This window comes from Manis javanica, chromosome X, assembly GCF_040802235.1.
Source record: "Manis javanica isolate MJ-LG chromosome X, MJ_LKY, whole genome shotgun sequence".
In the NCBI taxonomy this organism is placed as follows: domain Eukaryota; kingdom Metazoa; phylum Chordata; class Mammalia; order Pholidota; family Manidae; genus Manis; species Manis javanica.
In genome coordinates, this window is record NC_133174.1 from 26,768,000 (window position 1) to 26,840,088 (window position 72,089).

The following is a 72,089-nucleotide window of genomic DNA, read 5'->3' on the forward strand; positions in this document are numbered from 1 at the left end:
TTGTTTCAGGGTGTCTTAAATATTTTTGTTAGATGTATGAAAAACTTTAAGCAGAGAAAGCTTTGAGATGCAGAGAAGTGTCCTTTTATATGTGTAGAGAGCGACTGTTTTCTCCTTTTGTGGAGATTTCTTCCATAGAAAACCAAAAAGGCCTTTTGTTTTTAAAGTTAAGAAGTGGATTTAGAAAGAAAGAAGGCTAGCAAGGGGTGTGAAAATTTCTATAATATAAAAATAAAAGGGTCAGAATGGGATTATTAACAAATAGGTCATAGACCACATAATTTTCTGCATTTACACCAACTATATGGTGTACATTAAGTGTTCCAATGATCCCATTTTCCTTTGAGCATCTTGGTCACTGGCTGTGATAATGCCTAAATGTGGAGATTTTTTTTAATGTTTTCGTTTTGCTCACAGAATGTCTATATATGATACGTGTCAGTCAACTGGGAGAGGTAACATCTTAATACTTCAATACCCAGAAATACAGTACAATTCTGGTATTCATTTAGCAATGTGTCAGAGAGAAGGAAAGATGTGGATGGGTGCTATCATAAATCATTTGGTGTTCATATGACAGCAAAAGAAAAATGGTTATATGTGAGAAGAAATGATAGTGCTAATCAAGGCTAGATGGGGTTGACACAGACATAAAACATATACTTCAACATTTTGCTTAAAATCGACCCTGGTCATTTCATTTCAGGTTATTATATTTTACTCCAGCCAAACTTCACTCCTCTAGATTTAAGAGTAATATGTCCTTAACTATGAAAATGCCAAAGCATACAGAAGTAACGTAACTATATGAGGTTTGGAATGTAGAGTACTTTGTCTTCATCCATTTATGTTGATAACACCACTTCATTAAGACTGGACAAGAGCTATAGAAACGATACCCTGGCTTATTTATACTTTGGCTTGTTTTTTTTTAATCATATTTATTATAGAGGACTAGGTTGTTATACAATACTTTTTAAGTGTACCTCACTGAAATGAACTTGGCCCAGGAAGAAATGTGTGTTTGTGTCAGAAAATATTTAACTAATACATAGAATCTAGGCTCTGTGACCTTCATTGTCCTATCTTCTCTGATCTCATATACTGATTTTTGTACTTTGATAACAAGTTTCAACGGAAGACTAGTACAATTGCATGGAAGCTCTGGGGAGTCAGAATGCAACATCACCACACTCAGTCAGTCTGACCCAAAACTCAGCACAGTAATAGACTTTCCATATGCAGGTCAGATGACAGGCTGGTACTGCCAGAGCTGCCATATTTTAGGAAGTTGTAAAGTGAGGCTCTTTCTGCTTGACAATATTAATATATCATATTGTTTTTCACCTCAGGTTAGGTTGTAGGCCCTGAGAAAATTCAAACTTGCAAATTTGTTATTTTTCATGGAAAAGCTAGTTATGCTCTGCTAGAAATTGACTATATTTAAGCAATGGATAACACATTCCATTGCTTAATTCCAAAGTGAATTTTGGCTCATTTGTTAAGATGCAAAATTATCCTGTACATGTTATTGCTGAACTTCAGCATAAATGTGTGTGTCTCAAGTGTCTAATACTCTACATTCTTAGAAGTAAGGAATGTGACATGTGCTAATATCTGAGAATGAGAGGGGGGGTTGCTCTGAAAGGCCATCTGTGTGCTAGCAGGAATCAAACTATTTCATTTTCATTACTCTTAATGTACTAAATTCAGGAATACATATATACACATACACACACACACACACACACACATATTTTTAAATTACACTGATTTCATGATCTAGAGAGCCAGACAACCTCGCCTATTAGCCTTATGCTTATTCATGTTTTTTGAGTGTGCTTCTCACACTGCCAGCCATTTTGCAAACAGGCTTTATTTGTCAAAATACAGACATGGGAGGTAGAGACTGATATTCATCATGTGCTGAAAAAATTGCTGAACATGGACATTTTATTGAAAACATATGCAACACCACCTTGAAATATTTTTTAAAAATGTATATTAGGAAGTCATAAATAATTGCTTCAAGTTTATTAATTGATTCATTTTCCTCAAGTACAGTTAGGTCCTCTCTCAGAACAGAAAGAGAAAAAAGAAATCTCTTTGACACTAGCTCTCATCTGATTCCCTGGAGCTAGCTTTGCAAAAAACTGCTAGTTCTGACTGTTTACTGCATGCGTTTACAAAACTAGTACTTTTTTAAACAGATATTGTATGCCAAGCTCTATATTATACCCTGGAGATACAGCAGTAAACAAGGCAGGTAAAATCAGGGAATCAAATGTTACTAAAATCTAGTGACACTGCAAGATAATCTATAACACGCACACACACACACACGTAAGTGGCATAAAACCACAAAACAGCAAAGCGTCACCTAAACCGGTGAGTCCAAGTTCAGCACTACCCACCAAAAAATATCCTGGCTATTTGAAATGAGGCAAGAAATAACTCTGTAAGTAAAGAAATTTGAGTGATGGAGGTGACCTAGAGAAGTTCTCAGCCTGGAATAATACAACTTGCACAAACGGGAAAACATAAATAGGAAGATGCTGTCGGTATGCTCAACCAGCACGATGAAATAAAAAGTGCGGCAGAAATAAAGACAATCTTAGTCACTCAGTACTGAAGATTTTGACACTACACTAGTGAAAGGTATTAGTAATTAACAACAGAAGCAGCGAAATACAGATGACAATTAAGATCACTCTATTTTTTCATATTTGTATACACAATTGATTCAAGCCTAATACCTCTAAATCTATAGAAAATTCACTTGCCTCCCCCAGACTTATGCAAATATCCTAGGACTTTTTATTCTCATGGTAAATTCTTATTCTCAGTATTTTCCACTAGCAAACTCTAGATCTCACATTTTACTGCTATTGTCTTCCCTTTGCTATACAATGTGCAGATGTACAACTCAGCCTGTATTCCTTGATGACCAAAAAAAAAAAAAATTACTTGCTTACATTATCTGTGTATGTAGCATATTTTACAGAAAGTTTGAGGTCATGAAGATTTATATCAAACAGTATCTTAAACTTAGATATTAATTTGTTTGCAATTTTTTTTAAACAGCTTTGACAGGTATTTTCCCCAATGGCCACCTTTCTCAGAATATAGGATCAAAAAAGAGCTTTGTGTCTTCAAAAGAAAGCTAGGCATTGTGTAATCACACACTTCTGGATTTTCTGATCCTATAGGGTGGCTCTGCCTTTATTAGTCTTTGAGTTCTTTTACACCTTAGTTTTGAAAACAGTTCTAAATACAAACGATTCTTGCCCATAGATAAAAAATGAATTTTGTCCAGTAGAAATGCAACTGATCTCTCCCACTATAAACCACCACTTTCAATCTTATTGTAAATAGTTTTCCATATGACTTACTGCTTATATATGTGTGGTTCTTTCAATTATCTTTTGAGCTAGTTGTAACATCTTACTGATTTCCTTATTAATGAGTTAAATATCTTTGATATGTGCTCATTTTTTATCTGTATGAGAGTCATGCTTAGAGAGTCAAGTCCTCTGGAGCTTAACCTTTAATGAGCTCCAGAATAATTGTTGAATTCTTCCTGTCCCTTCAAGAAAACTCCTCTCTCCCTGCTCCTCCATTTTCAGGAGTCCTGTGCTTACTATCAAAGACTCAATTACCCCTTAGTCCCCTTTGTGTGTACAGGGACACATTACTGCTCATCCTTTGACAAAAGGCCATAATATCTGTGCTTTAACTTTCAACATCAGAAAAGAATTTGAAAAAAATTGCAAAATTTTCTCTCTCCCCCACTAGTCTCTGTAATTTGAAAAGAGCAATATAGATTTTTACTTCTTATGGATATTCATTATGCCATGATTGTTAGAAATCAGAATTGCAACCATGCAGTTTGATTTTTTTTTTTACTCTGCTATATACCTATAATGTATACTGAAGTTTAGGCTATTAGGTATTTATATAAGATTCAATCCACACAGTACAATAAGTACTTCTTAACTATTGTTTTCATTACTTCTATGATTTCTAGAATTAAAAGAATCTCTGTCATTATTAAGATGTCCTTTGGCCAGGGGGCCCACAAATACTTTTCTCTTATGGAAGCTCTTTATAGGATGACTCACAATCAGTCTGATTCCAGGCATTAAGAAATCTGACTATGAAGTTGAGGTCTGTATCATTCTCATAGTCTTGAAAAGTTACAGATTAATCTTAACTCGACAGTTTTGGACATTGTTCATCTATGGTTAGAAGGTCAAATTTTAGAGAGTGTGCATACTCATAAGAAGGAACAACTAACAGAATGGCTAAAATCACATCTGAATTGGAAACTCCTTATTTTATGCAATTATAATCACCATCACTCTTCACTCTGGATAACAGTAACAGAAAAATAGGATGAAAAAATGGAAGATGCTAACACATATTTAGCTTTTTTAGACATCCCCTTTTTTTAAGTAGTTTACTATTAAATAAAAGTTAAAAGTATATAAAGATGTGAACATGTAGATAATGTTAAGAGTAATAGTCTCTTAAGACAAAGAGGTATATACCTTCCTGGCTCCATCAAATATATTAAAAGGGAAAATATAAACAATATTGGCTTAAGAACAACTGCAACAAATTTATTTATCCAGTTCTCAAACCACATAGATGCCTTAAGTCTTGAAATAGCACAAGAAGTGTTCCTTTAAGAAACAGAGCTATTGCTGTCTCATAGACACTGAAAAGTGACTAGTGGTTACCATGTGGGAAGGTTTGGGTGGGTGGGTGAAAGGAATAAAGAGGCACAAAATCTCAGTCATAATATAAATTAGTCATGGTGATAAAAGTATAGCATAGAGAATATAGTTAATAGTTCTGTAACATCTTTCTGTTGACAGATAATTGGGGTGAGTATTTAATAATGTATATGGTTGTCAAATCACTATGTTATATACTTGAAACCAATATAATATTGTATATCAACTATACTTAAATTAAAAAAATATTTTAGAAAGAAAAAGAGCTATTGCTCAGAAAACCTAAGAAAAAAACCCATTATTCAAGTTATAAAACCTACGATTACATTTATCTTTTAAACGTTCACAAAGAAAATTGTCCCAGTGTCAATAAAAATGAGAAACTGAGATTGAAAAGTTATATTATCATAGTAAAAAATGAACTGAATATAAATTATACTGACTCAAGATTCTATTAATGCAAAAATATGTAATTGGGTCATTATTATTTATAAAATACAACACCAAATGAAACATTTAGCTTAAAATACTTACTGTATCCTCACAGCATACAGTGAACTGGGAACTAACTTTTCATTTCTTTCAGCAGTATAAACAGAAAAAACAAATAAAAAGCAAACAGGAAGTCAAGAGGAAGAAATGAACAGCCCATGAACTGGGTCACTATATGTACAGTGTGTGACACAGCTGACTCAATAATTCCATCTTCAAAATCTGCATTATTGGTCACAGCTGGAGTAACCATGCAATAAACTTCACAAATCATAAAGACAGCCAAAATAGTCATATGGGTCAGGAGGTGGCCTACTCAGTTTGCATATGTGAATATGATCAGAATGAAGAGAAGTTGGCAACAATAAAAGAAATTACCTAGTAATGTAGATCAAAGCAGATAATCAGCCTGCATAATTCAGACTTACACATGGACTACAGAATATAGACTATGACTTTCCACAAAAGTCCAGCTGACCCTGTTTTGTCAATGTACATTGATATTACAAAAGGATTTTCCTACAGAGGAACAACTTGGAAGTTTCTGGAAGTTTGACTGTCTAAGTCATAACATCTCTAAGACCAGGACTGATCATTGTATTTTTCTTCTAAATTGTTAGAATGGAAAGCATTCCATTTTTCTATCCTCAATACTTCGCACACACACACCCGTATACCCATAATATTCCTACTCTTTGGTACTATCTTAGAGAAGAAAACCAGGCCGAGAACCATTTGTTTTGATCAGCCACATTTGCCAAAATGAATTTTCTCTTTGTTGGGTCTGTGTGAAAATCAGTATACTTTTTAAAAATTAATTAAGTTTGCATTAAGAAAATACACATACCTAGGGAAATTCTGGAAAGATGGCAGGAGTTGACTGATAATCTCCTTCCACACTGAAGCGGCAACTACATATAATAAAACTCATTCAGAAAATGATCTGAAGACTGGCAGAACAGACCTTCCACAGCTAATGCCAAAGGCCACATAGAGAAGGATGAGAGGGGCAGAACCATGATTAGAATTAAGCCCTTCCCCAACCCCAGCCCACAAGCAAGAGGGAGTGGGGTATGGAAGGGTGATGGGATAAAACCCCACACCTGGCATGCCTGGCTCTGAGGATCTCCACCAGGAAGACAAGCTCCCATAATGTCTGGCTTTGAAAATCAGGAGGGCCAGACTCCAGGAGATTTGAAAAATCAGTGGGGCTTAACTCCAAAAGAGCTAGAGGTCTACAAGAGGCCAACTTATCACTTTTGGAGGACCAACATGCTGTGTCCATCAGTGTGAAACCCAATGCAGAAGCAGCAGTTTGAAAGGAAATGTATTGATTAACTTTGGAACCTTTGCCAGAGGAGCAGAGTTCTGCAGAGCTTTCCCCAGGGGAGGAGGGGCTGGTAGTACTAGTTTTCTGAACCTCCCTCTGCCTAGCTAGCTGATGCTTTAAGGATGAAGTTCTGATACTCTTCACCTACCATACCAGCATGATTTGCCCCACCCAACCCATAAAGCCCAGCAGACATCCCTACAAAGTGAGGAGTACCCAGGAGAAGGGCAGAGGTAGCCTCACCCACCAGGACACCTGCAGGAGCTGCAGCAGAGCCTTTTACCCAGCTGCACCAAGAGTGAGGTTTGCAAACCAGGGCAACCACAGTAGTCACATCAGTCATTTCTGACAACCGGGTAGATGGCCAGCCTCACCCACCAGCTCACTAATAGTACTTGGAGCCCAGTCACTATAGGAAGGTGCATGCAGCCCACACAGGCAACAACCTTGGACCACCTGGCTCTGGTGATCAGGAGGTATTGCACTTCTGGATACCAGCACACACATTATGTATAAGGTCACTGCTTTCAAGACCAGGATATAGAACCGACCTATCTAATACACAGAAATAAACACAGAGAGCCAGACAAAATGAAAAGGCAGAGGAATACATTCCAAATGAAATAACAAGACAAAATGTCAGAAAAATGGCTAAATTAAGTGGAGCTAAGAAATTTGATGAAGAGTTAAGAGCAATGCCGTAAAGACATTCACTGGACAGGAGAGAGGAGTGGATGAACTCAATGGGAACTTAAACATAGAGAAAAAAACATAAAAAAAGAACTAGTCAGCTGAAGAATACAGTAACAGAAATGAAAAATTAAGGGGATCAATTGACATTCCCATGGGTTCCCACTTCGCCACATCCTCACCAACACTTATTTCTTGTCTTCTGGATAGTAGTCATTCTGACTGGTATGAGGTGATATCTCATTGTGGTTTTGATTTGCAGTAAATAAAATGATCATAGATATGGGCATGTTTTCATGTGCCTGTTGGCCATCTATATTTCTTCTTTGGAGAAGTGTCTGTTCAGGTCCTCTGTCCATTTTTTAATCGGGTTTTCTTTTTTTCTTTTTTTTTTGGTGTTGAGGCATATGAGCTCTTTCTATATTTTGGATGTTAACTCCTTATTGGATAAACCATTTACAAATATATTCTCCCATACTGTAGGATGCCCTTTTATTCTACTGATGGTGTCTGTTAGGTTGGAGGAAGGAAAAACAAGGACATGCAAACAGAACAGAGAGATGCCATTGGGGGAGAACAGACCAGACCCCAAGGTCTGTGCCTTATATGGAAAGGAGAAGGCTCTTCCTGAATTCCATCCTTCTGATGTGCCAACTAAGACCCGGATGTCAGCCTCCTCCATCTTGGAAGGAAGAAAAGTTTCTAGTTGTCTATTATGTCACCTTTAGCCAATCATACCTCTCAACGCCCCCTAGGATAGCTTGCCCACTCCTCCCCCTCCTAATCCCTTAGAAGCCCCCACCTCCCTGACCGGGTATGACATCCCCGGCCTGTAATACCCAGGCCAGGGAACATCACCTGGGAGTTGCACTCAAATAAACTACCTGGCCCTTTGTTGCCTCTCTTCGCCTACTTCTTTCAGCTAAAATTTATCTTACAGTGTCCTTTGCTGTACAGAAGCTTTTTAGTTTGATGTAGTCCCACTTGTTGAAACTAATGTAAGACTGTGCATCAATAAAAATCAATCACTAAATAAAATAAACTACAGGAAAACAACAACAAATCAGAGGATACAGAAGAACAGATCAGCTATCTAGAATGCAGGACAATAAAAAGCAACCAAGCTGAACAGCAGAAAGAAAAAAATAATTTAAAAAAATGGAAAGATGTTAAGAGAGCTCTGCAACAACTTCAAGCAAAACAACATTCACACAGCATGGGCTCCAGAAGGAGAAGAGAGGGATAAAGGGGAAGAAAAGTTATTTGAAGAAATAATAGCTTAAAACTTCCATAACCTGGAGTAAGAAACAGATATCCGGGTCCAAGAAGCACAGAGAACCCCTAAGAAGATGAACCAGAGGAGGTTCACATTAAGCCATATAAAAATTAAAAGGGCAAAGATTAAAGATAGACAGAAAAATTCTAAAAGCATCAAGAGAAAACACAGACAGTTACAAACAAGTGAAACTGCATAAGGCTATGAGCTGATTTTACAGAAAAGATTGCCGGGCAGAAGGGAGTGGCATGATATGTTTAAAGTGCTAAAAGGAGATACCTATAACCATGAATACTGTACCTGACACAGTTATATCATTGAGAATTCAAAGGGAGAGAAAGAGTTTTCCAGACAAACAAAAGTTAAAGGGGTTGATCACCACTAAACAAGAATTACAAGAAATGCTAAAGTGATGTCTTTAAAATACCATAATGAGAAGCAAGAAAATTAGGAAAGGGAAAAACTTTCACTGGTAAAAACAAACATACAGCAAATGCTGCAGGTCAATCACTTATAAAGCTAGCATGAGTTTCAAAGTTTTAAGAACTAAAAACAATTAAATATACAAAAATTAGTCAAGATACAATTTAAAAATGTCAATTATGACATACTATACATAATAAAAAGTAGTACTTTTAGAATGTGTCCAAACACAATTAACCATCAACCTAATACACACTGCTATATATATAATAGGATACAGTATATGAAAGATCATTCACCATGATCAATGGGATTTATTCCAGGGATGAAAGCATAACTCAACATCAGCAAAACAGTTAGTGTACTACACCACATTAACAAAAGGAAGGACGAAAGCCATATGATCATCTCAACAGATGCTGAAAAAGCATTTGACAAAATCCAACATCCACTCATGATAAAAACTCTCAACAAAATGGCTACAGAGGGAACATACCTCAACATAATAAAGGCCATATATGACAAACCAAAAGCTAATATCATACTCAATTTTCCTCTAAGATCAGGAGCAAGACAAGGATGCCTACCCTCACCACTAGTATTCTATATAGTACTTAAAGTCCTAGCCACAGCAGATAAGAAAAAGGCATCCAAATTGGTAAGGAAGAAGTAAAAGTGTCACTATTTACAGATGACATGGTACTATATATTGAAAAACCTAAAGACTCCATTAAAAAACCATTAGAACTAATAAATGGATTCAATAAAGTTGCAGTATACAAAATCAATATAGAGAGATCTGTTGCACTCCTATAATACTAATAATTAGCTAGTAGAAAAAGAAATTAAAAAAACAGTCTCATGTATAATAATTGTATCAAAAGGAATAAAATACCTAGGAATAGACTTACCCCAAGAGGTGAAAGCCCTATACTCTGAAAATTATAGATATTGATGAGAGAAATTGAAGATGGCATAAATAAATGGGTATCTATACTCATGGATTAGAAGATTAATATTGTTAAAATGTCCATACTACTCAAAGCAATCTACAGATTCAATGCTCTCCCTATCAAAATACTAATGGCATTTTTTAAAATAGAACTAGAAAAATAATCCTAAAATTTGTATGGAACCACATAGAACCCCAAATCACCAAAGCAATCTTGAGAAAAAACAAAGCTGGATGTATCACGCTCCCTCATTTCAACCTAAACTACAAAGCTATAGTAATCAAAACACTATGGTACTGGCACAAAAATAGACATACAGATCAATGGAACAGAATAGAAAGCTCAGAAATAAACCTATGTTTATATAGCCAATTAATGTATGACAAAGAAGACAGGAATGTACAATGGGGAAAAGACAATCTCTTCAATAAATGGTACTGTGAAAGCTGGACAGTTGTATGCAAAAGAATGAAACTGGACTCTCTTATACTATACACAAAAATAAACTCAAAATGCATTAAAGACTTATATACAAGACCTGAAACCATAAAACTCCTAAAGGAAAACAGGCAATAAATTCTTAGACATTGGCCTTAGCAACTTTTTTTCCAGATACATCTCCCCAGACAATAGAAACAAAAGCAAAAATAAACAAGTGGAACTACATCAAACTAAAAAGCTTCTGCACAGCAAAGGAAACCAACAACAAAATAAAAAGACATCCTACTAAATGGGAAAATATATTCACAGATAATATACATAATAAGGGTTAATATAAAAAAATAAGAACTCATATAACTCAATAACATAAAACTAAATAATTTAATAAAAAATGAACAGAGTAACTGAATAGACATTTTTCCAAAGACAATGCACAGATGGCCAAGAGACACATGAGAAGATGCTCAGCATCACTAATCATCAAGGAAATGCAAATCAAAATCACAGTAAGATATCATCACACAGCATTCTGACAAGTTAACATCAAAAAGACAAGAAATAACAAATGTTGGTGAGGGTGTGGAGAAAAGGAAACCTTTGTACACTGTTGGTAAGAAGGTAAATTAGTGCAGCCACTGTGGAAAGCAGTGTGGATTATCATCAAAACTTAGAAATACCATAGGACCTAGCTCTGGGCATTTACCCAAAGAAAACAAAAACATTAATTTGAGAAGATAAACACATTCCTACATTTACTGCAACATAATTTACTGCAGCCAAGACATGGATGCTACATAATTGTCCGTCAGTAGATAAATGGATAAAGAAGACAGGGTACATATACACATGGAATATTACCCAGCCATAAAAATTAATGCAATATTGCCATTTGCAACAACCTAGAGGGTATTATGGACCTAGAGGGTATTATGCTAAGTGAAATCAGTCAGACAAAGACAAATATCATATGATTTCACTTATATGTGGAATTTAAAAAACAAAACTATTGAAAGAAGAAATTCAGATGGCCAACAGACACATGAAAAGATGCTCCACATTGCTAGTCATCAGAGAAATGCAAATTAAAACCACAATGAAATATCACCTCATACCAATAAGGATCGCCACCATCCAAAAGACAAACAACAACAAATGTTGGCGAGGTTGTGGAGAAAGGGAAACCCTCCTACACTGCTGGTGGGATTGTACATTTTAGTTCAATCATTGTGCAAAGCAGTATGGAGTTTTCTCAAAAAGCTCAAAATAGAAATACCATTTGACCTAGGAATTCCACTTCTAGGAATTTACCCTAAGCATACAGCAGCCCAGTTTGAAAAAGACAGATGCACCCCTATGTTTACCGCAGCACTATTTACAGTAGCCAAGATATGGAAGCAACCTAAGTGTCCATCAGTAGATGAATGGATAAAGAAGATGTGGTACATATACACAATGGAATATTATTCAGCCATAAGAAGAAAACAAATCCTAGCATTTACAACAACATGGATGGAGCTAGAGGGTATTATGCTCAGTGAAATAAGCCAGGTGGAGAAAGACAAGTACCAAATGATTTCACTCATCTGTGGAGTATAAGAACAAGGAAAAAACTGAAGGAACAAAACAGCAGCAGAATCACAGAACCCAAGAATGGACTAACAGTTACCAAAGGATAAGGGACTGGGGTGGAGGGGTGGGAAGGGAGGGATAAGAGGGGGGAAAAAGAAAGCGGCGTTACAATTAGCATATATAATGTGGGGGGGGGGCACGGGGAGGGCTGTGCAACACAGGCAAGACAAGTAGTGATTCTATAGCATCTTACTACACTGACGGACAGTGACTGTAATGGGGTATGTGAGGGGGACTTGGTGAAGGGGGGAGTCTAGTAAACATAGTGTTCCTCATGTAATTGTAGATTAATGATATCAAAAAAAACAAAACAATTGAACAAACAAACAAAAACCCAGAAACAGACTCACGAATACAGAGAACAAACTGTTGTTTGTCAGACGGGAGCGGGGTGGGAAGATAGGCAAAATAGATGAAGGAGATCCAGAGGTACAAACTTCCAGTTCTAAAATAAATAAGTTGCAGGGATGAACGTTATACCATAAGGAATAAGTCAATAATACTGTAATAATGTTGTATGGTGACAGATGGTAACTACATTTATTGTGAAGAGCATTTTATAATGTACATAAATGTTGAATCACTATGTTGGACACCTGAAACTGTTATATTATGTCATCTAGACTTCAATATAAATAAAGTGCACAGATCTTAAGTGAGTAGATTGATGAGTTTTGACAACAGCTTATAAGTACATGGGTGTAATCCATACAGTTACCAACATATTGAGAATGTTGATTTTAGCACAGGCTCTGTGTCTTATAAACAGATACAGCTAAAGAAATCTCCCACCCATTTCTGTTTCAGGGAACAACTTACTACAAAAAAAACAACCTTCCCTATTTGACTTGATTAAGACTCAGGAATGCTCCCCTTGTTTACCTGTATGACAAGGCCAAACACAGACTATCCAAATGTCCATTCTTTTCCTCATACATGATTCGTTGAACTCTTTTGCCCACACCGATCAATCAGAACCAAATATATTAAGCAAAATATGGTTAAGTTTTCTCCTTCCTTATGCCCCTGAATTTTGACCCAACCTCACCCTGTAACAGCATACAGCCCCTCCTTAATGGCCTCTTCTGAAAACAGGCTGACTTTCAGGCATATCATCTGACCTACTGTCCAATTACACCACTCTCTCATTCCACTTGCCCCACCTCGTTATTTATAGCCTGAGCCTTGTTTACTCCTCCTGATAAACGAAAAACCCTTTCTACTTAATCTTTGATATGATTGCAGATGTTATGGGCTGAGGATTCTCCCTCCTGCAGTAGTTCCCTCCTCTTATTGCAATAAGTTCTTTCAAATAGTTTCTCCTTACCAAAGTCTGCATTTGTTCTTGCTTGACAGTTTTTGGTGCCATGACTCCTGTGGAGACTGGGCCTCACCTACAGACTCCCACCATCTCTGCCCAAATAATAGCACCTTTTGAGTCCTTTGAACTCCTTTTTTGTTCAGCAGTTCAACTAACCTTTGAAGAGTTCTACTCTCAAACCAGTGTTCTGGATGTACTATATGTTGTAAGGTAGTTACTTTGATTCATTACGACAAAGAAACTTTTCTTAGCCCCTTCTATGTGGGCTCTTCTGGTTTTTCTTTCACACTCCAATTTGCGGACCATGAAAGGGAAGTTCATTGGCACAGCTGGGAGGATTGAGTGGGGATTTTCTCTGACCATAGAGTTGTGCAAGCAAATTAATCAAGCAGGACTGTTTACCATCTCAGTTAAGATCTCATCTCCAATTTAATTTTCTAATCCCATGGATGAATCTAACAAGCAGTTGATCACCCTTCTCTCCTCTCACTGACTATATGCTTCACCATTATGGCACTAATTCATTTAAGTATCTCTAAATATAGCATGATTTCACTAAGGTTAATCTGGAACTGCAATGACTTTCTGGAGTTCTTGGGATTCTCTTAGATTCCTCCAAATATATACATCTCTGGGGGTCCTTTGAATCCTGGGAACCCCAAACTCCCTCTAAACACTTTATTCTTCATTGTATGAGGAAGCTCAGTAATAACTTTCTCAGTCTAAGCTTAAGTGGGCCATTCAGCAATATCAGCTTCTCTTATCTGAGGCTATTGGGTCCCTGAAGGAGAATCTGCCAACTTCAACTGTTGCTCTCTCACCCACTCCTTACTCAAAGGTATTCAAACCTTCCTCAATTCCCTTTCCTTCTTCCTTACCTTCTTCAAAACTTTTTCTTCTCCTTCACCTCCATATCTAAACTCTCCTTGCATTTATCTGCCTTTGCCTGAACGTAATACTACTTTGTCAGCCCTCTCATTTCCTACAGTTATTTAAGACCTCGATCCTTCTTCCTTAGTGCTGGGTTCCCAAGGACCAGAAGATGCAGCATCTCAGTTGCCACTCCTCCAACAAGTCATGTTTAAGCCTTGTTTTCAGGCTGACTTACATGTTTTTGTAAAGGATTTCCATTATCCAGAAAAGAGCAGGGATGAATTTTCTAAAAAATTTAAGTTAGCATATGTATTTTCTGGAAATATTTTCCAGAGCTTCCTGATCTGTGCCAATTAGCCAATTAGTCTAACTTCTCAGAGAACCTGAAGCTATCCCATATCATGGTATGGCCTTAAGGTCAGATGTGTCAAAATTAACAAAGACTTACAATTCACCAAAATATACCCCACACCCTATCACAGAGATAAGGAAATTAAAGAAAAATGTTCTAGATTCCATTTTCATCTAAAAGCAGCTAGTCAAAGATTTAGGAGTGCAGACAGCAAGGAGACAGATCAGTCTCCAACTGTAGCACTGCTTAGAAAACATCTGGAAGGATTATTCAGGTCTAATCCTAAATGACCACATGACATTCATTTTAGTCACCAGTTTTGTTAATGAGCCCCATGCTGAACTGAGAGAACATACTAAAAAATATTGCATTAATTAGAAAAATGCCCTTCTTCCTGAGATCCATGCTTTACCAAAATCTCACAAGCCAATAAAACTAAATGCACACTATTTACTTAGGGCTTTCCAACTGAAACCACTTAAGGGTAATCATATGAAGAACTTCAAGCCATCCTCAGTTTCCCTCAACCTCCCATAGATCAGAACACCTGTAGATACTGTAAGGAAAAGGAATATTGGACTAAAGAAAACCCAAAAAGAAAAAGAATCCCTGGCTCAATCGCTACCCCAAAGGATCTGCTTCTGTCTGTCCCCAAACACCCTTAAACATTGGACAAAATAATAATCCCAGCCAGTGGGCACCTAACCACCTTTCTGGTTGCCACCTATTCTACCCTGCACACTTGTTAACTCCCCATCGTGATCCCTCAGAGTGTACAAACCATCTTGGTGGTGAGATTAAATAATGTACCACATGACTTGCCCCTTTCTAAACTTTCTATATCTCTTTGGACTTCCTGATATCCAACATAGATTTCTGTTAATTTTACAATTCCTTTTAATCTGTTAGGCAGATATTACTTTCTAATTGGATCATTAACATGTATGTTCTCCTGAAGGACTAACTCTTGAATTGTCCCTTACTCACCTTTGTCCTCTAACAGCATTGATGTCACCCCAACTTCCTTGCTCTCCTCATACTTCCCCAATCTCTTGACCGGCCCTGCATTCAGAATATATTCATTTATATCCTTGAGTCCTTTGGGATTGAGGATCAACAGACACAGGATATATTTGGAAAGCAGAGCCCTTGAAAATAGAAAAAGATACCACTATGTCCCTCTCTAAACCACCCCAGTATCCTTTAAAAAACACAGAGCAATCGAAAGTTACAGACCTATTATTTTAGAACTTCTTAACAAAGGACACCTGGTCCCTAGTCCAACTTATGCAACACCCCTATTCTCCCTGTGAAAAAGTCTAACAAAAACAAAAAAGAATATGAATTAGTTCAACACCTGTGGGCCATAAATAAAATAGTAAACTTAGATTCTCTGTAGACCCAAATTTAATAACCTTCTTACATCTATACTCCCTGATACCATTACTTCACTCCTGTTGACTTATGTTCCAGCTTCTTCAATATATTCCTCCAGTATGATTCCTATTTGCCTTCACCTTGAAAAATCAACAATGTGCTTGTATTGTTAGGTCTCAGGAGTTTGAGGAAACCTCTACTCATCTTTCCTCAGGCATTAAATGCAAATTTAAAGGATTTGGTTTTCCCATGTAATTCAACACTAATGTATTGTGTAGATGACCTTATTCTTTGCTCCAGTAAAATTGATAGTTCATTGGCAGACATCCAATACCCATTAAAAGCTTTGGCATGAAAGGGGCATAAGATTTTGAGAAACAAAAGAAAACATTGCAGTCCTCAACCTCATTATCTAGAACACAATATTTGCTCTGAGAGAAAAACTTTGTCCCCAGAATGTACCAATACCATTCTCATATGACCTTTACTTAAAATGAACAGACAACTTCTGGGCTTTCTGGGATGGATTGGCTATTGTAGGATGTTGATCCCTAATATCTCTAGAATAGCCTACTCTTTATATGAATACAGAAACAGTGCCCGAACCCATACAGTGTGTCTCAATATCTGAACAGCAAGTGAATCCTTAAACATCTCCCTTTCCTCTGCCTCCAACTTGGGGTTCCCAAATTCCTTGACCTTTTCTCCATTTGTTTGTGAGAGAGAAGGACATGCTTTAGGCATCTCAGAAACATAAGGGGAATTAAAGGCACATTGGATACTTTATCATCATTCTAGATCTGTGCTCAAATCACAACTGAAGTGCTACGTCATATTTTAAATAGTCATGTTACCCCATGTTGCCCAAAACTTTCTCTTTACTGAAAATATGCAACATTTTTCAACCTCTCCTCTTATCTCTTGTGAGATCCTTTTGCTTTCTATTGTTAATATTACCTTCTCATATTTTCATCTAGTGTTACAAAAATCTTAATCCCACTAACTTTCCCCTTCTGAATGAAGAGCAATTACATGACTACATTGCAGCCACCCAAACTTTAACCATTCTCCACCCTGGTGTTGCTGAAATTCCTCTTATAGATGCAGATCTCATTCTCTTTGCTGATGGCTCCTACCTCTGCATATCAGAAGGTGTTTTCAGGTAGGATACGCCATTACAGATTTCTAAAATCCTGTAGAAAGAAGCCTCTACCCAACACAAAAATCAACTCAAGCAGCAAAATATGTGGCTCTTGCAAGAGCCTGCACTTAAGCTTAAGATAGGAGAGTTAATATCTACACAGAGAGTAGACATGCTTTTGGAGTAGTACATACATTTGGTACATACATAGAAAGCCAAGAGATTTATGACTGCAACTAGAACAATTAAAAATGGGAAACAGGTAATTGACCTTCTAAAGGCTTTATTATTACCACAAGGGATGATTATACTCAACACCAATGCTCATAGAGTAATAAAATACCTAAGACAAGGGGAAACTTATTAGCTTATAATATGTAAATTAGCAGTTTATAAATCTGTCCCAATCCCATTGCAATCAGACAAGATATTATTTATTCCACTTACTACCTGATACTCTAATCAAAGAAATCAAAATCTCTTATTATAAGGCTTCAGAAGATGAAAAGGTCAATTGGAAACACTCAGATGAGATTCTGAGACACCCAGAAGACCATTTCACTATCATCAATTCCTTGCTAGAAATTTATGCTAAGAGATAACCCATCATGTTAAAAAAAAATTAGCCCCTAATACTGGTGGGTAAATTTCACTCCTTACCTGGAACAATGCTACTCTCTTGCCCCATCTGCTAAAAAACATAATTTTAGCAAAGGCATAAGGGGAGGTCAAGGAAATGAGATACCTTTAATGGGACTCTTTCTCCACTAAATTTTGTATTTTATTCAACTCCATAAATTTAATGGCTCTGAATATTTTCTTACCATTATTTGCATGTTATCTCACTGGCTAGAAGCTTTCCCATGTAAACAGGTCACTGTTACTACTGTTGCTACACTTGCATAGAAAGAATTTTCCCCACCTAAGGAATTCCACTTGCTTTCTCAAATGAACAGGGAATTGATTTCACTGGCAAAGTCAACCTAGAAATCTAAGTTCCTCCTTTGTCCCCCAAATTAAATTGAACTTACCATCCCCAGTCATCTGAAATGATTGAATGCACAGACTATTAAAACTAAAATTTGTAAAACTCTCAGAGGAAGTCAATCTTTCAAAGCCTGAGGTTTTGACTTTGGTTCTGATTAATCTCTGGTCCTCTCCTACTGGACTTCATTCTTATTCCCCTACAAAATAATTATTGGCCGGCCTGTAAGAATTCCATACTCAACATGGGCAATAGAAGAAATCAATCTAATTAGCTCAGACATTCTAAAAAACTTTGAGAGACTCATTAACTATACCTACATTTATCACTAACAAGTTAGGGTTGCTTTTCCTCCAGTCACCAAAACTGCTTCACAACCTAGAAATTGGAGACTTACCCTCTGGAAATGACATCACCAAAATGCTAACCTTGAAATCCTCTTGTAGGGCACCCATATAATCTTCCTCACCATTAACACGCCAACCAAACTTCAGGGGATCCAACCTTGCTTCCACATCTCACAATTAAAAAGATACAAGAGCTACATGGGATGGAAATCTACTATACCTGGAGATCTTAAACTGTGGCTCTTCCATGAGTCCCAGAAACAGAAGAACTTCATGAAGTAAACAGTTTTTCCAAGAACTGCAGATCAAACAGATAACATCTCAAGGTGGATTGATTCTACCCAAGATGTCAGAACAAGACCTCTCAATATTTGTCTGTTGTCTATCTTCACCATTCTCATTTTCATTCTTTGCTGCACCTTTCTTCTCGATCACCTCCAAATTTATCCTTGGTATCCAATTAATCCTCCCCATGACAAACATAGTCTTCCATGATGAGTCTCTACTTGTATTATTTTCTCACTCTTTCCCTTACCCAAGCTGTTCCTTTTCTGGTAATTTCTCCATTCTTCCTGGGACCCCCAAAATTATGGCATTCTTTCACCCCACTTAGATTTCTAACCATAACCTTAGTTTTGATTGTTGGTTGTACACTCCTTTCCCATTAGACTTTTCCATCTTTCCATAAGTACTCCTTTGTGTATTTGGAAACAATAGTATAGACAAGATCTTCTATCTTTATATTCTTTTTGAAATCACACTGTTGGTGATCACCTTGTTTACACTGTTCTTATGCAGTTTGGAATCACACTTGTAAACTAAAAGAGGGCCCTGGTATTTTTTTCAGCTTTATTGAGGTATAACTGACAAATAGGAATTGCATATATTTAAGGTGTACAACATGATTTGCATTCAAGCTAATTAACATATCCATCACCTCACATAGTTATCATTTTTATTTTGCAGGCAATGGGGGAAGAACACTGAAGATCTACCCTCTTAGCAAAATTCAAGTATACAAAACAGTATTGTTAACTACAGTCTGTTCAATAGATCTCCAGAACGTGTTCATCTTGTGCAACTCACACTCTATAATGTTTGACCAACACCTCCTTTTCTGCTCTCCCCACCCCTGGAAACCACAATTCTATTCTCTGCTTCTATAAGTTTGACTATTTTAGATTCCACATGTAAGTGAGATCATGTAGTATTTGTCTTTCTGTCTGGTTTATTTCACTTAGGATAATGTCCTTCAGGTTCATCCATGTTGTTGCAAATGGCAGGATTTCCTCGTTCTTTAAGACTGAATAACATACCATTGTGTACATCTCTATCTATCTATCTATCTATCTATCTATCTATCTATCTATCTATCTATCTATATCTATCTACACACACCACATTTCCTTTATCCATCCAGTGACTGGCATTTAGGTTGTTATATATCTTGGTCACTGTGAATAATGCTGTGATGAAGATGGAAGTGCAGGTATCTTATCAAGATCCAATTTAATTTCCTTTGTATATATACTCAGAAGTGAAATTGCTAAGTTATATGGTAGTTCTATTTTTTATTTCTTGAAGAATCTCCATACTGTTTTCCATAATGGCTGCACCAATTTGCATCCCACCAACACTGTAGAAGTGCTCCCCCTTTCTCCACATCCTGGCCAGAACTTGTTACCTTTTTTGTCTTTTTGATTATAGCCATTGTAACAGGTATGAGGTGATATCTCATTGAGGTTTGATTTGCATTTCCTTGACAATTAGCGACATTGAGCACCTTTTCATAAACCTGCTTACCATTTGTATATCTTCTCTGAGAAATGTCTACTCAGGTTCTTTGCCCATTTTTTAAATCTGTTTTTTGTTGCTGCTTTTTGCTATTGAGTTTTATGTGTCCCTTACATATTTTGGATATTAACCCCTTATCACATATGTATTTCAAACACTTTCTCCCATTTTGATATTATATACAAATAATCATTGTTAAAATGAGTATCAAGATTTTCCCTTATATTTTTTTACTGGTAAATAGAGAACAGTACCCTCCAAAAATTCATTTTATCTTTTGTGATATGTTTTCAAATTTAAAACCTCTGCTAAAATACAGAAATAATAATATAGTCTGTGATTCTGAATTTGTGGCCTGATATGAATATTGAATTATTTACTCATTCTAATGTCTTTGCATACAAACAATAGACTTGAATAGGTGAACAGCCACATACAAATATCAGTGTTACTATTAAAGCACTGCTGTCTCCAAAGAGAAAGAAAACACATGCTCACAATTAGAGCCATTTTGGGTGATTCTAATTTTCTGACATTTCAACTTTAAAACTATCATATAATTTTGAGGGATAGTATAGATATTAGGGACCCTGTCAAGATGCAAAGAGAACTGCATAGCTAGATGTATTCTCATCAAAGTATCAGTCAGAGTCTTCATTGTAAATAAACACTGCCACTGCCTGTAACACTTTATTTTCTGCAGTACTCAAGGAATTAGAGTTGAGAAGGTAACAGTCTCTTCTCTTCGGTAGTCACTGTAACTACTTCTTTATATAAATATGGGCCACAAATAAATAATAATGAAGTCATGAAACCAAATAATGGGGAACTCATGAAGCAGCAAAAAATCCCCACAGACATTAAGCAGCAAAAAAATGAAATATTTATCTTAATTATTTCCCTTTCAATCATACTGAAATGCCTATTCTTGTTATTAACAATAACCATGTGAAATTTAAACTCAAAGTAACAGGGTATATAAAAACTAACAAGAGGAATTATGTTAAAATCCTACCACTGAGTGGGCTTTCAATGAATACGGATCACTGACGAAAAAATATGAATAGTTATGCAAGATTAAAATACTTTGAGAATATGATACATTTCTGTACAGCAAAGAAAAATCACACTGATCATACATATCTGCACAAAATAATAAGCAAGAGAACACATTAGAGCTTGCTTATCATCATTTTTATAGATTATATGTTTGATTCAGCAGATAATTTGAATTTTATTAAAATCTAGTATTAAACTATAAATCAAAAGATAAGATCACTCTTTGGATTGAAACTCCTATCATCAACCCCACAAATATCTTCCCCATATGCTTGTCATATTGATATCTCAAATTTCTAATAATGAACTCATTATTTTACTCCAACATGTGTTCCTACAATCACATTTAAAAAATATTAATCCATAACTTAATCATATGCCTAGTAGAATTCAGACATAAAGTGGTGTCATAGGGAAACAAGTTGGAGGCCAATATCATTAAGCCAGCGAATTAAGTCTGAGGGGTAACGAAAATGTAGTGTCCAACATGACTATGGGGAATTGGAAATAAGATGACTGGGGATTAAATACCTAGGAATACACCTAACAAAGCAAATGAAAGACCTATACTCTGAAAACTACAAGATACTCATGAGAGAAATTAAAGAAGATACCAATAAATAGAAACACATCCCGTGCTCATGGATAGGAAGAATTAATATTGTCAAAATGGCCATCCTGCCTAAAGCAATCTACAGATTCAATGCAATCCCTATCAAAATACTAACAGCATTCTTCTTTAGAACTAGAGCAAATAGTTCTAAAATTCATATGGAACCACAAAAGACCCCAAATAGCCAAATCAATCCTAATAAGGAAGAATAAAGCTGGAGGGATTACCCCGCTGACTTCAAGCTGTACTACAAAGGCACAGTAATCAAGAAAATTTGGTACTGGCACAAGAACAGAACCATAGACCAATGGAACAGACAAGAGAGCCCAGATATAAACCCAAGCATATAGGGTCAATTAATATATGATAAAGGAGCCATGGACATACAATGGGGAAATGACAGCCTCTTCAACAGTTGGTGTTGGAAAAACTGTACAGCTACATGCAAGTGAATGAAATTGGATTATGGTCTAATCCCATACACAAAAGTAAACTCAAAATGGATCAAAGACCTGAATGTAAGTCATGAAACCATAAAACTCTTAGAAAAAATATAGGCAAAAATCTCTTGAATATAAACATAAGCAACTTTTTCCGTAACACATTTCCTCAGGCAAGGGAAACAAAATAAAAAATGAACAAATGGGACTACATCATGCTAAAAAGCTTCTGTACAGCAAAGGACACCATCAGTAGAACAAAAAGGCATCCTAGAGTATGGGAAAATATATTTGTAAATGACATATCTGAAAAGGGGTTGACATCCAAAATATATAAAGAACTCACATGCATGAACACCCAAAAAGCAAATAATCCTATTAAAAAATGGGCAGAGGATATGAACAGACATTTCTCCAAAGAAGAAATTCAGATGGCCAACAGGTACATGAAAAGATGCTCCACATCGTTAATTATCAGGAAAATGCAAATTAAAATCACAATGAGATATCACCTCACACCAGTTAGGATGCCAACATAGAGAAGACTAACAAAAAATGTTGATGAGGATGTGGAGAAAGGGGAACCCTCCTACAATGCTGGTGGAAATGTAAACTAGATCAACCATTGTGGAAAGCAGTATGGAGGTTTCTCAAAAAACTAAAAATTGAAGTAACATTTGACCCAGGAATTCCACTCCTAGGAACTTACCCTAAGAACGTAGAATCCCAATTTCAAAAAGACATATACACCCCTATTTTTATTGCAGCACTATTTACAATAGCCAAGATATGGAAGCACCCTAAGTGTCCATAAGTAGATGAATGGATACAGAAGAGGTGGTACATATACACAATGGATTATTATTCAGCCATAAGAAGAAAATAAACCCTACCATTTGCAACATGAATGGAGCTAGAGGGTATTATGCTCAGTGAAATAACTCAGGTGGAGAAAGACAACTACCAAATGATTTCACTCATCTGTGGAGCATAAGAACAAAGCAAAAACTGAAGGAACACAACAGCAGAAGACTCACAGAACCCAAGAATGGACTAACAGTTACCAAAGGGAAAGGGACAGGGGAGGATGGGTGGGTGGAAAGGGAGGATGGGTGGGTGGTAAGGGAGAGATAAGGGGGAAAAGGGGGCATTACAATTGGCACACATAATGTGGGGGGAGGTGCATGGGGAAGGCAGTACAACACAGAGAAGACAAGTAGTGATTCTATAGCATCTTACTACGCTGATGGACAGTAATGGGGTATCTTGTGGGGTCTTGATATGGGGGAAATCTAGTAACCACAATGTTTCCCATGTGATTTTATATTAATGATAGCAAAAAAAAAGATGATTGGGGATCAGAAAACCAGGAATACAATAGTGAGCAATTATTCAGACAGTCAAGGGAGGAAAATAGAGTATATGAATATCAAGGACCTGTAGTGCTTGTGGTACATTTTTACAGATTAAAATCTGGTAGAGTTTTTAAAAGGTCCTGCTTCTGGAGAAAATGACATCGTGTTTTCATTTAAATAACTGCTGATTCCTTCTAATTCTGCCTTCATAAATATCTTTAATCCATTCCTTTCTCCTCATTTCTACTGCCAATGTCTCACATCTCATCTCCCCTTCTTTGTCTGATACAGCAGTCTTTTACCAATGTTCTGCTCTTTCGGGGTTTCCCCATTCTAGAGTATCCTCCATACGGCTAACAAATTTAGATTGTATCCCCTTCCCACAAACTTGCAATGGCTTTCCCCAAACTACAGAATAAAGACCATATTCCTTAGAGTGAAAATGTATGTTCTCTTTCATCTGAGGCCAAATTCCTTTTTCTTCTTCATCCCCCTCCCCCAGCATAACCAGACAACACACTACCCCACAAGCATGCCCAAAAGTGTGATCCGGTTTGTCGTCTCTTGTCTTGATTTCCACTGTACCTTGCTTACAAGGATCACTCTTCAACAACCTTGAGAGCAAGAACTGAGTCCTAGTTATCCTTATATTCTCAACATAGCCTAGTCTTGTTTAGCTGGAAGCTCAGCAAATGCATTGAAATAGAGTTCTCTGGAAAGAACAATGTTTATGATGTGTGACAGCTCAGACCAAGGTATTGTCTCAGAATAATGAATCTCCTTTGAGTAAGTTACGTGCTAGCCTTTAGTCCTATCCAACTCAATGCCCAGGACAAAATGATATGTAACATAATAATGAATTAGACAAAAAAGAAAAAAAAGATTTGAGTAAAAGGTTACAAAGCAATGAATACTACCAAACTAAATAACAAAGGGAATTTTTTTATTCTTCTTCTTAAAAGGAGAAGGACAGGTATCAGCGTGACACTGAAAATCTTCGTAGGAAAAAATAAAGATCCAGAAAAGTATGTGACTCACTGCTGAGAGGTTAAATTGTTAGAGGTCTAAAATTACCTGTGACTTTTTATATTTATGAATTTAATATATAGATTATATTCCATATATTATTCATATGAATTTTCTTAATAGTCAAATGATTAGGTATTATAAAACACTCTAATGTGTTTCCCTGATGATCAACATAAAAACTTAAGAAAACACAGATGATTAAAATTTAACTGCTTTAATAAAGTACAAACCAGATAGATAGTCCTATTGTTTTCCTGGGAAATATTATATAGATTTCAGCCAGAACCAGAGGTAAATTGGGTAAGAAGACTGTCATCACATTCTCTAAGTCCTAATTCTGAATGTCAGCCCTCTTTCTAACGTGTGTCTGTGAACAAGCTGTGACATCTTAAAAATCAAATCTAAGCAGAAACAAAAACGTTGAAGGATCTAACTACGGCATTCTCTGGGAATCCTTGAGAAGTAAATGGAAGCTATCATAGGAGCACAGGAGGCCTGAAAACCAAAGAACCAGCACAGGGCACAGATGAAGCTAGTAAGGGAATAATGTAAATAGCTGTCAGAGACCCAAGAAAAGGCTTTTATAGAAACTAAAATTCAGGTAGTGCTCACTATAGGTTTAATCATCTTAATACAAGCAACATAGCATCACAAAAATCAAAAAGGAAAAGAATTCCTAGAAAAATAATAAGCAAACTCCTCGAGCATGGGAATATGCATAAAATGCAAAAAAAAAAAAAAGCACACACACAACAGCAAAAGCTGAAAAAATTATTAAAATAAATTATAACTTTAATCTATGAACAGGTTTTTTGGGGAACACATGCTTGACCAGAAAAAAATGAAAATGCATTGTATACTTATAATACACACGCACAACATGGTCATGTTTTTGTGTACATAAGAAATCAATACGATGCTGTCACCAACTGTGATAGATGTGTTGGCCCCCAGATGGAGATTCTGTTGTCTTGGCATAACACCAAGTTTCAGATTTGAAGAAATTTACAGTGGTCTTTGAAGATATGTTTACACAGTCCAGGGAAGCAACAGAGTGGCCATGCAATAGGAATACACAATGCCAAACCTTTTTCAAAGCTGTAGCCCTTGGAAAATGTGGATTAAATTACCACGAAAGATCACTATAGCTGAATAAACTATCAGCCCTTTCTCCCTAAAATTCCAGTGTCTCAAAGCAAACTCAAAAAAGAAATGATGGGAAAATAACAATCAGTGTAAAACTCAGAAGGACAGGCCTCTCTGTCCTCAAGATGCCATGGATGACAAAGTGATGACCAGGGCCAGAAGATGCTGGGTGCTAATGTTCTGTCTTAGCCTCACAATCTGCTCTGTCTAATGCTGTTTTTTGTGAGAACTAATTGTTTTGTATTTCTTAAAGCCAGTAGCTTGTCTTGCCAGTTCCCCTTAGAGAGGGCATCTACTCCTCGTAAGAATGGACCCCTGGGATCCTTCATCCTCAGCTATGTTACCTATTCACAACATGTTCCCCTGCACTACACCTGGAGTCTCCTCTGTGACTCTGCAGTGTTTCTGACCACTTCAGATACCTTCAGATTTCTCACTGGGTAGATAGCTTAGTGTTTCTTTCAACTGCTAAGAGAAAATGTACACCATATCCCCTGGTACCTTTCTAGTATGAGACTCAATGAATCAGGTTCTTAATAAACATAATAAAACCCCTTAAAATCACATTAAGGAAGAAAATATGAATGGTTACCACTAGCGTTACATCCTTCATTGCCCCCAAATACCTTGTGCCCAGAGACACTCTTGTCTCATAGAATAATGCTTTAATTGACAGTTGTTTCTATTTATAAAAGGAATTCATGTTTATTGTAGATAAGTTGAAAAAAAATCTTAAAGAGATTCAAGAAGCAATTTCAAAGAAGAAAATATAAATTAACAATATTATCATCCACTCATCTCCACTACTAAATGTTGGTGTAGTCCTTCCACTTTCTGTGTGTGTGTGTACTCACTTAACTGAGATCCTGTAGTATTTACACTTTTTTATCTGCATTTGCTTAAGGAATGTTTTATCATGAGTATTTTTATGTGTCTAAAAAGAATCAGGAAATTGTGCTAAAGTGTTATTTTTGATGGTTGATTAATACAGTTTTTGAACAACATATTGTATGAGAACTTCAGCTTTCACCATTTAAGTATTATGCATACATTACTTAAAATTGATCATTGCATACATCTTAGGAAATTTATCTTTCCAGTCATTTATGTATTCACCATAGCTTTAGTGAGTCTCCTCTATCAGGCTTTGTGGTATAAGCACTGGTAATGCAATAGTGAATGAAAAAAGTCACAGTCCTCATAGTTAGCAGAAGGGAAAGAAGTATACATACTAAACTGATATTAAATTAATAAACACAGGCTTTCATCATGCGAAAAATTCTCAGAAGATATCACCATAATGCTGTGATAGAAAATCATGGGGATGGGGAGTGGGGAAACAGGCTTGGGTAGGAAAATCTTCCTATTTTAGGATATGGCAATTAAGCTGAGATGCAAAGCATGCGAAAGAGCCAGCCAAGCATGATCCTGGCGCAGAACCTTTCAACTGTGAGAGCTCATGTGCAGAGGCTCCATTAGGTCAGATTCCAGAGAAGCAGAGCCTGAGATGGGTATTTAGAGACACATAATTTATTGAGAGATTGCTCTTTAGGGAAAACCCCTAATGGAGGAAAGCAGAATAGGGAAAGAGCAAAAGCTGAGTGAGGTTGCACTCTTAGGTAAAGTCTAGCCTTGGTCCCATCAATAGGAGAGGGGCTCTAGAGCATAAACCACTCTGTAGCACTCTGTAGGGGCTGAACATTTGTAACTGTGTAACAGTACAGCAATCATTCATTGGCTGAAGGCTGTATTGCAGGGCTGGGAAAGATGTAACTTCCCAGGCAGGACAGCTCCTGTCAGTCAAGGTTGATTTTCCAAAGAAAAGAGGCAGCTGTAAGCCTACATTCACAGCAGTGGAGGAATGGATGGCCAGACAACCACAACTACTTGAGGCACTAAGGTAAGAGAGAGATCAGACCCTTTAGGGACTACAATAGTGCTAGTGCATGGTGTAGTTAACTACTGTTCCATTAACAGGTCAGGCCAACTTTAGTGGCATAAAGCAACAACCATTTTATTATTTTTGTGAATTCTATGGGTAATGCACACAGCAGAAATGATTTACCTGGGACCATAGCTGGAAGGAATCAAGGATGGAGAGAGTCAATTGACTGGGACCTGGAAGTATCTGGAGCCTTCTTTACTTGCCCATCTGATGACTGGGCTGAATAATTTTTAAGGCTGTGTTCAGCTGGAACTGTCAACAAAGCACTAACCTGTGGTCTCTCCATGTGACTTAAATTTTCTAAAAAGCCTGCAAATGACTTCTGAGAGGGAAAGTCCTGAGAAGGCCTCCAGAGAGCAAATAGTCCAAGCTTCAGAGCTTTTCCTATTCTAGCCTTGAAGGTCACACAGCATTACTGCTGTTATACCTTATTGACTGAAAAAATCACAAACACATCCAAATTCCAGAGGACTGGACATAGATCCCTCCTTCAGTGAGAAGATTGTCAAAGAATTTTTGGCCATTTTTTAAGGGCATAAGTGGGGAGTAAGCAAGAGGCAGCGTGGTTTAATAGGATTTACAGAGGCAGGCAGAAGGGCATGTGGCGGGGAGAGTACTACAACTTTAAATTTCCTATTTTGCAATTGCTAAGTTCAGATGCATTGAAATGCTCAAGTGGAGATATGAAGTATGCAGTTGGATATATGTGACCAGGGCTCAAAAGAAAGGTCTAATCAGGAGATATGAGTGATTAGTTATATAGAGATGATTAAATATGTAATTATTTGTTAAGAAGATACTTATATTTAGAGTCATTTAATGTATATTAACTTAGCTTCCTTACAGAAATGTGATATAAATTTATACCGTCACCAGAATTACAGCAGAATGCCAGATGCGGACATCTTGGTTTTATTTCGATTCAGGACAAACATTCACAGTTCTTAAGGTCAGGCATCCTGGGACTGTTGCTGAACAATCGAACCCTTTTGTAAATGTTCAAACTTGGCTTTCTATGTCACTATACAAAGTTCCAAATTCCTTTTCCAATATTATTCCATTAATAACAGCAGCATAATAATCATATCGACTTTCAGGTGTCTGTGATATCCTAAAGTTCTAAAGCTTGTTTTGCAATAGAAAAGCTCGAATGGGACAACTGTCACTTAAGGAACTAGAGATGAAAAGGTATTGAAAGGGCATCATGAGCTACATCTAGTAGAAGGATAACGTGCCAGTGGCAACACCAAATATTTAAGGACTTAAAAATGTAGATGTGAGCTCAAAAAAATGTCATGGATTCAAAGCAAATGGACCTGTGAAGTGATCTTGAAGACCTACAGCTCCTAACTGTGAGTTACTCTGGCCCCTGTAGTGCACTGTCTGGGGAGTTTGGGTTGTTCGGCCTCAGGTGGGGTGGCAGGTAGTGGGTAGAGGCCAGGAATCCTGCTGAGCATTCTATTATCTACAGGACATCCCCCTACAATAAACACGTAACCAGTCCAAAATACTCATAGTTCTGAGGCCAAAAAACCCTGCTATCTATTGACTGTGGAGTTCAAACTTCACTTTGCATGGATTATCCTGAGTGCCCAGGGGCTCTTCCCAATACACTGTTTATGATGTTGATCCACGATGAGAAGGCAAATATAAAGAGGAATAGACAAAGTCGTCAATTTCAAATAAGCAAAAAAAGGCAACTAGAAACTCACAGAATTGGAGGATAGGCAGATCTTGAAATGAAACTGAGACAGTCATTAGTGTCCAGGAATTAGAAGTGGTGCTTGAAGCAAACTATGATAGGAATATGCAATAAAGCATCAGATCAGAAGAGATCAGAGGACAAGGATAATGACTCAGTGTAACAGTGAATGAAATTAAAGAGGCTCCTGAAAGGGGACAGACAGCACTGATGCATTAAGTATTAGACATAAATTGGAACAAATAAAAGAGAAGACTCCAGCTGGGTACTGTAGCAGGTCTTCGTATAAAACTACTTCTTTGCTCCAGCACATGAAAAAGGAAATTATTTGTTAATATCATTTAGATGTAAACAATTCTGTTCAAAGAATTGACATTGGACAGCATTTTGGAGACAGCTGTAATTCTCCAATTAAATGAAAGGACCCTTGGGCTTGATTATAGTTGTTCAATTGTCTCAGTATATTTGCAATGATAAATACACACACACATATTTCCATACCTCTGCATTAACTAAAGCAATAGGAATAATACAAATGTCATAACTAGGGAAATAACTGTGATATTCACATCAACACGACTGAAACACAACATCATGTAAATGCTAAAGAATCATTTGTAATTTAAACTAGACAAGATACTAAAAAGAGAAATTGTAAGCTGGTGGATTCTCCCCTATGCTTTTGCTACACTAAAAAGTCTGAGAGAATGATGACAGGCAGGCATGAGATAATCAAAATGCTAAGGAAAAATAACCAGAAAGCTTCCTGGGTCATTATTTAAACCTACCATCATATTCTGAAAAACCAAAAAGAAGCACATGTAATGATAAACTTTACAATGTGTTGATAAAACTCATGATAAACCGCAAATTTTCATGAAGTTCTCATAATGAACTCTTCTTAATAAATGTACTTTCAGTTTAGTTTTCAGATGTGGGTGGGAGTAGTGATTATCTTGTGAGCTTAGAAATCTGTGCTTTGTGGTTAACTGCATATATAGTATCAGTAGGAGTAGCTAATTTTTCCAACATCCAAACTGTCTTTGGCTAAAATAATTGAGATACAGTATACAGATAGCTATAAAAATGTGGCAATCAGTGAAACTACGGGTCCACCAAAACTACTTGTATACTGGCTAGTTGAGGCAGAGATGACTATAATCAACTCTTACCTTACTGCATATATACATAAATTTTTAATTCCAGCTCTGACTACCCTTTCCTGTTGTCACTCATGTCTCTAACAGAGGCTAAATTGTTCAACTTGATTGTCTGACTATAACGTAAATTCAAATTATCTAAAATCTAGCCATTTACAGAAACAAGCTTCTCTTCTGACAGACAGCTAGCTATATTCTTTCTATTACTGACTCCATCACTACTCTGTTTACTCAGGATTGAAACTCAAAATCCTTCTTTGGCTTATCTTATATGTGAAAGTGTTTGGTAAATTTGAAACCCTATAAATATAATGCATTTTACCTAGATACAGTAGAAATGGGCATGGGCCTAATAAGTTTCTCCTTTTAGTATCTCTTTAATTCATTATTTTTGTTCCATTTTCTCTGCCTCTACCCAAGTATGGGTACATAACATTTTACCGTAAATTAATTCAACTTCCCAATCGTTTTCCCTGCCTCAAGCCTCCTCCCAGCCATTTTATCTTTCACATTGATTTAAAAAGTATCCTGCTGAACACCTACGAAACTTGGCTGAAAATCCTTAACTCAATGTTCAAATGCCCCTCTTAGTCTGGCCTTAATCTACCTTTCCAGCTTCATCTCCCATTACAGTCTTCCAAGATGTTTGGTGCCTAAGGAATCCCAAAAGATAGCATTGCTCATGTTCACCTTCCTCCTGAAATGACCCTTTCCTCTCTACATACAAACCTTACCCATCCTTAAAAACCTTGCCAAAGTTTACTTCCTCTTTATGCTAGCTGAAATAATAACACATTACCAGTCAGAAGGCAGTTAAATATTCACATGGAGAAGCAATTTAGTCAACTTAATTGATGGATTGAGTTTATGAAGTTAACATGAAAATTCACAAGGAATGTGTAATTAAAGTGTTGGTGCTAGAATTTTTTAAATGGATGTGGTTAACCAACCAATAAATAGTCTGAAACACTACAATGCATGAATATTTAATAAAAAGAGACAAGAAATGATATACTATAGTTCGATGCAGGTTACAAGCATAATGCTATACTTATCAAGGCAATGCTAAACTGTCATCAAAGACAATGAAAGTTTCCAAATGTACCAAAAGCAAAATGGCAAGTTATTCAATGAAATAGAGAAAGATTTACATGTAAATGGTTTGTAAATGAAATACATCCATTTATTCGGTTCAGAGTTCGATTTTTGTCCATAATTTCAGTTGTGAAACTAAATCATACTTTACCAGTCTGTCCTTCTCATTGTTCTTTTTTCCTAAGCTTTTTAAATTGAAGCCTAGTTGATACACAATATCATATTGGTTTCAAGTATGCAACACAGTAGTTCACAGTAACCACATTATTAAATCCTCACCTTTATTAGTGCAGTTACTATCTGTCAAAATAGGAAGATGTTACAGGATCATTAGCTGTATTCTCCATGCTGTACTACCACCCCTGTGACTAACTGATACTATGATGGAGAATTTTTGTACTATTTTATCCCCCTCACCCTGCCCACCCACAAACCCCAACCCATCCCCCCCCATGGCAACCACCAGCCACTTCGAGGCATCTCCTTCTCGTTCTTAAATATCTTACCTAGGCCAATGCTAGCATTAATAGCTAGAAAGAACAAGAATAAGGAAGTTTTTGTTTATATACAGTCAATATTTAGCTTGAAAGAGAGAAAGAGAAACAGGGTAGATTTAATATCCCCCAAACCTCTCCACTAAGTAATGAACAGATCTTTTTATATACTCTCACATTAACCCAGGTCCAAATTTCTTCTAGTAGGTAGATATGAAATATCCTAGATGTTAAGATTTATGGATAAAAGGGTAATATATTGTATTACTACTGTAGAATAATTCTTTCTCAGTAATAGTCCTGAGTCACAATTTGGGGTATCATTATCATGCCTGCATCCAAACGTGCCAGGAAAATTATACTTCTATTGTGTTAAGCCATCTAATATTGGGATTTTTTTTTTAAACCTGCCTGACTTACTGCAGCAGGGATATGGCGAGTGTCAGCCAATCAGACATTTATCTCATGTTTCTGGAAGCTCCTGACAACCAACTGAACATCATTCATAAAACCATTAACTACTCATTCCCTGGACCTGAGCAATGTAGATGTTCTAGAAGGAAAGTGTATGGCATCATGGCTGAGGTGAAGAATTAATACCTGAATGGAAAGAGTTTAGGAAGCCATGGAGTGTCCCAACTGAATAGCCGTTCACACATCCTTCTATTCAGGAGAAGCAGAATCATGAACATGCTTTCATCTGAAGCATAATAGTATTGCTTCACATTACATGTAGGGTACTGCTTACAGTGCCTGGATGCCTTGGTTGATCAAGCCCAGCTACCTAAAAATAACATCTCCAAGTTATTGAACTAGGCAGGGTCCTAAGTAAATTTTAAATTATCACACCAGGAAAAGTATACTTCTATTGTGTGTATTTTTATATGCTCCCACATTAATACAACTATGCTCCACAAATACAACTATGATATATGTAAACTGTTTTTTTCTTCCCAAATTAAGAGATGAAGCAACAAAGTAGGTATGCCTGAAGTTATGAAACTATAAAGAGACAGAGTTGGAATTTGAATCCAGGTATCTGGATACTAGAAGCTATGCCCTTAACTACTCTAAAATGCCCCCAGCATAAAATATACATGCGAGTGGACGTATCTGATAGCAACATCCCACTGATGCAGGGAAATGTTCCATCAAGATGCAAATGGAGAAAGGGAAAAGGAAGGCAGCATGAAAACTGAGGCAGAAATCTCCTGCCAAAACCACATATAACATGAAAATACAGCAAACACTACTAATCCTGAAAGAGTGACCACAAAGAAGACTGCAACAGATGGCTTACATCTGAGGAAAAGAGAAGACCTCACAGAAAAGGGTAAAGTAGCAAAGCCACCATCCAGTGGGACCCAAGCCATGCCCCCTCCCCAGCTCACTACCACGAGAAAGAGAAATGGAGCAGGGAGTGGAAAGTGGTTAGAAGCCCAGGACTGCGAAACATTCACCCCTAGATATCTACTGTCAGAACACAAACCCACATTACATGGTTTTCTGGAGATTAGAGGGGTGGGAAAGCAAAGACTGGTGGAACACTCGGAGAGACTGATTTCAGTCACTTGCAGATAACAGGTACCCACAACCAGCAACTCCAAGACAAAAGAAAGGTGGACACTTTGGAAGACTTTCCAATAGTGAGAGGGCTGCTGAAGGAGCAAGGATCACAAAGAGCATGCCCAGGAGAAAGGACATATGGACAAAATTGTCCAGGCACACTCACCCCAGCAGGATGGGAACTTTCAGTCACTTCAGGCACGCCATCTCCCTAGCTGGCAATGCAGCCCCGGAGGGCCCCCACCACAATATGCAGCCTGCTACTCAGTCCTCCCAATTGGCACTGACTCACAAAGTTGCTGCTCCTGCCATGGCGCCAGGCCAGCCAGAGGGCATCCCCACCTGTGGCAGCTACAAGGTCAGAACACAGAGACTGCTCCCTGCATGCTCAGCCCACTGGCCCTGGCAGTGGAGGCAGGCACTGTGGCCGGGAAGCAGGAAAGACGTCTTTCCTCTGGGCAGATGCTGGTGCAGCTTGCCTGTGAAACCTGCATCACTCCAGGAGCTGGCCAGCTCCAGAGAGTAGAGCTCCTGGGCACTAGAGGGAGCACCCTAGACAAAGTTGTTATTCCATATTATTCAGTACGAATATGAAGCAGTAAAAGAAACCTCATTCAACCCAAATTCCTGGAAACACCAGAAGATGGGATTAGTGAAGCTGAAATCACCAATATTCTCGATAAACATTTCAAAATAAAAATCATAAACATGCTCACAGAGCTATAGAATAATATTAAAGATCCCAGGGACAACTTCAAGAAAGAGAGAGAAACTTTGAAAAATAAAATGTCTGAAATGAACATACAATGGAGGGATTTAAAAGCAGATTACATAAGGCAGAGGAGACAGTAAATGGAATAGAAATTAGAGAACAGGAATACAAAGAAGCTGAGGCAGAGAGAGAAAAAAAGGTATCTAGGAATGAAAGAATAATAAGACAATTCTGCTAAAAACACAAATGGAATAATACTCACATTATAGGGGTACTAGAAAAAGAAGAGAGTGAAAAAGGGATAAAAAATGTCTTTGAGGAAATATCTGCTGAAAAAGTACCCAAACTGGGGAAGGAAATAGTCTCTCGGCATGGAAGTGCACAGATGTTCCGACACAAGGGACCCAAGGAAGACAACACCAAAACATATAATAATTTAAATGTCAAAGATCAAGGATAAGGGCAGAGTATTAAAAGCAGCCAGAGAGAGAAGAAAGATCACCTACAAAGGAAAACCCATCATCATCAGACTTCACAGCAGAAACCATATAGGCCAGAAGGGAGTGGCATGATATATTCAAATCAATAAAACAGAAGGGACTCAAATCAAGAATATCCTACTCAGAAAGATTATCATTTAAATTTGAAGCAGGAGAGGGTATTATGCTCGGTGAAATAAGCCAGGTGGAAAAAGACAAGTACCAAATGATTTCCCTCATTTGTGAAGTATAACAATGAAGAAAAACTGAAGGAACAAAACAGCAGCAGACTCACAGACACCAAGAAGGGACTAGAGGTTACCAAAGGAGAGGGATGGGAGAGGGTGGGTGGGGAAGGAAGGAGAAAGGGACTGAGGGGTATTATGATTGGCACACATGGTGTATGTGGGTGGGGGGTCATGGGGAAGACAGTGTAGCAGAGAGAAGACAAGAAGTGACTCTGTAGCATCTTACTTCACTCATGGACAGTGACTGCAATGGTATAGGAGGGACACGTGATAATATGAGTTAATGTAGTAACCACAATGTTTTTCGTGCAAAACCTACATAAGAAAGTATACCAATGATACCTTAAAAAAAAATTTGGAGCAGGGATTAAACAATTCCACATGAGCAAAAGTTGAACCTACACAAACTGAATCTATAGTGTATTTTAAAGGGACTGCTCTAAATGGAAGAGCTTGTTAGGCTAAATAGCTGTTCCCAGAGGAAAAAAAAACCACAGTAAGGGAAGTAGAGCAATTAATTACTAAGCAAATGCAAAATTAAATCACCTACGCAAAACAGTCAATCAAAGGATACATAAAGAGTACAGAATATGAGACCAAATACATAGAGTGAAGTAGGAAGAAAAAGAAGGGAGAAAAAAAAGAACCTTTAGATTGTGTTTGTAATAGTGTAAAAAGTGAATTAACTTAGAGTATTACATAGTAAAGAAGCTGCCCCTGAACCCCTGGTAACAATGAATCCAAGCCTGCAACAGCAATAAATACATATCTACTGATAATCACCCTAAATGTACATGGACTGAATGAACCAATCAAAAGTCATAGAGTTACTGAATGGGACAAAAAAATGAGACCCATCTACATGCTGCTTACAAGAGAGAGACCCATCTCAAACCCAAAGACATGCACAGACTAAAAGTCAAGGGATGGAAAATTACATTCCATGCAAACAACAAGGAGAAAAAAGCAGTAGTTGCAGTACTTGTCTCAGACAAAATAGACTTCAAGACAAACAAAGTAACAAGAGGCAAAGAAGGATATTACATAATGATAAAGGGGTCAGTCCAACAAGAGAATATAACCATTATAAATATCTATGCACACAATATAGAAGCACCCAAATATGTGCAACAAATACTAACAGAATAAAAGGGAGAAACAAAATGCAATGGATTCATTTTATGAGACTTCAACAGAACACTCACTTCAAAACACAGATCAACCAGTAGAAAAAAAGGCATCCTACAGAATGGGAGAATATATTCATAAATGACAGATCTGAAAAGGGGTTGACATGCAAAATATACAAAGACCTCATGCACTTCAAAAAACAAAAAGCAAATAATCGAATTAAAAAATGGGCAGAGGAGTTGAACAGTTCTCCAAAGAAGAAATTCAGAGAGCCAACAGACACATGAAAAGATGCTCCACATTGCTAGTCATCAAAGAAATGCAAATTAAAACCACAATGAGATATCCCCTCACACCAGTTAGGATCACCACCACCCAAAGGACAAACAACAACAAATGTTGGTGAGGTTATGGAGAAAGGGGAACCCTCCTACACTGCTGGTAGGAATGTAAATTAGTTCAACCATTGTGAAAAGCAGTATGGAGGTTCCTCCAAAAGCTCAAAATAGAAATACCATTTGACCTAGGAATTCCACTTCTAGGAATTTACCCTAAGAATGCAGCAGCCCAGGTTGAAAAAGACAGATGTACCCATATGTTTATTGCAGCACTATTTACAATAACCAAGAAATGGAAGCAACCTAAGTGTCCATCAGTAGATGAATGGATAAAGAAGATGTGGTACATATACACAATGGGATATTATTCAGCCATAAGGAGAAGACAAATCCTACCATTTGCAACAACATGTATGGAGCTAGAGGGTATTCTGCTCAGTGAAATAAGCCAGGTGAAGAAAGACAAGTACCAAATGATTTCACTCATATGTGGAGTATAAGAACAAAGAAAAAACTGAAGGAACAAAACAGCAGCAGACTCACAGAACCCAAGAATGGACTAACAGTTACCAAAGGGAAAGGGACTGGGGAGGATGGGTGGGCGGAAAGGGAGAGATAAGGGGGGAAAAGGAGCATTACGATTAGCACACATAATGTGGGGGGAAGGGGTTCACCCAGGGAAGGCAGTACAACACAGAGAAGACAAGTACTGATTCTGTAGCATCTTACTACACTGATGAACAGTGACTGTAATGGGGTATGTGGTGGGGACTTGATAATGGGGGGAATCTAGTAGCCACAATGTTGCCCATATGATTTTATATTAGTGATACAAAAAAAAAAGACAGATCAACCAGTCAGAAAATAAGTACGGAGATAGAAGCACTGAACAACACATTAGAACAGAAGGAAGAAAGAGACTTCTACAGAACACTCCACCCAAAAGCAACAAGATACACATTTTCTCAAGTGCACATAGAATATTTTCCAGAATAGATCATATACTAGGCCACAAAAAGAGACTCAGCAAATTCAAAAAGGTTGAAATTTCACCAACCAACATCTCAGGTCAAAAAGGTATGAAACTAGAAATTGTGCAAAGAAAACAAAAAGGCCCACGAAAACATGGAAGCTTACTAACATACTCCTAAATAATCAATGGATCAATGACAAAATTAAAACAGAGAACAAGCAATATATGGAGACAAATGAAAACAACAGCTCAACTACCCAACTTCTGTGGGATTCAACAAAGACAGTTCTAAGACGAAAGTATATAGCAGTACAGGCCTATCTCAAGAAAGAAGAACAATCCGAAACAAAGAGTCTAAACTCACAATTAATGAAACTGGAAAGAGAATAAATGGAGCCCAAAGTCAGTAGAAAGAGGAACATAATAAAGATCAGAGAATAAATAAATAAAATTGAGAAGAATAAAACAACAGAAAGAATCAATGAAAGCAAGAGCTGGTTCTTCAAGAAAATAAGCAAAATAGATAAATCCTTATCAGACTTATCAAGAAAAAAAAGAGTCTACACACATAAACAGAATCCGAAATGAGAAAGGAAAAATCACTACGGACACCACAGAAATACAAAGAATTACTAGAGAATACTATGAAAAATTATATGCTAACAAACTGGATAACCTAGAAAAAATGGAAAACTTTCTAGAAAAATACAACCTTCCAAGGCTGACCAAGGAAGAAACAGAAAATCGGAACAGACCAATTACCAGCAATGAAATTGAACTGGTAATCAAAAAATTACCGAAGAACAAAATTCCTGGCCAGATGGCTTCACCACTGAATTTTATCAAACATTTATTGAAGAACTAATACCCATCCTCCTTAAAGTTTTCCAAAGAGTAGAAGAAGTGGGAATACTTCCAAACTCATTCTATGAGACCAGCATCAGTCTAATACACAAACCAGGCAAACAGACCACAAAAAAAGAAAATGACAGACCAATATCCCTGATGAACGTAGATGCAAAAATATTAGCAAACCGAATTCAAAAATACATAGAAAAGATCATCCATCATGATCAAGTAGGATTTATTCCAGGATACAAGGATGGTACAACATTCGAAAATCTATCAACATCATCCACCACATCAACAAAAAGAAGGACAAAAACCACATGATCATCTCCAAAGATGCTGAAAAAGCAATTGACAAAGTTCAACATCCATTCCTGATAAAAACTGTCAACAAAATGGGTATAGAGGGCAAGTACCTCAACATAATAATGGCCATATATGACAAACCCACAGCCAACATCATACTTAACAGCGAGAAGCTGAAAGCTTTTCCTTTAAGATTGGGAACAAGACAGGGATGCCCACTTTCCCCACTTCTATTCAACATAGTACTGGAGGTCCTAGCCACGGCAATCAGAGAACACAAAGAAATAAAAGGCATCCAGATTGGCAAGAAAGAAGTCAAACTGTCCCTCAGATGACATGATATTGTACATAAAAAACCCTAAAGAATCCACTCAAAAACTACTCGATCTAATATCTGAATTCAGCAAAATTGCAGGAATATGAAATTAATACACAGAAATCTCTGGCATTCCGATACACTAACAATGAACTAGCAGAAAGAGAAATCGGGGAAACAATTCCATTAGCAATTGCATCAAAAATATATAAAATATCAAGGAATAACCCTAACCAAGGAAGTGAAAGACCTGTATCCTGAAAACTACAAGACACTCATGAGAGAAATTAAAGAAGACACCAATAAATGGAAACACATTCCGTGCTCATGGATAGGAAAAATTAATATTGTCAAAATGGCCATCCTGCCTAAATCAATCTATAGATTCAATGCAATTCCTATCAAAATACCAACAGCATTCTTTACCAACTAGCGAAAATCACCCTAAATTCATATGGAATCACAAAAGACCTCAAATAGCCAAAGCAATCCAGAGAAGGAAGAATAAAGCTGGCAGGATTATGCTCCCCAACTTCAAGCTCTACTACAAAGCCACAGTAATCAAGACAATTTGGTACTGGCACAGGAACAGACCCATACACCAATGGAACAGACTAGAGAGTCCTGATATAAACCCAACCATATATGGTCAAGTAATATATATTATAAAGGAGGCATGGACATACCATGGGGAAATGACAGCCTCTTCAACAACTGGTGTTGGCAAAACTGGACAGCTACATGCAAGAGAATGAAACTGAATTATTGTTTAACACCATACACAAAAGTAAACTCGAAATGGATTAAAGACTTGAATGCAAGTCCTGAAACCATAAAACTCTTAGAAGACAACATAGGCAAACATCTCCTGAATTATAAGCATGAGCAACTTTTTCCAGAACACACCTTCTTGAGTAAGGGATACAAAAGCAAAAATGAACTCATGGGACTACATCAAACTAAATATATTTAGGGAGAATATATTTGTTACTGACATATCTGACAAGGGGTTAACATTCAAAATATGTAAAGAACTTACACTCCTCAACACCCAAAAAGCAAATAACCCAATTAACAAATGGGCAGAGTATATGAAGAGACAGTTCTCCAAAGAAGAAATTTAGATGGCCAACAGACACATGAAAAGATGCTCCACATCACTAATCATCAGGGAAATGCAAATTAAAACCACAATGAGATATCATCTCACACCAGTAAGGATGGCCAGCATCAAAAAGACTAAGAACAACAAATGCTGGTGAGGATGCAGAGAAAGGGAAACCCTCCACCACTGCTCGTGGGAATGTAGGCTAGTTCAACCACTGTGGAAAGCAATATGGAGGTTCCTGAAAAAACTAGAAATAGAAATACCATTTGACCTCAGAATCCCACTCCTTGGAATTTACCCAAAGAATACAACTTCTCAGATTCAAAAAGACATATGCACCCCTATGTTTATCACAGCACTTTTTACAATAGTCAAATATGGAAGCAACCTAAGTGTCCATCAGTAGATAATGGATAAAGAAGAGGTGGTACATATACACAATGGAATACTATTCAGCCATAAGAAAGGAGCAAATCCTACCATTTGCAACAACATGGATGGAGCTGAAGGACATTACGCTCAGTGAAATAAGCCAGGCGGAGAAAGACAAGTGCCAAATGATTTCCCTCATTTGTGGAGTATAACAGTGAAGCAAAAACTGATGAAACAAAATTGCAGTAGACTCAGAGACTCCAAGAAGAAACTAGTGGTTACCAAAGGGGAGGGCTGTGGGAGGGTGGGTGGGGAGGGAGGGAGAAGGGTTTGAGCGATATTATGTTTAGTACACATGGTGTTGGGGATCACGGGGAGAACAGTGTAGCACAGAGAAGGTACATAGTAGATTAGTGGCATCTTGCTGCACTGATGGACAGTGACTGCACTGGGGTATGGGTGGGGATTTGATTATTTGGGTAAATGTAGTAACCACATTGTTTTTTCATGTGAAACCTTCATAAGAGTGTACATCAATCATATCTTAATAAAAAATTAAAATAAATAAATAAAAATAAAAAATAAAGTATATATAATATGCTATATTTATATAAGGACAAGTATAAGGATCTCTACATGTCTGTGTATGTATTCATGTGTTTCATATTTATTTGCCAAAAGAATAAGTAAGTTCACAGACCAAGAAACATTATTACCTATGGTGTAATAGAGTAGGTGGAAAATGCAATGTGAAAATGATTCCTTACCTATACTTTTGTATCATATAAGATGTACTACATATTCAAAATATATTAAGTAAAACTTTAAATGAGATTTAACATTACAAAGACGGGAATAGAACCTCTGAGAAAAATTACTGAATCAGATTCAGTCTTGTCAGAACATCTTTGTGATGTAACCCAAAGTTTCTGTCATCCTGTGCTCCAGACTTTTATGGAAGCCCACGGTTCTTAACTTCTAATTATTTCATCCTCACTCCTCTGAAAACAGATCATCTTAAGAATTCCAAGTCTTCATTTGTATGCATGCCAGAGCTGCAACAACATTCCAGGAACTAAAAAATTGTTCACCTCAAACACATCTCTCTGATTTCAAATAGATGTCTCAAACACCACTATTGGGGCCATACTACTTAAAGAAGGAAAGAGTCCATGCATTGGATATCCAATTTGTGATTACTTTACAAAGAAGCTGGTCCTGGTACTATTTTTGAAAAGGGACTACTGGTAAACAAAGCTGACTTTGAGATGCAGAAACCCTAATTTCAATGTGCTCAGATGTTGTAACTGTAAAGCCCAGCTATCTTACACTGAAGTAATGAAATGAGAAAATGAAATCCTTACAGATGATACAGACATTCTTTTTGAAGATAAATAATCACCACATGCAGTGTGTTTAATCTAATTAAAACTACTGAGCACATGGCTTATCATGTTTGTCAAAGCACCAAGGGAAAGTAGAACTCCCCATTATGAGGAGTCCCCTAGCCACAAAACTTTACAGCAATCAATCAGTAATTAGAATTCACCAAATTAATTAAGCTGTTACATCAAGCAGTTGACTTTATATAACAGTGTCTAACTAGAAAAGCAGAGTCACCCTAAGGGTAATCTTTAACATTTAGGGGTAAAACATCCAAATATGTATCACAGAGGGAGATGCTATCTTTCAAGTAATGTCCCCCTTCCATGCTGCAACCCAGAGGAAATTAATATCCTGCTTCTAGGAAACATTTACCAATCCCACGGTATTGAGATCCATCAATGCATCTCCTTGCATTATGTTATACCAAGGACCAAACTACATACAGGTACCTATTGAAGACAATTACGATTCATCCATGTCACATTATTCCGTGGAATTCATGTATAAAATAATTGCGACTCTTCTCCACCCATAATCCACAGCTGCCTATGACTTACTGCTTTCACTCTTGACCTTCTGTGCAACATCAAAATCTGTACTATCGCTCTAATCGGAAACTAGAGGAGCTATAGGATATCTATTAATGTATGCAGGAAATACCTTATTTACAAAGAATCCACACAAAACCTGAACTAATACACACCAGTCCCAAAGGGAAATTCCTGTGTCCTAATATATTTATACCATCCATCCCTTCCAAACTTGGAACAAGTTATTAGATCATTCAACTTTATAAAAGTAATCAGCTAAATCACATAGTTTCTTTAATTTCTGCCAGCTATTCCTATCCATAGAGCTCTATCCACCCTGCATCTTATTTCTCAGCATTCAGCACCAACAACCCCATATCTGATGAAGGACAAGAAGCCATAATAAATAAACATGAACTGACATCACTGAATTCATAACCAACTAGTTCAATATATGGAACAACGGCGAAGGCATAGATCAACAGTTTGGTCAAGGTTTTCAATAGAGGGACTACCTGTGCCACTCTGACTAGACTGAAGGAGTTTGAGAGAGTGAAGATCTCAGCTGTATTTCTGAGTTCTTCAAGCTATTAGAAACCCTTCCCGTACCAAGCTTCTGACAAGCATGATTCCAACACACTTTCACCCTTCTGCATTTTTCGGTTAATCTCTATACAAATCTAAACCCCTGCCCCTAGTGATCTTGATCGCTTAGAATCATTGTTCATTTTTGACTTTTCGTTATCTCTGACTTGACATAACACAACCTAGAGAAGAATGCATAGTGCAGAAAGAAGCAGAAGCTGTATCTCAATTTTTGTGCCAGGAAAGATCTCAGTGAGTATGCTCCTGAGTGCAAAGATAGATATTGAGCAAGGTGAATGTTCCCTGCTATGTTCTTTCCTATTTATCATATTTCAAGTGACATGAAAATGGAAATAAAAAATGCAATCTATATGTAGTTCTCAGGGCCAGATCCCCATAGATATCAAAATACAAATTTGTTATTCAAAAAATAACATTTCTTTCATTAAAGACATCCAATGTGTAGATGAAAATTTCAGCTTTACTTAAAGATTTGATGAACTACTCATATTGTAAATGTAAAATTTTAAATATCTTCAACACACATATATAAAAACACATATGCACTAAAAGAAACGAAAATTTCTAATAATGATTATATAAAGTCCACACCTACAATACAATGTGTGTTAAATTTTGAGATCCAATGATGATAGTAACATATGATCATGAATGTCTTTAAGAAAAAAATGTGCACAAATACATCCTAAATCCTTTCATCATTTTATCTGTAATGAATAGGTGAAAAGACAACATACAAAAATTCCAATATTAGCAGGTAATGGGAAGTTTTTCTCCTAGTTAGTTTTCCTAAGTGTTTTAAGTTAATAGGGTTCTTAAAATGATTTTGATATGATATACTCATACTGTCTATAACTGTCAGTATCCTCCACACTTTAGTATTAAAGAAAGTCAAATAAAAAAGCATATGAGTTAAGATGCTGTGTTCTCGATAATTGCTCCACAGTGAGAATTATGTAGGCCTACAAGTACAGATTCTAATAAGTGGAGAGCAGCATAAGAGAAAAAGATGATTTTTCAGGACTGTAGGGGGCCAATAATTCCTTAACTATTCAATTTTTTTCTTTTTGGTTGTATTTCAGCGTATATTATTTTATAGCATAACATATATTTCATAAGATAGTTTGACAAATAGTTCTTAAGCAAACATTCATGAAACCACCATTCAAGTCAAAAACAGTATCACTAATCAGCCGTAAAGTCCCCATTTAGCCCTTCCGGATCTGAACAACTTCCTCAACTTATCCTGATATTTTGGTAATCATTTCCTTTTATCATTATCATTTTGCAACCAGTGATGCATCTCTGATACTTTCTTTTCCTGATAATAAAATATAATGTGTGTGTTGTTTTGTGTCTATTTCTCACAATAATTTGTTGCTAAGATTCATCAAGTGGTGTGTATCTATGATCCATGTATTTTCACCAAAGAATATCCTCCATTTCCATTGTGTTCATCCATTCTAGTGTCAGAGTGTTTGGGATGTTTCCAGTTGTTAGCTATTAAATTCAGTGTTATGAATATTCCGTCTATGTGTGTCTAGTACATATGTGCACATAGGTCTCTAGGGCAATGCTGTCTAACGTAACTCTCTGCCCTGGTTGGAATGTTCTATTTGGACTATCCAACAGAGCAGCCAGTAGCCACTTGTGGTTACTGAACATTTCAAATGTGGCTAGTGAAACTAGGGGACTGAATATTTCATTTTATTTCATTAAAATCAGAATTACATTTAAATGGACACATGTGAGTAGTAGCTACTATTGAGTAGCACAGCACACATGAACTTGACCATTATGTTAGCATTAATGACCACAAGATTTGAGCGGTACAATAACTATTTCTGACTGCACTGGAGAGCTTACAGAAAGAAAATGAAAATTCGGGTCTTTAAACACTCCCTTTAAGTCACAGATGAACAGACAGCTTATACGGCAGCCTTATAAGCCATCTTTTACTTCTTATAATATCAAATGTCTCTGAAAATAGGACCCAGAATTAACTGCATTATACATAGGATTACAATGAGAGTTTAATTCACAGGTTGTCAAATTTCTAATGTGGAACTTATAGCATCAGTTGAAAAGGAGTGGCATTGTAAGAAATGGAATGTGGATGTCTGGAAAAATAAGATGAAAAAGATATGAGACAAACTTCCAAGTCTCTCTGATGTTCCTTTGCTGTGAAAAACAGACCCTCCTTCTTCATCTGATGAGACCAGGCTTCACTTATGTTAAGGTAATATAACAACATTAACTGAGACAACTGTCTTGCAAACAGATGCAGTCTGTTCAAGTCCCACCACAACTACCCTTATTAACTTCAGAACTGTAAATAGACTTAGACATTGGCCTATTCTGCAGGACAAGTGCAAAGTCAGACTCAGGAAGAAATAATTTGTACTCCAGGAGTATTTCAGAAATATGGGAAAAATTCATGCAAGAACAGATTCTATAGGAATATTTTGTCTGAGCCAAAAATGATATTACAAATTACTAGATCAGGCTGAATTTACTTCTATACATGCGCCTACCAAAGTTTTGGGATTAAATATGTTAAAGTGAAGCAGAAGTGGCTTTAAGAATTTACCTGATTGGGTTAATTGAAACTTGGACTTGCAATGGCTTACATTCAATGAACTTAAGATATTAGAACTTTCACAGCACCCTGCAGAAGAAGAAATACTAGAGTTTTACAGAGCTCGGGATGTTGTAGTGGTCTAATGGTTATCCTGCATATCCACCCCAAATCCTGTAACCTTTGAGAGGGCCCCAGAAGACATGCCGTTCACCAAGGCATTGTGAAATACCTTTGGGTGGGAGCACCAACTTCCTGAAAATGTTCTGTGGTAGCTTTCTCCTGTATAGCAGTGTAGAGAGCAGAAGATTTCACCATTGAATGAGTCTCCCTATTTCAGTGTGGGATGATGGTGTCCTAGAATGACAAAGGCCAAGTGTTAAACCATCAGAGACAAGGTGGATACACTGAACAAAACAGGCAGCAGGAACAAAATCGTAATTGCAGTATTTTGACCTATGGGATCTTTGGCAATAGCTTATCATCAAAAATATTTTATAGATGGGCAGTCTATGAAAACACTACTTCACTTCTGTCACAGAAAAACATGTAGGTCTTGCAGGCAGAAACCTGAGCTGACAAAATGGAAAGTCACTCAGTTTCTAAAGTTAAGGTAGTTCACAGACTTACTTATAGCACTTTGACTGATGGAAGGGCCAGGCCTCCTTGAGAAAAAGCCCTGCAAAACTGTGAATCTTTCTTCAAGTCTCCCACAAAGTGATCTATAGCCATTTACAAAGGTTATTTTATACTGGAAAAGGGAAATATCCCTACTTTTCATGGATTACTAGACAGTGATCTGAACGAACAATCATTTCTGGAGATAAATGCCACACTGGTCTATTAATCAAAGTGCAAACATGGCAGTCAAGTGATAAACAGTAGAATTAGCCGAAGTCAGTCTCCCATAGGACCAGTGGAGCAAACCCTCCCCTGTGGTTATTTTTCCAGTTCTTGATGTGTAATTGTCTTCTTGAACCATGGGTGACATACTAGGAAGGGCTCAATGCAGGCCTCTGAATTCCTTTTCCTACCAGGAAAATAAACTAAAAGCAATTCTGATTCCCAGAGGAAACTACTGAGATGAGTCCTTCCATCAAAGACATGAAAAATGCACATTCAATTTAACTCACTTGTTTAGCCTGTGCATGTCTTGGAGACTGACTGTGAATTATTGTAAACTTAATCAGATGGTTATTTAATTACAGCTGCTATTACAGCTGTGGTATCTTTACTGGAACAAATCAACACAACCCTGGCAAGAGTACATAAGTATTGATCTGACAAATGCTTTTATCTCTATACCAATTTGCAAGGAACAGCAGCAGAAGTTCATTTTCACTGCTTTGTTTCAGGGCACATCAATATGCCTAGTTTCTGCTTATAGGAAGGTTAACAGAGATGTTCATAATGATATGCCTCGGAAAATCAAAGGAGTCCTCTATATTGGTAACATCAGGATGATCAGACCTGATGAATAGGAATTAGCAAGATACTGTATGGTAAAGTACCTGGACTTTTGGGACACGCCTCTGAGCCAATAACCAAATAAGGGAATTACTCCACTGGCTGAGGAGGTTGTTCCATATTATCAAGAAATAATGGGGTTGCTGCTACATGATGGGGAAGCACAGGCTACGTCTGCAACCCAGGGGATTCTTTGGGGTTCTCCATTACTTTCTTGTGCAAGAGTAAATGTTAACAGAAATTCAGAGCAACAACAGTAACAAAAAAAAAAAACCCTGCAGAACAAATGAGGATTCAGATCATTTACTCATGAAATTTTGGGTCATCCTGCTAGGTAAATAATCCAGATTAATTAAAGTGCTTATTTAAGACAAAGATAATATGCAACTATGTAAAAGAAGTAAATGATAATTATCAACTCACCTTATGATCATTTAAAAATGACATATACATCAGATATGCATATTTTTTCTTGACTCTTACATGTATGAATATATGTACATATTATTTATTTTTTCATTCCTTATTCTTTTAAATCACTATTTTATATAAGGATTTGGGGTAACATTAGAATTTAGTCTTCCAGTTCCAGACCACTCAGATGAGACTGTAAATGAACTGGCAAAGGATTTAACACTGTATAAAGATAGATACATTATCTGTTGGGGCTTAGTATCTCCTCTTTTAGGAAAAAAGATGTCAGTGTCTTTGTACAAAGGATTGGCATTTTATTAGCAGAAGCATGAAGAAGTTCATACTGCTGTTTCAGGGAAGTCCAACTATGTGGTGTGGCTTCCAAGTTACTGCTGCATAGCCAAAGGAGAGGACTGTGGCAGTCATTTATACACCATATCTCAATCCAAATCAACCCTTGAATGATGTTGCACATGATGCTGGAGAGGACTGTGCTAAAAGCACTCACCTCCTGTCAGCAAGGGCACCCCAAGAAGTTGGAAGGTGGGAGGAGGCAAGAAAGGTTGTCCTTCTTAATGTTTGCCTGCTATTCCTGTCAGTGTCATCTCAGCATAACCATCTGCTTTGTCAGCTGCAGTTACTTCCAGATAACACATACATTCTGTGTTCCCAGAACCAAACGCATTGTATTCCACCAGTGATGTTCAATAAATGCTGCTGAAAAAGAAATGAATAAACAAATGAATGTCAGAGTTGAAAGTAACTGAATATATTATTTAGTCCAACCCCTTTATTACTCAGAAATTCTTGAGAAATATATTTGGTTATATCAAGTAACCATGAGAATAACAAAAACATTGAAGAACAACAAAATTTAAGCATAATAAATATCAAGTTCTAGAAATCTTCCATTTTTAAAAAAATCCATATTAAATATGTCTAATGTAAATGTAGTAGCTAGGGAAGAGTTAAAGGCAAATTTCTTAAATGTGGTGAGCAGTTATGGAAACACAGATACATTTTCACTTAAGTGAAAATCATGAAAATGCTGTGAAGAAAAAGATAGTTGAATTATGAGGAAAAAATTTGTGGAAACAGTTTGAAATACATTTCCCATCCACCTAAAAACATTGAATTTTGATAATACATCTCACAAAATAGAAGTTACACGGGTTAACTAGATTTCTAGACATTATTGTCCTGCACATATTTTTACCACCGCAATTAAGAATGAGAAGCTTCAATAGGAAGACACATGCAAACTACAACTGATGCATTTTATGTAATTAAGACAGAAGCCTATATTTTAAGTACTGAGCAATTATAGAGGAGAAAATTGTTCCATGGTCCAGAAACAGAGCACACCAGTGTGGCATTGACTAGAAATAGACAGAGAACTGAATGAATTGTGTTAGACAGATCCAGGAGTTAAATACCTCATATGCCTTGACTTTCAGTGTAATGATGCATAATGTAGGCATGCTATTTACTGTACTGACTGAGGAACCTAACAAAATGCAGATTCTTATTCAGTAGATTCTACATTTCTAACAGACTCTTGAGTTAAGTGGATGAAGATATAAGAGACTGTGTCTTAGTGCTATATATCATGATGACAAAAACTGGTAAGACACAGTCTCTTATATCTTATATAGCACTATGTCCAGGAAATGAGAGGATAGTACAAAAGGAAGATACAATAAGATAAAATGATAGATAAATTTGATAGATAAAATGCAGAACATGGATAATATTAGTGATGAATAATACTGATGAATGAAAAATGAATTTATTGCTTTACCAGATAGGAAGTGCTTTCTAAAGCTAAAATAAGTACATTTTGGGATACCTGCTGGCCTGGGTAGCTTTTTCAGACCATTTCGAGCTTTAGAACAATGAGAGGAGGGGATTCTGAAACGCTTAATTATCACCTAACTTATTCCTCTGGTTGTGGTCGAACAGACATCTGATCCAAGTCAGGGCACATAGTTTCTGTCTTCTGTTAATTTGCAGATATAATTGCTTTTAAGTTACGTGTGAGCATTAGGCATAGGTCATGTAACCTTGGGGAGTTAGAGAGTGACCTCATTTGCATTTCATCATGATGAGTTGTGGTCAAGAGAAGAAAAGGAAGGCAGGGTTCAAAGAGAGGGGGAACAAAACGGACACAAACAGAAAGAGAACAGGAAAAGCCCCAAAGAGAGCAAACCAGTGATGGTGAAATGAAGGGACCTTGGTCACGGAACACTATTCACACTCTGGTTCGAGTTCAGGTGAGGCTGTTTTTGCTGCTTTGATTTATTTAAAACGCCCTTTATGTTTCACTTCACTTTAACTCAAAGTGACTTTCTCTTTTTTTAACCAAATAATCCTATAACAAGGAAGCTAAAATTCTGCCATTCTATTTCCTCGATGAAGAAACTGAGGCCAGGAGACCTTATGACCTTCTTCCTCCCCGAGATCCTGTGTCTGAGAAGTTTAACCACTCCTCAGATCCCCAGTCAAGAAAAATAAGGTCATTCTAAAAAAAAAAATGTGTACTCCCACACAGTGAATTCATATCACAGAATTTATACTGGAGAAAATAAGTGAACTATGGGGAAAAAACCGACAATATATAATAGCAGGAGAATGGTTATTTAAATTATAGTATAGGAATCCCATTACATCTTATATAGGCATTAAAAATGCCTATTATAATATTAGGTAACAATATTGCCATTTCTGTGACAAAAAGTTTAATTTATAAAACAGGAAACTACTATTTATTAAAGATATTGCAACCTAATTAAATTTATATTTGTATAGGGGTAACGATGAAAAGGATCAGATCTTTTGCTAACAATTTATTTACTTTTGGTATGTGGAACACTGGGAAATTGTTATAAAATTGGTCATTGCTATAATTAATATGAAAATATTAAGATATGAAATAAATATAAGTTATGAGTGAATTTATATTGAAATACATGTAAAACATGATCTTAGTTAGGGAAATACTAAATATTTCTATCTTCCACAATGTCACTACCCAGAAAACATTTTGGGGTGTTAATCTTATGAACATAAATAGTGAAACTTATTATGGAAGTAATGTTAGTCACTACCAGTGGTTAAACTTTTTGAGAAAAAATTGAAAATAAAATAAAATTTTATTTAGTGTACAGTTTATAAAAATAAATTATATCATTTAATGCAAAAACCATTTGTATAATAGACAATGTGCTTAGAACTATGGGAAATACAAAACATAATATTTATACCCCAGAAATGCATAGTCAAATGGGGAAAATAAATATAAAATAATTTAACATATCAGGTGAAATAAGATTTATGCATAAAGGACACAATTCCATTCCTTGGAGTTTTGAATAACTTTCCTTAACATCTGCCCCATTGTCTGACTAATAACTAAACTGTCTTTTCTCTTTTAAAACATGGTTTTCCTTTCATCATATTTTCACAACATTTATGTATTCGTCACAGAGATTTCCTTCTACAAAATGTATCCCATTGGTCCAATGAGGTATCCTACTAATTCTCATTCCAGCAACCATGCTGTTCAAATGACTGTGACTGATTATGAGGCTTAATTAACTTGTCAAGGGAAAGATAGTAATTTTCAGTCCATTTTCACTTTTCCATATGGCCAAAAAAGCAAAGCTCATCTCCAGCAGACACTCACACATACATGTGTTACATCATAAAATGATGATATTCAAACTTAACCCCTGGAACTTGGAATGAGGGCTCCAAATACATAATAATAAGCATCAGAGTTTTCTTTTATGTTCTATGGACTTTCATCATGTCAGTATTTGAGTAGCAAGAATATGTAGAAATAGATGTTACTGGTTGATTATCCAATAAATGGATGCCTATGCAGCATCCATTTCCCCTCCCTATTCCTATGAAAGTTTCAATTCTGTTTAGGTATCAAGTGGGTAGCATGCTTCTCATATGCCACAGAAGGGGCCACGCTCCCAGGGTAACTGGTTAAAGAGTAACCCCACACTTTTAGCCAGTGTTAGTTTCAGAAATGGACATGTAATGTGATTTAGAACATTGAGACACAATGCAGAGTTTTGCTGGGATGTTCTGGGAAAGTTCTTCTATGATCTTTTGATTTTTTTTTTCACAGAAGCACCTCTCCCTTTTCTTTTTCTCTGGTGGTCATTAGATATGAGGCCTGAGTCTGAGTAAGCCATCTTGCTCCGAATCTGTGAATGAGGCCAACCATTTATTCGTAGAGAAGAGAGCCAGGAGGATCTCTGAGAAAGGAATCACAACTAATTGACAAGCCTGAAGACTGCTTATGTGTTATGAGGCAACACATTTGATCATGTTAAAGATAGAATGGCTTGGGTTTTTGTTGTCTGATGCAAGTCCATTTATTCATTCACACTTATTTACTGAGCAATTACTATGAGCTAGGACATGTTCTAAGTGTTGGGCAATACAAATAGTGAAAAACAAAAACAAAAATAAACCCTTCTGCCTTCATGGAGAATACATTCTTTCAGAATGTAATGGAATCATTCTACCTGATAAGATGCATATAAAAGTGATTTTGAAAAAAAAATCATGATTTGAAATAAGTCTCAGGTCACAGATGAACTCCACAGTGTAAAGCTTCTTTATTTTATATGCGAAGAAAGAATACTACATGGTTATTGCACAAGCTGTTGTGGTCTCAAGTTCCAATACATGTCTATGGAATCCTGTGTCTATTCGCTGGAGGTGGGAATCCAGAAATGCCGTGGCAGAGAGCAAATGCCCCCAGATGCAATCGTCAACCAATGAGAGATGGGAGTTTGTGACTATCCCTCAGTGGAAAAATTCCAAAGTTTATTCTCCCACAGCTTTAACTTGCTCAGAAATGTACCCTTTACAGTTCTTCTTCCAACTTCTTGGTTTTACTTCCATTCCATCACCATATTTCCTGGGATCAAATCCCAAATAAACCTCTTGCACTCAAATCCTTATCAAAGATTCCATATTTGGGGGAACCCAAACTAAGATAATGGTAAATACAGCTATCAGTTTCTGACCTACTCCTCTCCATGCTACTTCTTGAAGTTTGGGCTTCAGCTGTCTCCACAAAATACCAAAATAACAGCATAAAAACAAGAAAAGACAATCCTGATGTCTTATCTTTCTGGCACCAAACATCATCAGTGACTAAAGAGAACTACTGTGTTTAGACACCTCTCTCACTTTAAGCACTCGTGTACTATTTTCTTTGTACATCCTTCTCTAAACTTTTTCTTGTAAGCATTTTCTATCTTCTGAATGAGTTTCTGAGTTTCTTTTTATAAACTGAATTTATCTTATTCCATTGAGCTTTTCCTATTCATAAATAACCAATGAAGTTCTTAATATCCTGGGCTTCAAAAATATTCTGAATCTATTTCTTCTTCTCCTTATGTTCTCTAGCCTTCACATTCTTTTATGTTGTTGGACTGAACCAATTATTTGATTTGGCTTCCTCTTTTCCTGCCGTTCTTTCTTCCTTCCTCATTTCCTCCCTCCCTCCTTCCTTTCTTTTTTACTTTCTGTCTGCCTTTCCTTCCTTCCTTCATTCATCCTCTCATCTTCCTCTTTTCTGCTTTTTGTTTTTTTTTTCATTTTCAGACAGTGTCCTGGGTCTCACTTAAATGTCCACATTACTCATTAGGCCTGTTCTATTTTCTGTGACTGGTTATTCTGATTTGTTTCTCTGTCCAAGATATGTAGCATACACTGCGGACTGCAGAGAAGGCTGCCAAGCACAGAGAGCACAGAGAGTAGTGTGTTGTGATGATTACATGACTATAATTTCCATAATGGATATATGTACTTGTACTAATGCCCAATCAAACTAACAGCCCAATGCCAGAAAAAAAAATTGAAATCAACCTTCCTGTGAGGACTTTTTCTTTTTTGGTTTGCTTGTTTGTTTTTAACCAAAAGACATAAATCAAACCTATTTCTGTAACTGTTGAAGATTTTTTGTAGGGGGTGTTGGGTAGTTTTATTAAAATCCTGGTCATATAAATACACACATTTTCCTTCCCTGTATCTTATGGACCATGAAATTTTTAAAGTACGCCAACACCAACTACTTTCCATTTTTGATATTTCACTCCTCCTGTCTTTTTCCATACTAGATGGAGCTGACATAACTCACTGAGAATATTCACTAAATGTAAAGCTTTTTTATCTGAAATACTGATATTCTTTATGTTCTCTAAGCAAATTGTACACCATACAAATTTAGTAATTGTGAAGTTGAGCTGAATTTAAACAGGGTAGGTTCTATGGTAAATTGAGAATAATTTTGGTATGCATGTTCATGGGTGCCTGTGTATACAAATCCATGCATCCATGAATGATCCCAGGCATGTGTGTTGATTGGAGAACATGAGGTTAGGAAGGATCTTAGAGAAGCCAACCTTCCCTAGTATTTAGATTAAATCAGGTGTACATTAAGTAGTATTTCCCCTAGTTATACAAGCTACTCCTAGGTAAACTTCATGTATCATTGATTTTTGACCAAATAGGGAACAACATTCTTATCTCTGCTGTTTCTATCAAAGGGTCAAAGACGAAAGGCTTGAGGAGCTTACAGTGTCAAATTCACCATTTTAAATAAGTTATTGGAATGGGCCAGAGAATCAAGGTACTATTTATAGAACCCAAACAAGTACCTATGTCTCCCAAATGGGTTTTACCTCCATGCAAACAAAACCTAAGAGCCTAGGTTAAAATGACTTGGAAAGTTGGTGATATTCCTAGTTGGTATTTTAATGTACTACATGGCCTGACCTAGGAAGAAATCAGCCCTAGTACTGAAGGAAATGTTAATGGTGGTAAGTCTCAAGCTTTATGATTCATGAGGCCCAGGGCCTGCAGATGGTATGTGAAATTCAGCAAGTGATGCTCATCTTCATGTTAGTAAGTCTTTCATTTTAGCTGCATGCCTTAGAAACTGAGGAATAAATAGGACTGTTGCCTAAAGCCTAAAGTTTAGTCATGTATAAACCTGGATAAATTCTACCAATTCTGATTAGTCTCCTCCCTTGGACTATTAATTTGGATCCTATGTGAGTAAACCACTAGCTCCACTTACATGCATTACTCTGAAGAATGAACATCTCCAAACCAACTCCAATTAATTCTAGCCCTGCCTGTGGCTATCAAACAAGGTTCTTTCCTCAAGCCAGACCCTTGACTCTAACCTGGAGACCTCAAGGGACTAACCCTCATACTCAGTGCCTTTCAATCAGGTCCACTTAACCAAGGGCTATGGAGAAAACTATATAATTGAGTCTTGTTTACTTTAGTTCAATTTGCAGGAAATTGTCTATACCATCTAGTGGTTTCTACCTTTATATTTGCTTCATCTTACTGTGTTCTGACTTCCAAAGCTATCACATGATACGTATTTTGTTCTTGAAATCCCATATTTTGTGATGGTATAGCTGACTGAGATACAGGTCAGGTCTAACATACCACCTGTCAGAGACATCAGAAAAGTTCTATGTAATACTAGATGGAAATATCCAAAAGTAACAGTCCAGTTTTGTGCAGGAAATAACAAGTCCCTCCCCTTATCACAGGCCCCCAAACCTCAAAGAATAACGGGAGCATCACTGTATAAATGGATGCTGTTTAATGTCCAGTGCTCAGTTCTTACATATTTTATCAATGAAGAAAAATGACAGCAGTGAAACCACCAAAGAGAAATTTAATTTGCTTGAACATCAGAGCAGGCTTTAAAAAGTAGGATGAAAGTTTTCAAAGCTATTGCTATTTCTCAGCTTCCCTCCCATATTACTGTGGAAAAACTGCTGGCAAATACCATGTCAAAAGGTCATTCAACTTTTTAGAAGATACTTGTTTGAAAATTCTTATTTCTCTCCATCCCTATGGATTCCTTAATCTTAAATCTTTTTGTGTCTGCAATGAATTTTAGTATAAAAGAATGGCTTTTTAGTTGAAATAAGTCATATATATTCAGAAAGGGCCATTGAAATACCAAGAATTTTTCTTTCTTGCTTTTCTTGCTTTTGATAATATGAGTAGAAAAAAATGTTTATAATAAATGCAGACACTTTCAATTGTTAACCAATAGCCCTCTGAAAAAAATCAGTGTATTATGAAATACAGATGTCCAAATATCTGATACACATTTAATCAAAATGCTTGATCTATTTCAAATGCCACATAATTCTTATATTTCCCTCACAACCAGTTGTTCATGCTACTACCTCATAAACTTATTATATTTCATTCAGTCCCACTGAGACTCTGTTAATTCTGGACCCATATGCACTGTGAGTGTTGTGATTTTATCTCATTATATATTATATAATTACATGTTTCCAACTCGAGAGTAATTTTTAAGTGAATCATGCCATTGATCTCTATGAAGTAATGAAACAAGTTAGATTAGCATCTGAAATTTTTATTCATAATGTGCTGCTAGCACAGAAATAATTTTTGTATAACGCAACTCTCAACTAATTGATGAGGTCAATATCAGTTTTAATTCAGTAAAATGACAATTATTTCTCTTTTTACATGCATCATCAGTTGTTCTGGTCTGTTTACTTTTATCCAGTTGTTTTAGATAGATGCAAGCACAGCCTGAAAACTTATTTGGAATGCATTATCAATTTGATATTTTCTGTAATCACTATTACCTCATCTATCTCATATAAATAATCCTTTTAAACTGAACAGTATCTAAGTGTAATAAAAATATAACTTTAGAGATGGTTTTAAATAATGACTTAAAATTAAATGGAACTACATTATTTGAATGCAATTGGCCTGAAATTAATCAACAGCAATTTTCACTGTAAATAAGGCCAAGTGTTGAAAAAGGTTTTTTAAAAATCATTATCTGACTTGGTCTTTATACCTATTTATACTCTCTGACTTCCAGCATACTCTCAACAGGTTCCTTCCCAAACCACATGAACGATTTTTTTTTCTTGCTAACATTTCTTACTAGTACTTCTGATTCCTTCTTCGTATCATATAGGCTTATCCCACTTGTACTTGGTGTATGATTTTTGACACAGTGCACCTTTTTCCCATCCTTAAAATCTCCTCCTCCACTGACATCTAGAGCACCACAGTTATTTTCCATTTACCTCAGACCACTCCTTTTTGTTCTGCCTTATTGTTCCTGCATTAGTTATCTATTGCTGCATAATACTACTACCATAACCTTAACAAGTTAAAACAACACACAGTTACTATTTCACAGTTTCTCTGGGTCAGGAGTCTGTGCACAGCTTAGCTGGGTCTTCTACTTCAGGGTATGAAAATGCTGGAATTAAGGTGCTACTAAGCCTACTGTCATATGGGAGGCTTGACTGGGGAAAAATTTGCGTCCAAGCTCTTAGGCAGAATTCAGTGTGTAACTGATGAACTTTATTTTGCCGGCTGGAGACCGCCCTCAATTTCTGGCCACGTCATCCTGCCCAACATGAACACTTCAAAACTGGGCAGGGAGTCTCTTACCAAATGGGGCATTCCAATCTATGTAACAATCTTATGCACTGTAATCATATAAATTTGGTTGCTTTTGGTTAGAAGCAAGTCATCGGTCCTGCCCTTGGAGAGTGGCAGGCAAGGGCATGAATATGAGGAAGTGGGGATCATGGGAGCCGCATTAAAGACTGCCCACCATAGCACCTGCTTCTCCTGTCTCCTGTTCCCTAAGACGTTGTTTCACCTTCTCTTTATATAGCCAACAGCAGACTAAAAAGTCAGCTGCCCATTGGAGAGCGCATGGATAGTCCAAACCAAACATATGCACAATCAACTCCTCGCTTTTCAACCTTTTTCTCCTACAACATGCTTGATCTTTATTGTGTTTGTCTTAATTATCTCAGGGAATGGCATCACCAACTACTCTGCTAAATGAAACTGGAGTCATCTTTGTCTGTTTTCACTGTACCTGACGTCTTCTTTCTATGCCCATTGCCACTGTCTTCCATGGATGTCTTCAATATCTCACTAATAGGAAATCAATACCACAGGCAGATTAGGTATGGTTATATATTTAGAGTGCCCAAGACAATCAACTGAAAAATATTACAAAAAGTAAATTCAGTAATATGGATGGATAACATATTTACATGCAGATATCAATAGATTTTCCATACACCAACAATAAACAGTTGGAAGATATAATGGAAGAACAGACCCCAAATGCAATAACAACAAGAACTAAAATTAGATTTAAGTGCAATGTAAGACTTATATAAAGAAAAATATAAAATTCTATCAAAGGACAAAATAAGCCTTGAAAAAAGGAAACCCTCTGTTGTTGGATAAGGAAGATCTGCATAAAAACATATCAATTTTTCTCTTGGTAATCGAAAATTTTAATAATATCCAAATTAAACATAGTCAAAGACTTTCTTGAAAACTCAATCCTTCAATTAATTTGTTAAAATAAGTTTTAGAATAGCTAGGAAAACATGAAAAGTAGAAGCAATGAGAAAATACAGTAAAATTAAAAAACTAGATAATTATAGTGGTATGGCACTGGCCAACAATTTCATTTAATGTGATACACTTTGAATTTTTTATCAGAAAATTATTGATTATTTAATAATGGGCGATTATTCAACTAGATTCATAAGTGAAAAATAAAATGTTCATATATACCATATCATTCCTAAGGATAATTTTTAAGTGGATCAAGGGTTTAAATGTAAAGAATAAGGCCATAACAGTAGTAGAATAAACACTGGAGAATCCCCGTACATCCTTGGAATTGGGAAGGTCTTCCAAACTATGACTATGCTTTAAGGGGAACGCTTTGAAGGAATATTGTATGTTCTAAAGGAAAGATTGATAATTGAAGAAAAAGTTATTTTAAAAAATAAACAAGACATGGACACCATAGGTAAAGTCAAAATACAATCGACATTAAAGAGATACATGCCCCTCTATGTTCATAACAGCAGTGTTTACAATACCAATATTGGAAGCAACCTAATTATCCATCAGTATGTGAGTGGATAACGAAGATGTACTGACAGACTGGCTGTGTAAGACATACTTACACAGTGTGGGTAGAGTGTATACTGGAACAGACCTAATGTAGGGTACCTGGCAATATTTATACTAGTCACAAATATCTTTCATGGTAACACCCCAACCCTTTATATTAGTACACAAAGCATGGCAGGATACGGGCTTAGTTTACCTCATTTGTATCATCACCCTTAACACCCTTTATCAGAAATTCTAATCTTATATACTTTCATGCTTTTATAGATGCTATTATGTCTGCAGGGAAATTCCTTCCTCAAATTGCTTACTTTTCCTTTTCCTTAAATACTATTCTCCCTTCAAATCTCCAAGTCAAGAGATATCTTCTCCAGAAATCTTACCTTGATGCCCTCAGGAGGATTCCCTCTCTGGTTCCCCGAACTCTGATTATTCTCTCTCTGCAATCTTCCATAACACATTATGTATATGTTCAACAAATAATTTACTAGACTTTTCTGAAAATACTGACTTTTGTATCCCCAACCCTTAGCACACTCTATGACACAGAGATGAAAGTCAGTATGAGCTTAATTCATGAACTAATGAGCATTATTTTTTGACCCCCAAATGGCCCACACTGCCATGAAATAATGTCAAACATCTATATTATTCATACAAACCTTTGAGCAGAATCATAATATGATGAGCAGAAAATAATTCACTTTCTAGAGTTCTTTTGGCAATGACTATACAGTCAAATGTATTACTTCAAGGAATAACCCTGCAAAACCTGACACTAAGCATTTAAATTAAAAATCTGATTGGCCAAAGACCTCCAGGAACAAGACTGCAGCCAGAAAAAATCAGATTTATTGCCTCATGCAGTGAAGAACGACACTTCAGAGGGTGGAAGCATCTTTTTTAGGATTGGATTCCTGCTGAAGGATTATGAGGACTTCAGTTCTAGATTGGATACTGTTTCTGATGTGGGATTAGATAAAGTGGGGAGTGACTAGGGATTGGATGCTGTCATAAAGGAGTAATGGCTTAGCAATGGGGCATTCCCAGTCATATATGGGAATAGCAGAGCAAAGCTGGTCCATCATTGATAAAGAATCACTGAAGGAGTTTTTTCGACATTTCACAGTTACTACGTAACCCTGGGAGAAACCACGATGTCTATAATTTTTGCACCTGGCTTTACCTGCATCTATCCTCCTGGACTGATTTACTATTACAGGGCCTTTTTTTTCCTTTTTCAGTCTGATACGGTTTTTGCTCTGTCAGTCCTGGACATGTTTTCGCTCTTTCAACAGTCCTGGCAGATTAGAATGCTAGGAATATCACACAGGTGTTGAAGTTTTAAACATAGCTCTTCCAATGTCCAGTTCTGCGTCTTAAATTTCCCATACCCCAATTACCTCATATGCAAAATTTCATATTAATATTTACCTCAGAGTTATTATTTAAGGACTAAACTATCTTGCCTTGATAGAATAGCTATTAAATCATAGCCATTATTATAAAATTTCAAAACAGCTATCAGTGAGAATCAGATTATAATTGGACTCACTGTTGTTTTCCAAAGACAGATGTTTTTATAGCATCAAAGAAACTCTGTCACTGAATTTGAAGGGGTAAAAGATTTGTTGGGACGAGCAACCAAGTAGAATGTAACTTTGAAGGTCAGAACAAAAAGTTCAAATTCAGTCTGTGAGATTGTTGGAAGATAAGGAGCAATGTGCACTCTGGGAGAAGTTTCAAATGCCATCCCAGCTTGCCTGAGAGATGTGACTATTATATTTTTGTCAAATTTGGCACCATTCACCTGTCTCACATCAGAGCATTATCTGAAAAGAATAGGCTTTTCCAAAGTGCCACGTTGTCAAAATGTTTCAATCCCCTTAACAAAACTTGTATTTATTTAGCTCCATGGTACCTCAGTATCTGAAATAAGGCCCTTTACTGCATAAAAAGATTATGCATAGAAAGGAGGAAAACAATTTGTTGCAAGAATGTAATAATAATAATAATAATAATAATAATAATAACAAACAACCAGAACAACCCCCAGCTTTGATTAAACTTCATAGCTTTCTCTATGAATATGACAATTTTTGTCTCTTTAAGTTGATGAGATAAAATAATCATTTCCAATTCAGAAACCTAGGCTTCAGCTAGTGTTGTTAATTTTTGGCTCTTTCTTTTACATATTTCACTCCTTTTCTAGAAATAAGACTCACAATAGGAAAATATAAAATTCCTGAGAAAAATGTAATGACATTGGCTCCAAGCCAACTTTTAAGATTTACCAAGTCCTGATTCATTTAAATTGATGAAATCCATGATGTGAAGTGTGACTGATGCACTCTCACCACAAAGGAATTCCCTTCTTAGGAGCTTACTTTGTTTTACCTAGCTTGAAGCTTCCATTGTACCTTCTTTCTGCTCTATTATGGTCAAACAACTACAGAACCTATTTATTAGTAGTGGTAAGAAAATTATAGACTATTTTTTCAGTTAAAAAGACCGACCAGTGGCCTATAAAATGTGATCAGAATTTAGGGCATAAATTCATATGGTTTAAAAATCATACCCTAGAAGAAATTAATTAAATTCTCATAGAATTTAAATAGCTGTTTTATAGTCTAATTAACACTTTATATAATGTGCCAAGTCAATCATTTAGGGTTATGTTAACAGAAAATCAAAATGTTCTTTTTCTGTGAATTCTACTCTGATTGAAATGGAATTTGGCCAACCTCTCTACATATATAGGTCATTATGGTAGTGGAATAAAAAAGTTAAATAGAAAAACTCCTTACCTACCAAGGAAAAGCTGAGGAGTGGAGCTATTTAATGGTGTCACACAAGATACTTCTTAGTGTCCTTGCTTCTACTCAAAAGGGAATATGTTTTCAGCTTTGACCCAAATCAAGAAGAGACTGCATTTTTTGTCAACAGGAGATTAAAATGACCTTCTCAATCTAGAGCAGAACACAGCACAAAGATATGAAGTGCTTGACAGGTGAGTGGCCAAGCTGCATGGAACTCAGGCATTGCAGCGTTGGAAGGAAGAGCAGGCAGGAAGCAGTCGAGCCAATTGTTCTGCACAGGACATAAAGCCTCCTTAGTAATATTACAGATGAATAACATACTTAAAAGAAAATTTAGAACAAGTATATAGGGAATAAGTAATATATTTCTGTAAATAAAATCCCTGAAACAAGAAAGTGATGAGGCAGAGAAGACAGACGCAGAACAAGAGAAACAGGACAAAGAAGAAAATTTCAGTCTGGCCTGCAAAAGATAACCACTGGTTTAGTTCTACTGGTAAGAGGCTTCCATCATTTCTTTCAAGAGGCAAGACTAGAGAGGTATTACCTGAGTACTCACATAAACATATATATACACACACACAAGTTGAATATATTGATTTACATATATATGTATATATAAAATACAACATATCATTTATATAAAATTTTCATATATGTATAGTATATATAAAAATGTAAAAATTCATATATTACATACAAGGTACATTATTTTTAAGTATATGTGTGTATTCTATACTATTAAATTATCTCTCTAATATGTTATATTAGAGATATTAATACTAACATTACTATTACTATATATACAGTATGGAAATTTACATATACATAATTCCATGGTAGGGGTTCAAATACTCTATTAATATGTATGCTATCCTTCTGAAATCTGGGTTCAAAAATCACTTCGGGTTTTTAGTTAGAGGGATGGACAGATCAACTGATGGCTCTCTACTGACATATTGAAAACTACTAAAATACTATTCTTAATATTACTGAACATAATATGAAATAAAGAAGAGCAAATTTAGGAAGCAAAGCTTGTGTCTGTCAGGTATGCCCTAATCAAGTTATTATTTAAAAGTATATATTCAGTAAAATTTGTATTTTGAAAATCACATAGAAAATTGAATTAAATAAGTACTTCTAATCCAGCTCTAATTTTAACTATAGCGTTTGAGTAATTCACATAAGTTCTCTTTGCCCCTTTTCCTTTATTTCTAAGACAGGGATCAAACTCAATGATAACGTATTACAAACCACTTAATGATAAATGATAAAAGTATCTATACTCACAGGTTTTACTTCAATCAAATTGTACAACAAAACTTCAAATATTTAAAATAGTTGTAACACTGTAGTATTAAGGAAAGCTATTTCTCTGTCATTATCGTAACTTCTATGGGGTATGGTCATATCACTGTGATAATTAAATAGTTCAGTATTCTAGAAAGTGGTGTATTCTTTTGCCTTTCTACCAGCTCTTCCCTCTGCTAATACACTCTTTCATCTACTCTTTGCTCAGCTATCATTTATCATCCAGACTTTTGGTTTGAAATCACTTTTTGAAAGGAAGCTTTCCCTGACCTCCTAAGCTGAATGTTGTCATGCAACTGAGTTCAGAACCAAGAGATATATGGTATCTAGGAGTGACCCATTAGAACCACCCCTCACCTCTCCCAATCACTGGTTGGATGTGGACATCCAAGACATTTTTGGAAGGTACATGTTGAATACATCAGAGGCTTCATCAATCTGTCCCCAAATCACTGCCTGGAGCAGAGCAATCCCTCTGCAAGCCCACTGCCCTTAGGGCTTATACAGGCAGGAAATGATCTCCTATTATGCTCAGCTACTGGGGTTTGAAGGTTTCTCTTCTATAACAGCTGGTATTACCTTAAGAAATACAGAATACAGACCCTATCATGCCATTATATAGGCTCTTTATTCATCTACACTCCCACTAGCCTCTTAACTCCATGGAATTCATACCATCATAATTTGCTCAGCATTAAATATTCAGAGGCTAACATGGAAACTACCATACATGTCACAAAAAAAATTAAAAGAAAATAAATTAATAATTAGGGATATAAGTATGTTTTTATAAGAATCCCTCTTCTACAGCATGCCTTACATGAAAACACCAATTACACTGAACAAGACAATGCTATTTTCTCCCTATGTGCCATATTTTTAATCACTGTTGGCACAGAATTATATTAGACAATTTAATTAACAAAGCACTCAGCATCAAACAATATTAAGACTGTAGTTCATACATAAAACTGACAAGTTCTTTTCTGTTGGCACCATGTTTCAAGTCCTTTTCAATACGTGTTTCTTCAACGAACAATAACTGTGACTGTGAGGACATTTTCCCTTCTGGGCCCAGCTTATTTGCATGGTGTCCTGACAGTAACCATTTTGCTGCTCAAGTACAGTGGGGCTGTCTACTTTCTATTTCTCTGTGGATTTTGGTTAACCTTCTTTCAGTTTCTTATCATGCATTCATAACTTCAGTCACTCCTCAAATATTTATTTAGCACCTATTACATGTTGGCATTGGGTTACACATTGTGGATAAAACACTGAATCAGACATTCAATCTCCCTGCCCTGACATAGCCTTGATTACCTTATAATCAGAAAAGAAATCACATATTGCAGTTTACTGTGACAAGTACTGTAATAGAGGGGAAGTGAAAAATTAAAATGCAAAGGATTATAGGGCTTTTTGGAAAAGATAAAAGCCTAAACATCTCTGTGGTCCCCTCTTCCAACTTCAATCCAACTCCAAACTATCATTAACATACTGAGTAGTTACTGGAGCCAACAGACAGACAGGTGGAGACCAGTGGGTGAGGAATTGGTCTGGTGTTCTGCTAGGGTCTGATCCAAAACAGTGCTGGCAAAAGACTACCTGTCTAGGTGAGACCAGGGTCTGTGAATGACTACAAGAAAGCCTTAGAAGAAAATAGGATACCACGACCAGTTGGTACAAGTAGCGGTCAGAACCTATGGATACATAAATGGAATGGTGATGCTGGCTGCTGTGAATGTTTCTGACAGACCTACTTGTCTTTCATGAATGCTGAAAACCATCTCAAGGGAGTGAAGAAAGTGGTGTGAGTTCTCACTGTCACTGAATTAGAAAACCTTGTCTGTGTATACAAAAATAGGCAGCAGAGAGGCATCCTTCTGGGGATTCTATGGGGAATATTTTGTGCCTTAGGGTACTGCTGGCCAGCTAGTTAGAGACTGCTAACTCTTTACTATTCTAGAGAGCACTTCTGCTCCAAGTACAACCAGGGCAGGATATAGGCGAAGATGATAATTTAAAGGACACTGACCTGCAGAATACAATCCTGAAACTAAACAAACACACAAACAACAACCAAAAAAGATTTTTAAATTTAAAAATTCAGCAGGGGAATTTTTGACCAAGGAAAGCTACACTAGCTAGATATGAATCAACCGCTTCAAAAATCAAGACAAAACATACTTCAAAATACAGATATAAAAAAAATAAGATGGCAACTCCAAGACAGAAAAAATCTAAGAGCGCCAGGTAGCGGGGATGGAAACCCAAGATAGGAATACAAAGAGTTCCAGGATAACAGGACAGAAATGTTGGAAAAGAGGGGATGATGAAACAATAGCAAAATATTTCCCTTACGTAAACAAAGATTGAGTCTGAATATTGAACGGACTTACGGAATTCCAGTTAGGCTTGATGAGAAAAGATACTCACTTAAGCATACCCTGGAAAAATTCCTGAACTCAAGGGATAAAGAGAACTACCTAACAAAATCTAGCAAAGAGTGGCAAACAAAAACTCCTACAAAGGAAAACTCTAAAGCAACCATCTGATACTTGGACTTAGAAGAGCCATCTATAAGCTATCAAGCAAAGAGATGAAAATTCCCAAATTTTATACGAGAAGATGGAACTCACCTATGAAAATAATTTTTTAAAAGCTAAGAGCAAATAGCATCCACACACTCTAAATGAGGAAAATGCTTATTTACAAAAACAATTATTGAAATAATAATAATAAGGGAGAAATGTGCAATTCACATATAAATCAAGTATAAAAATCAAACAAATAATCATATTTGACCTGATTCTTTATAGTTCATGATGCGTGATCAAAACCGAAAGTTTCTGTGATGACTGCCCTTGCACTGTTCACCATATAAGACCTTGTTCATTATGCTTCAGAAGACTGGAGACTGTTGAGAATTAGGCTTGGGGTTGATTAATGATTGTGCATTGAGTCCCCTACACAGAATTTTCTTGTTGTTAACAACCATATGATCAATAAATATGAGAGATGCCCTCTCAAAAAAAGAAAAAAAAAAGGTTTGAATCCATAATGTATAAAGAACTCTCAAAATTAATTAATAAATACAGAACCAAATAAAAAAGGAGGGACAAATGATTTCAACAAATATTTCACCAAAGATACATTGATAGTAAAAACAATCACATAAAAAGAAGCTCAACATCATTAATCTTTAGGGAAACACAAATTCAAACTCCCATGACACATTATCACACATCTATTATAATATGTGTAAATAGAAGTATTTCACATAGTAAGTGTTGGTGAGAATGGAGAGCAACTAAATTATTTGTATTTCTGATGAAGATGTAAAATGATATAACGAGTTTGGAAAGAGTATGGCAATTTTATAAAAGTTTAAACATATACCTACTATATAATCCCACCATTCCACTCCTAGGTATATACCACAAGTAAAAATGAGCACACGTGTCCATAGAAAGACTTGCATGTAAATGTTCATAGCATTTTGTGTACAATAACCCAAAATTGGAAACCACTCAAATTCTTATTAACAGGGGATGGATAAACACATTGTGGCATGACCATATAATGGAACACTACTCAGCAATAAAAAGGAATGCACTATTAATACACACAAAACATGAATGAATCTCAAAATAATTAAGCAGAGTGAAAAAAAGCAGGTAAAAAAAGAGTACATATTGTATGATCCCATTTATACAGAATTTTAGAAAATGCAAACTAATCTATAATGACAGAAAACGAATCAGAGCTTGCATGGTAATGGGGATGGTAAAGGAAAAGATAGGAGGAGAAGGTTGCCAAGTTTTGTTAATAATGGATATTTTCTTAATCTTGATTGTGATGACAGTTTTACAGATTTATACATATGTCAAAATGTATCAAGTTGTACACTTTAAATATGTGCATAAAATGTTTATGTTAATTATACCTCAATGAAAATGTTTTTTAGGAGGGGTGGAGTAAAGATGGCGGCGTGAGTAGAACAGCGGAAATCTCCTCCCAAAACAACATATATTTATGAAAATATAACAAAGAAAACCCTTCCTAGAATAGAGACCAGATGACAAAGGACAACATCCAGATCACATCCACACCTGCGAAAACCCAGCGCCTCGCAAAGGGGGTAAGATACAAGCCCCAGCCCGGTGGGACCCGAGCGCACCTTCCCCCAGCTCCCAGCGGGAGGAGAGGAGTCAGAGCGGGGAGGGAGAGGGAGCCCAGGACTGCTGAACACCCAGCCCAAGCCATCTGGACCAGAGCGCAGACACAGTGCGTGCGTGGGGTCCTGGATACTAGGGAAACAGGGCAGCAAGAAAGGGGAGTGGATCCCTGAGGCCGGCGCCTTAGGACAAAGAAAAGCAAGTGGGTTTTTTAAAATTATTTATTTAATTTTTTTTTTTTTCGAAGTCTTAAAGGGACAAGGACCCCAAAACTGGATAGAAACATCCCGGGACACTTAGTCAAGAGGCAGGGAATCTGGAGATCTCTGGGCACTCTAACCCCTTGGGCAGCAGGGAGCACGGAGGCCCCTCACGGAGATAAATAGCCTCCCCGCCGCTCCCCCTCCAACACGGCTCCACCATTATGGAGTAGCAGTCCGAGGCAGGACACGCCCAGAGGCCCAGTGGAGATAAACTCCACTGCAACCGGGCAGGAATCAGAAGTCCTCTCTGCAAGCAGCTGCCCAGCACAAGCCACTAGAGGTCGCTGTTCTCCCAGGAGAGAAAGGCCACAAACCAACAAGAGGGAAGTTCTTCCAGCCATCACTCGTCCCAGCACTGCAAACTATCTATATCACCATGAAAAGGCAAAATTACAGGCAGACAAAGATCACAGAGACAACACCAGAGAAGGAGACAGACTTAACCAGTCTTCCTGAAAAATAATTCAAAATAAAAATCATAAACATGCTGATGGAGATGCAGAGAAAACTGCAAGAGCAATGGGATGAACTCGGGAGGGAGATCACAGATGTCAGGAAGGAGACTACAGCAGTGAAACAAACTCTGGAAGGACTTATAAGCAGAATGGATAAGATGCAAGAGGCCATTGATGGAATAGAAACCAGAGAACAGGAAGAACGCATAGAAACTGACATAGAGAGAGATGAAAGGATCTCCAGGAATGAAACAATATTAAGAGAACTGTGTGACCAATCCAAAAGGAACAATATCCATATTACAGACGTACCAGAAGAAGAAGAGAGAGAAAAGGGATATAAAGTGTCTTTGAAGAAATAACTGCTGAAAATTTCTCCAAACTGGGGGAAGAAATAATCGAACAGACCACGGAAATACAAAGAACTCCCAACTGAAAGGACCCAAGGAGGATAACACCAAGACACATAATAATTAAGATGGCAAAGAAAAGGAAAGAGTTTTAAAGGCAGCTAGAGATGAAAAGGTCACCTTTAAAGGAAAATCCATCAGGCTATCATCAGACTTCTCAACAGAAACCTTACAGGACAGAAGAGAATGGCATGATATATTTAATGCAATGACACAGAGGGGCCTTGAACCAAGGATACTGTATCCAGCATGATTATCATTTAAATATGATGGAGGGATTAAACAATTCCCAGACAAGCAAAAGTTGAGGGAATTTGCCTTGCACAAACCACCTCTACAGGACATCTTACAGGGACTGCTCTAGATGGGAGCATTTCTAAAAAGAGCAGAGAACAAAACACCCAACATACGAAGAAGGGAGGAGGAGGAATAAGAAGGGAGAGAAATAAAGAATCATCAGACCATGTTCACAATAGCTCAACAAGGGAGTTAAGTTAGACAGTAAGAAAGTAAAAAGGCTAACCCTGAACCTCTGGTAACCACAAACTTAAAGCCTGCAATGGCAATAAGTACATACCTTTCAATAATCACCCTGAATGTAAATGGACTGAATGCACCAATCAAAAGACAGAGAGTAATAGAATGGATAAAAATGCAAGACCCATATATATGCTGCTTACAAGAAACTAACCTCAAACCCAAAGACATGCACCAACTAAAAGTCAAGGGATAGAAAAACATATTTCAGGCAAACAACAGAGAGAAGAAACCAGGGGTTGCAATACTAATATCAGACGAAATAGACTTCAAAACAAAGAAAGTAACAAGAGATAAAGAAGGACACTACATAATGATAAAGGACTCAATTCAACAAGAGTATATAATTATTCTAAATATATATGCTCCCAACACAGGAGCACCAGCATATGTGAAACAAATACTAACAGAACTAAAGGGGGAAATAGACTACAATGCATTCATTCTAGAAGACTTGAACATGCCACGCACCCCAAAGGATAGATCCACTGGGCAGAAAATAAGTACGGACACGGAGGTACTGAACAACACAGTAGAACAGATGGACCTAATAGACATCTATAGAACTCTACATCCAAAAGCAACAGGATATAAATTCTTCTCAAGTGCACATGGAACATTCTCCAGAATAGACCACATACTAGCCCACAAAAAGAGCCTCAGTAAATTCCAAAATATTAAAATCCTACCAACCAACTTTTCAGACCACAAAGTTATAAAACTAGAAATAAATTCTACAAAGAAAACAAAAAGGCTCATAAACACATGGAGGCTTAACAACATGCTCCTAAATAATCAATGGATCAACGAACAAATTAAAATAGGGATCAAGGAATATATGGAAACAAATGTCAAAAACAACACAAAGCCTCAACTTCTGTGGGATGTAGCAAAAGCAGTCTTAAGAGGAAAGTATATAGCGATCCAGGCACACTTGAAGAAGGAAGAACAATCCTAAATGAATAGTCTAACATCACAATTATTGAAACTGGAAAATAAAGAACAAATGAGGCCTAAAGTCAGCAGAAGGAGGGACATAATAAAGATCAAAGAAGAAATAAACAAAATTGAGAAGAATAAAACAATAGCAAAACTCAATGAAACCAAGAGCTGGTTCTTCAAGAAAATTAACAAAATAGATAAACCTCTAGCCAAACTTATTAAGAGAAAAAGAGAATCAACACAAATCAACAGAATCAGAAATGAGAACGGAAAAATCATGAAAGACTCCACAGAAATACAAAGAATTATTAAAGACTACTATGAAAACCTATATGCCAACAAGCTGGAAAACCTAGAAGAAATGGACAACTTCCTAGAAAAATAGAACCTTCCAAGATTGACCAAAGAAGAAACACAAAATCTAAACAAACCAATTACGAGCAAAGAAATTGAAGCGGTAATCAAAAAACTACCCAAGAACAAAGCACCCGGGCTGGACGGATTTACCTCGGAATTTTATCAGACACACAGAGAAGACATAATACCCATTCTCCTTAAAGTGTTCCACAAAATAGAAGAGGAGGGAATACTCCCAAACTCATTCTATGAAGCCAACATCACCCTAATACCAAAACCAGGCAAAGACCACACCAAAATACAAATACAGACCAATATCCCTGATGAATGTAGATGCAAAAATACTCAATAAAATATTAGCGAACCGAATTCAAAAATATATCAAAAGGATCATCCACCATGACCAAGTGGGATTCATCCCAGGGATGCAAGGATGGTACAACATTCGAAAATCCATCAACATCATTCACCACATCAACAAAAAGAAAGACAAAAACCACATGATCATCTCCATAAATGCTGAAAAAGCATTTGACAAAATTCAACATCCATTCATGATAAAAACTCTCAGCAAAATGGGAATAGAGGGCAAGTACCTCAACATAATAAAGGCCATATATGATAAACCCACAGCCAACATTATACTGAACAGCGAGAATCTGAAAGCTTTTCCTCTGAGATTGTGAACAAGACAGGGATGCCCACTCTCCCCACTGTTATTTTACATAGTACTGGAGGTCCTAGCCATGGCAATCAGACAAAACAAAGAAATACAAGGAAGCCAGATTGGTAAAGAAGAAGTTAAACTGTCACTATTTGCAGATGACATGATATTGTACATGAAAAACCCTAAAGACTCCACTCCAAAACTACTAGAACTGATATCGGAATACAGCGAAGTTTCAGGATACAAAATTAACACAGAGAAATCTGTGGCTTTCCTATATACTAACAATGACCAATAGAAAGAGAAATCAGGAAAACAACTCCATTCACCATTGCATCAAAAAGAATAAAATACCTAGGAATAAACCTAACCAAAAAAGTGAAAGACCTATACCCTGAAAACTACAAGTCACTCTTAAGAGAAATTAAAGGGGACACTCACAAATGGAAACTCATCCCATGCTCATGGCTAGGAAAAATTAATTTCGTCAAAATGGCCATCCTGCCCAAAGCAATATACAGATTTGATGGACTCCCTCTCAAATTACCAGCAACATTGTTCAACGAACTGGAACAGATAATTCAAAAATTCATATGGAAACACCAAAGACCCCGAATAGCCAAAGGAATCCTGAGAAAGAAGAATAAAGTAGGAGGAATCTCACTCCCCAACTTCAAGCTCTACTACAAAGCCATAGTAATCAAGACAATTTGCTACTGGCACAAGAACAGAGCCACAGACAAGTGGAACAGATTAGAGACTCTGGACATTAACCCAAACATATAAGGTCAGTTAAAATTTGATAAAGGAGCCATGGACATACAATGGGGAAATGACAGTCTCTTCAACAGATGGTGCTGGCAAAACTGGACAGCTACATGTAGGAGAATGAAACTGGACCATTGTCTAACCCCATACACAAAATAAAATTCAAAATGGATCAAAGACCTGAATGTAAATCATGAAACCATTAAACTCTTGGAAAAAACATAGGCAAAAACCTCTTAGCCATACACATGAGTGACCACTTCTTGAACATATCTCCCCGGGCAAGGAAAACAACAGCAAAAATGAACAAGGGGGACTATATTAAGCTGAAAACCTTCTGTACAGCAAAAGACACCATCAATAGAACAAAAAGGCACCTTACAGTATGAGAGAATGTATTTTTAAATGACAGATCCGATAAAGGCTTGACGTCCAAAATATATAAAGAGCTCACCCACCTCAACAAACAAAAAACGAATAATCCAATTAAAAATGGGCAGAGGAACTGAACAGACAGTTCTCCAAAAAAGAAATACAGATGGCCAACAGACTCATGAAAAGATGCTCCACATCGCTGATTATCAGAGAAATGCAAATTAAAACCACAATGAGGTATCACCTCACAACAGTAAGGATGGCTACAATCCAAAAGACAAACAACAACAAATGTTGGTGAGGCTGTGGAGAGGGGAACCCTCCTACACTGCTGGTGGGAATGTAAATTAGTTCAACCATTGTGGAAAGCAGTATGGAGGTTCCTCAAAATGCTCAAAATAGACT